This window comes from Oncorhynchus tshawytscha, linkage group LG19 (genome assembly GCF_018296145.1).
Source record: "Oncorhynchus tshawytscha isolate Ot180627B linkage group LG19, Otsh_v2.0, whole genome shotgun sequence".
In the NCBI taxonomy this organism is placed as follows: Eukaryota; Metazoa; Chordata; class Actinopteri; order Salmoniformes; family Salmonidae; genus Oncorhynchus; species Oncorhynchus tshawytscha.
Window position 1 is genome coordinate 29,273,429 of NC_056447.1, and position 71,735 is coordinate 29,345,163.

The 71,735-nt window shown below is 42.6% G+C and overlaps 4 protein-coding genes across 5 annotated transcripts; 2 read left to right on the forward strand and 2 right to left on the reverse strand.

The window, feature by feature from the left end:
- The first annotated feature begins 8,479 nt into the window (after positions 1-8,479).
- LOC112218595 (ankyrin repeat domain-containing protein 34C-like) lies at positions 8,480-12,459 on the forward strand. Its single transcript, XM_024379511.1, has 2 exons — positions 8,480-8,701; positions 10,049-12,459. Exon 2 carries the CDS (start codon positions 10,111-10,113, stop codon positions 11,674-11,676), a length of 1,566 nt encoding a protein of 521 aa, XP_024235279.1. The 5' UTR covers positions 8,480-8,701; positions 10,049-10,110; the 3' UTR covers positions 11,677-12,459.
- Positions 12,460-14,400: 1,941 nt separating this feature from the next.
- On the reverse strand, positions 14,401-25,079 carry si:ch211-107o10.3 (uncharacterized protein LOC407663 homolog). Its single transcript, XM_024379512.2, has 7 exons — positions 24,824-25,079; positions 23,145-23,285; positions 22,856-23,047; positions 16,862-17,023; positions 15,244-15,360; positions 14,838-15,042; positions 14,401-14,664 (listed from the first exon to the last, which is right to left on the reverse strand). Exons 1-7 carry the CDS (start codon positions 24,897-24,899, stop codon positions 14,568-14,570), a joined length of 990 nt encoding a protein of 329 aa, XP_024235280.1. The 5' UTR covers positions 24,900-25,079; the 3' UTR covers positions 14,401-14,567.
- A 6,765-nt stretch (positions 25,080-31,844) lies between these two features.
- idh2 (isocitrate dehydrogenase (NADP(+)) 2) lies at positions 31,845-41,800 on the forward strand. Its single transcript, XM_024379515.2, has 11 exons — positions 31,845-32,066; positions 36,443-36,534; positions 37,745-37,910; positions 38,116-38,276; positions 38,358-38,501; positions 38,864-39,000; positions 40,108-40,259; positions 40,373-40,485; positions 40,796-40,893; positions 41,158-41,250; positions 41,443-41,800. Exons 1-11 carry the CDS (start codon positions 31,952-31,954, stop codon positions 41,525-41,527), a joined length of 1,356 nt encoding a protein of 451 aa, XP_024235283.1. The 5' UTR covers positions 31,845-31,951; the 3' UTR covers positions 41,528-41,800.
- Positions 41,801-41,852: 52 nt separating this feature from the next.
- On the reverse strand, positions 41,853-48,735 carry LOC112218597 (zinc finger protein 710). 2 transcript variants are annotated; one of them, XM_024379514.2, is made up of 5 exons: positions 48,641-48,735; positions 45,202-46,686; positions 44,130-44,321; positions 43,867-44,041; positions 41,853-43,474 (listed from the first exon to the last, which is right to left on the reverse strand). In XM_024379514.2, the coding sequence occupies exons 1-5, from the start codon at positions 48,683-48,685 to the stop codon at positions 43,308-43,310; spliced, it is 2,064 nt and encodes a 687-aa protein (XP_024235282.2). In that variant the 5' UTR covers positions 48,686-48,735; the 3' UTR covers positions 41,853-43,307. The 2 variants fall into 2 exon arrangements, with proteins under 2 accessions (XP_024235282.2, XP_024235281.2); XM_024379513.2 differs by having other exon boundaries at positions 45,172-46,686.
- Positions 48,736-71,735: the final 23,000 nt, after the last annotated feature.

The window sequence follows — 71,735 nt, forward strand, 5'->3', positions numbered from 1 at the left end:
GACTACCTCGTGAAGCTGGTTGAGAGAATGTCAAGAGTGTGAAAAGCTGTCATCAAGGCGAAAGGGGGTAAAACAAACCTGTCTCACGTCAGTCTAATCGGAGCTCACATTCCCTATTAGTGGGTGAACAATCCAACGCTTGGTGAACTCTTCCACCTTGAAGAATCTCAAATATAAAATATATTTTGATTTTTATAACACTTTTTTTGGTTACTACATGATTCCATATGTGTTATGTCATAGTTTTGATGTCCTCACTATTATTCTACAATGTCAAAAATAGTAAAAATACAGAAAAACCCTTGAATGAGTAGGTGTATCCAAACTTTTGACTGGTACTGTATATGTTTTTCCCATGAACTTTTACAATCTAAGGTAACCCGAGGTAATTTAGTCTCCTCAACATGTTCATTACAAGATTTTGCTGAGGTGTAGAACTCAGGGAATGATTTGTACCGAATACAATGCTCTTTGTTTTAGAGATGTTCAAGACCAATTTATTAGTGGCCACCCATTCCAAAATGGACTCTTTAAGGGTTTCAGTGACTTCATTAGCTGTGGTTGCTGATGCATATATGGCTGAATAATCACTATACATGGATACACATGCTTTGTTCAATGCCAGTGGCAGGTTAATGGTAAAAAAAAAAAAAGTAGAGGGCCCAGAGAGCTTCCCTGTGGTATGCCACACTTCACATATTTTCCATTAAAGAAAACCCTCTGGGTTATATCATATAGATAGCCCTGAATCCATGATATGGCAGAGGTTGAAAAGCCATAACACAGAAGTTCTCAACAACAGGTTATGGTCAATAAGATCAAAGGCTGAACAAAAATCTAACAGTACAGCTACCATAATCTTCTTATTTTAAAAATGTTTCAACCAATCATCAGTCATTTGTGTCAATGTAGTACATGTTGAGGGCCCTTCTTTGTAAGCATGCTGAAAGTATGTTGTTAATTTGTTTACAGAGAAATAGCATTGTATTTGGCCAAACACAGCTTTTTCCAACATTTTGCTAAGAGCTGGCAGCAAGCTGATAGGTCTGCTGTTATAACCTGTAAAGGCCGCTTTACCACTCTTGGGTAACGGAAATACTTTGGCTTCCCTCCAGGCCTGAGGAGAAAAACTTTCCTCTAGTCTCAGATTAAAGATATGACAGATAGGAGATGCAATAGAGTCAGCTACCATCCTCAGTAGCTTTCCATCTAAGTTATCAATGCCAGGAGGTTTGTCATTATTGATCTTCAACAATATTTTTTTCTCTTCTACCACACTTACTTACCAAAATTCAAACTTACAATTATTTTCTTTCATATTTTTTTAATGCTTGAATACGATGGCTCACTGTTCATTGTTGCCATTTCCTGCCTACGTTTGCCCACTTTGCCAATCAAGTAATGATTAAAATAATTGGCAACATAAAATGGTTTTGTGATGAATAACCCAACTGATTCGATGAAAGATGGAGTTGAATGTCTTTCTGCCCATAATTTTACTTAAAGTACTCCAAAGATATCATTGGTCTTGGCTTCATAATACAGTTTCTTATTTTTGTTGAGTTTAGCCACATAATTTCTTCATTTGCAGTAAATCAGCCAGTCAGATGTGCAGCCAGACATATTAGCCAATCCGTTTGCCCATCTCTTTCAACCATACTGTTTTTCAATTCCTCATCAATCTATGGAGCCTTATAACAGTTCTAACAGTGAGTTTCTTAACAGGTGCATGTTTATAAATAATTGGAACAAGCGATTTCATAAATTCATGAAGTGCAGTGTCTGAATGATCCTTATTAAATCAAACCAGATCAACAAATATTTGTAACATCATCCAAATAAGAGTCACAGCAAAATATTTTGTATGATCTCTTATACACTATTTAAGGCCCAGCTTTTGGAACTTTGGCTTTCCTGGATATAGCCACTATATTGTGATCACTGCATCCAATGGGTACGGATACATTATTAGAAGAAAGGTCTACGGTATTAGTAAAAATGTGATCAATACATGTGGATGATCTTGTTCTTGTAGTGTTTGTAAACAACCTGGCAGCTTGCCATATACTAAACTCAGCAAAATAAGAAACATCCCTTTTACAGGACCCTGTCTTTCAAAGATAATTCGTAAAAATCCAAATAACTTCAGATCTTCATTGTAAAGGGTTTGAACACTGTTTCCCATGCTTGTTCAATGACCATAAACAATTAATGAACATGCACCTGTGGAACGGTCATTAAGACACTAACAGCTTACAGACAGTAGGCAATTAAGGTCACAGTTATAAAAACTTAGGACACTAAAGAGGCTTTTCTACTGACTCTGAAAAACACCAAAAGAAAGATACCCATCTGCGTGAACGTGCCTTAGGCATGCTGCAAGGAGGCCTGAGGACTGCTGATGTGGCCAGGGCAATAAATTGCAATATCCATACTGTGAGACGCCTAAGACAGCACTACAGGGAGACAAGACAGACAGCTGATCGTTTACGCAATGGCAGACCATGTGTAACAACACCTGCACAGGATCGGTGCATCCGAACATCACACCTGCGGGACAGATACAGGATGGCAAAAACAACTTCCCGAGTTACATCAGGAATGTACAATCCCTCCATCAGTGCTCAGACTGTCCGCAATAGAGTGAGAGAGACTGGACTGAGGGCTTATAAGCCTGTTGTAAGGCAGTTCCTCACCAGACATCACCGGCAATGACGTCGCCTATGGGCACAAATCCACCGTCACTGGACCAGACAGGACTGACAAAAAGTGCTCTTCACTGTCATGGTTTTGTCTCACCAGGGGTGATGGTCGGATTCGCGTTTATCGACGAAGGAATGAGCGTTGCACCGAGGCCTGTACTCTGGAGCGGGATCGATTTGGAGTTGGAGGGTCCATCATGGTCTTGGGCGGTGTGTCACAGCATCATCGAACTGAGCTTGTTGTCATTGAAGGCAATCTCAACGCTGTGTGTTACAGGAAAGACATCCTCCTCCCTCATGTGGTACCCTTCCTGCAGGCTCATCCTGACATGACCCTCCAGCATGACAATGCCACCAGCCATACTGCTCGTCAATCCCATTGAGCACGTCTGGGACCTGTTGGATTGGAGGGTGAGGGTTAGGTCCATTCCCCCCCAGAAATGTCCGGGAACTTGCAGGTGCCTTGGTCGAAGAGTGGGGTAACATCTCACAGCAAGAACTGACAAATCTGGTGCAGTCTATGAGGAGGAGATGCACTACAATAGTTAATGCAGCTGGTGGCCACACCAGACACTGACTGTTACTTTTGTTACTGTTACTGACCCCCCCTTTATTCAGGGACAGACTGTTAGTCACATGTCTGTGGAACTTCTTCAGTTTAAGTCTCAGTTGTTGAATGTTGTTCAGTTAAGACAAATATTTACACGTTACGTTTGCTGAAAATAAATGCAGTTGACAGTGAGAGGACGTTTCTTTTTTTTGCTGAGTTTATAATGAGTTGCATATAAACAGCTCCTTCTTCAAAAGACGTTCTGTAAACCTTTCAAGCCCATAGGAGGCTGCTGAGGGGAGAACGGCACATAATAATGTCCAGAAAATAGCAAATGAAATGGCATCAAACACCTGGAAACCATGTGGTTGATATATTTTACACAATTACACTGATTCCGCTCCAGTCATTACCATGAGCCCATTCTCCCCAATGAAGGAGCCACCAATCTCCTGTATCAAGCCCCCCTCTGTTTAGAGGCAGATCAGCACATTTACTTAAATAGAAAGATCTGTATCTATGTCAATAGATGGCATCTGAGCAGAATTACAATTTCAACGGTCTCACTCAGTTTCACTCATGTTGATCTTGGTTTATTATGAAAAAGACCAAGCTAAACTAGTAGAGAGATCTAACCTGTACATTTTGACTTTGGGATAAGCCTCACTGTCTCCTAGCATTAGATGAGATTCCACTCCATAAGATTGCATCTTGAGGGACCCTCCATATCTCTTGGGATTTCATACTGCATGTTTTGTCTTGTCTAATTAAAACAAAATAAACTCTCAAATGTCTTCATTTTGAAAAATGCTGTTCCATTTATATCCAGCTTGAACTTTTCAAAGATATCATCCATTAATAGACCCCCTATTATTTTAGCCCACCGTGAAGCATCACACAGTGTCAGAGACGAGAGAAAAAAGGGTTATATTTAGAAGGAGGTAGAGCAGCAGGTGCGGTGTAAGATATCTGAAAATGGAAACTGCTCCCATGGGGCACAGCGCTTATTCTCTCTGCTTTTATTATTTATTTCCCCTTTAATATTCTGCTGACGACAGCAGCGTTGGGGCAAAGATCATATGGAGACTGTCCCTGTAGTTCCCATGTTAATGAACATGCATCGACCGGTAAGCTTGGGGAATATGGCTTTGCCCTGTGTTCTGATCCCCACTCCATAATCTCCCTTCCTGGAGTGGCACCAGTGTGGATAGACTAGCCCAGGGCTTGGCGACCCCGTTCCTGGAGTGGCACCAGTGTGGATAGACTAGCCCAGGGGTTGGCGACCCCGTTCCTGGAGTGGCACCAGTGTGGATAGACTAGCCCAGGGGTTGGCGACCCCGTTCCTGGAGTGGCACCAGTGTGGATAGACTAGCCCAGGGGTTGGCGACCCCGTTCCTGGAGTGGCACCAGTGTGGATAGACTAGCCCAGGGGTTGGCGACCCCGTTCCTGGAGTGGCACCAGTGTGGATAGACTAGCCCAGGGGTTGGCGACCCCGTTCCTGGAGTGGCACCAGTGTGGATAGACTAGCCCAGGGGTTGGCGACCCCGTTCCTGGAGTGGCACCAGTGTGGATAGACTAGCCCAGGGGTTGGCGACCCCGTTCCTGGAGTGGCACCAGTGTGGATAGACTAGCCCAGGGGTTGGCGACCCCGTTCCTGGAGTGGCACCAGTGTGGATAGACTAGCCCAGGGGTTGGCGACCCCGTTCCTGGAGTGGCACCAGTGTGGATAGACTAGCCCAGGGGTTGGCGACCCCGTTCCTGGAGTGGCACCAGTGTGGATAGACTAGCCCAGGGTTTGGCGACCCCGTTCCTGGAGTGGCACCAGTGTGGATAGACTAGCCCAGGGGTTGGCGACCCCGTTCCTGGAGTGGCACCAGTGTGGATAGACTAGCCCAGGGGTTGGCGACCCCGTTCCTGGAGTGGCACCAGTGTGGATAGACTAGCCCAGGGGTTGGCGACCCGTTCCTGGAGTGGCACCAGTGTGGATAGACTAGCCCAGGGTTGGCGACCCCGTTCCTGGAGTGGCACCAGTGTGGATAGACTAGCCCAGGGGTTGGCGACCCCGTTCCTGGAGTGGCACCAGTGTGGATAGACTAGCCCAGGGGTTGTTCCTGGAGTGGCACCAGTGTGGATAGACTAGCCCAGGGGTTGGCGACCCCGTTCCTGGAGTGGCACCAGTGTGGATAGACTAGCCCAGGGGTTGGCGACCCCGTTCCTGGAGTGGCACCAGTGTGGATAGACTAGCCCAGGGGTTGGCGACCCCGTTCCTGGAGTGGCACCAGTGTGGATAGACCAGCCCAGGGGTTGGCGACCCCGTTCCTGGAGTGGCACCAGTGTGGATAGACTAGCCCAGGGGTTGGCGACCCCGTTCCTGGAGTGGCACCAGTGTGGATAGACTAGCCCAGGGGATGGCGACCCCGTTCCTGGAGTGGCACCAGGTACTACATGATTTGTTCAAACTAGGCACCACACCTGACCAAATTAGCTAATTGATCAGTTCAGTGATTGCTTCTCTACCCCTGGACTAGCCTCACAATGATACAGACTTATACAGTCTTATTTACTTACTTACTTATACAGTTTCCATCCGTTCTCCCCTCAGCAGCCTCCTGTCATTTCAGCATCTACCATCTTGGCATGTCATATGCCTATTCTTAATCAAACTGAAGCATTCCGTGTAACTGCAATCCATCCAATAATTGTAAATATAACAACAATTTATAATTGAAATACAGTATGTTGCACAATATCATATCCCAGGCCACTTGCTCAAGTAAACGGAGATAACACCTTATCATTTCTTGTTGCTTGACAACACAGGGGTGCAATCCATTATATTTTACCAAATGTTTACTTCTCAGAGACCTACATCGAGACAATGCCCTTCCCTTGGATTACCTCTCTCTGTTTGAGTGGTGTATGTACCAAAAACTATGTGGAATGTTCCTTTACAGAAAAGCCAGACAGTCATAATGACTCTGTTAGTTCCTGGGATGAACACAAAACATGGAAGTAGGGGACTCCCTGCTGTTCCATAAACCACCTCTCCCTTGTGCCTTCCTGGTAAATAACAACATTTCACAGGAGTCTGCCAAACAATCACTAGTTGGAGGGGGGTGTCACTGGCGTCCTTGACTGTTGAAGTCCTGCAACAGCAGAGTAGTGTTTGGGTGGGTATTAAAGTGATTAGTCCTTCTCCTTTGAGGAGAGCTGCTGGGGTCATACGGGCTAATGATCAATGGGCTTTGGGATTCTTTGTGCAAATGGAAAACATCATCAACAAATACATTTGGTTAAATGACTGAAGAGCCCTCCTGTTTCTTGGTGCAATGTTATTGTTCTGATTACCTGTTCCTTGCAAAGCTGAGATCTTCATCGCTCTCTGCTGTCTCATAGCAACCTAAAAATAGAAATGTCCCTATTTGGTGGTATGGCTGTGATGGCTGGAACAAGTTTTGGCCTCTTTAATTGTGCTGTAAACATGTCCTGTTTTCAAGATCTTGCAATAGAATACATCCAAGAAATATCCAGTGCATTTGTTCTCGAGTTCAGGAGGGCAACCAATTGACAGTTTTGATGTCTTGGGCATACGGGCACCCTCATATGATTAGGCTACATACTAAAACAAACGGTTCTATATAGTGCCAAATAAGGGTTCTTTGGCTTATAACCATAGAGGAACTATTTTAGGTGGTGCTATATTTTTTGTTTCAGCATGACAATGCCCCCGTGCACAAAGCGAGGTCCATACAGAAATGGTTTGTCGAGATCGATGTGGAAGAACTTGACTGGCCTGCACAGAGCCCTTACCTCAACCCCATTGCATACCTTTGGGATGAATTGGAACGATGACTGTGGGCCTAATTGCCCAACATCAGTCCCCGACCTCACGAATGCTCGTGGCTGAATGGAAGCGAGTCCCCACAGCAAAATTCCAACATCTCGTGGAAAAGTGGAGGCTGTTATAGCAGCAAAGGGGGGGACCAACTCCATATGAATGCCCATGATTTTTGAAGGAGATGTTTGACGAGCAGGTGTCCACATACTTTTGTTATATAGTGTATATAGCACCAAAAAAGGGTTACGCTATGGTTACAAACTTTTTGGGGCTATATAGAACCCTTTATGGTGAATGGATCTATAAAGAACCTTTATCTCAAAAGGTTATTTGAAGAACCATACAGGGTTTTTAATAGCCATATTATTTTGTTAAAATTCCATTGGTTTTATGATTGAGTTTATTAACAAGTTGAATCAGGTTTTCTACATCTGGAATGGCTGGGGGTCCCTGAGGAGAGAATTGAGAACTACAGACTCAGTCAATAGTTTACAATTGACACAAGGCCATTCGTGAGACTTACACAAGACACCACTGACCATAGTCATATAACAGATAATAACATAACATTTGAAAAACTGGAATAACACTCACTGCATGGTTGCACAAAAAAGAGCTGTGAACAAACCACGCCCCCAAATATTTTAATGAGCCACTGCCCCTACATTTTAATTATCACTAAAAGAGGAGAGAACCCTTTATTGAACTGAAAAGAACCATTGAAGTGATCAAAGGGACCTTTGGATCAGTATGATTCCACATAGAACCAACACCCTTCCCAAAGAACCCTTGCAGAACCCTCATTTGTGTGTGTACTGAACCCAACATCAGCACACGATTTCTACTTCTGTCCATTTGGAAAGGTATAGCTAAGGCATGTTCTTGAAACAGTGTTTAAAATGCACTGTAGATGTAAGTGTACAAAGACGTTTTCGGGGCACCTGAGAATATAAAGAAAAGTAGGACAGAGACAGGTGACCGCCACCTCTCTGGAGCAACATCTGTCATGTTGATGTGAATGATAATTTTAAACTGTAGGCTATAAACTTCCAGTGTACAAAAATATTAAATTATACTTTGATGACCTTTATATATACACTGAATCTTGATTCTTCCTATCTCGTGGGAGTGGAATATAGCCTAAGCCATTAAAAAATGTAATTATAAATATGTTATGAAACTGTGAACATTTCATTTTATTGGAAGGTAGAACTGGTTTGTTTGTGTGCTGTAGACATGAAAAATGTGACAGGTTCTCACCAGAAGCAATCTTTATTTTTGTCGACTCTGACGTCAAGAAAATGCACGTTTCATTCACCAGGCAAAACAAAGTTATTTATACCTCCAGTAGCTTGAGGTTGTGATTCTTGCGCAGTGAAAGGAATGCCGCCTATTGGACTGATCTATTGCGTTTCCATAACAAAAGCGACCAACATGATGCGCTATGGTGCAAAAGCTCTTAACCTAAACTAGGACAGTATTTGAGAACCTCCGATTAAATTCAGGGACTATAACGAAGATCCATTTGAAAACTTTTATTTTCATTATGTTTCAGGATAGGTAATGACAAAACATTGGGTGCACCTTTGAATATGACAAGCCTGGATCAGGTAAGATACATGGTTGAATGACAGTTAAACCTTCTTGATATTTTGTATAAAACCATGTGGATGAATGCAGATTTTTTCTTGCTAAAAACATACAGAATCAACATTAATATACCACTCATGTAATTTCATACTAACATTGTATAGACAACACACTTTTTGAGAAGCCTACTATGATTCGATCATTTAAGATAGTTTAGCTAATGAGAATATGAAACGTTAGGAGCATCTAGCCAACACCTTAAATTGAAGTCCTTTTTAGGCGACTTCTGTTGCTGATACTTTATTTTAATGACACACAGGGATCATAGTATATTACAAGTGTATAAAAAAATGTAGCTTACATTGTGCAACATATTATGAATTGTGTAGTTAAAACGTTTTCTACCAGACGCGCGTCTAACAAGTTATCCACAATGAGGACCATGGACAGCGACGCGCTATAGACTATTCTACGCGATCGCGCGAGGATAATGGTAATACTTATTCACTCGATCATGCACATTAAGTAGCCTACACTAAGACATATCTTACTTGTCATCGAGTCTTGTAAGAAAAAATAGCAAAGTAGATGTTTTTGCTTGTAGGCATACTCTTTTATGTCATGCACAGGATGTTAACGCTCATGGTGAGGCTGTTTTCTTCTACAACCATATGATTATCTCCATATGTCATGTTCTATATTTTTGGTATTTTATTATCTAAAGCTCGAACTAATTAATTTATGGTCTTGGATCTGGGATTAATTGGTCAATTACAGAGCAACAACAAAAAAAGTTAAAATACTAGGCTAAGGTTGTCCATCTCCATCTAGCAAGCGATACATTCAAGATAAATGGCTTGATTTAAATACAGAACGTTTAGCCTATATATAGCCTATAACGCACATCCTTCCATCTAACTTGTTTTACACAGGGAGATCGAAGCTTACAGAAGATACATGTGACAAGATTAGGCCCCTAGAAAAAGAAAAGGAAATTCGCACACTCTAGGAGCTCAGATGCAATAATTGTATAACCAACGTTCCTGACAGCCACGCCGTCTTCATCAGGGTATATATAAAGGTTAGGCTCCGATTCACGAAGTTATATTTTTTTCATTGCTACAATCAGTTTCATGTTTTGACAATAACGCCACCTAAAAAGGTATGAAGTTTCGTCCATAATTGACATACCTGTCCATGTCTTCAAAAGTGATTTTTACTGAACACAGACTGCCTCCTGGTGGTAGTCTTGAGAGGCTTGGAAATGATCCATTGTGATGACTGTGTGTGATAATACTAGATGAATCATTGAGCAGACCTATAGATTGAACAAAATATAATGAAATAAATCAATACTTTGTTTGAAGGGCTGCAGGGTGTGACTGCCTTTCACCACTGAGGGAGGGCGCTATCTGTGGTTGTCTTGGAGATGATGGCAGACATACTGGAGCTGCGGACAGACGGGAATTCACTTCTGAAAGCGGTATGGCTCCGACGCCTGCGGCTCACCAGGCTCCTGCTTGAGGGGGGTGCCTATATTAATGAGAGCAACGAGCGAGGAGAGACACCGCTCATGGTGGCCTGCATGTCCAAACACAGCGACCCGCAGAGTGTCAGCAAGGCAAAGCTGGTCAAGTACCTGCTGGATAATAAGGCTGACCCTAACATCCAGGACAAAGCAGGCCGGACAGCCCTGATGCACGCCTGTAGTCAGAGGGCGGGGCATGAGGTGGTGTCCCACTTGTTGACCAATGGGGCTGACCCAAGTCTCGAAGACAGGAGCGGGGCTTCTGCTTTGGTCTATGCAGTCAATGTCGATGATAAGGAGACCCTAAAGGTTCTCCTAGATGCATGTAAGGCCAAGGGCAAAGAAGTAATCATTATCACCACAGACAAGTCACCCTCTGGCACCAAAACCACCAAGCAGTACCTTAATGTCCCCCCTTCCCCAGAGCTAGAGGATAGGTGCTCCCCTGCATTCTGCACCACTCCCTCTGACATTGAGCTCAACACCTCCCCCTCACCTAACTCAGCCGAGCAGCACAACACTATCTTCAGTTTCCAGACAAAGTTGAAAACATCATCCAGCACAGCAGCAAAGCTTCCCAATGGGCCAACCTCTCCCACACGGCGACCAGCCAACCCCAAGCGTGCTCGTTTACCCCAGCTGAAGCGTCTGCAGTCAGAGCCGTGGGGGCTGATCGCTCCCTCCGTCCTGGCTGCAGCTGCGGCCCACGAGGAGAGTAAGAGAGCCACCTCTGAGGAGGTTGTCACAGGCGTCAATGGACTTGCTCTATCCAAGAGATTGAATATGTCTCGACAAAACAGTGTGGATGGCAAGGATATGTTGTTCCCACAAATGTCATCCTCATTGTCTGTCCCTCTAACTTCCAAATCGGCCTATGAGAGGTCTCTGTGTCAGCACCAGCCCCTGGCCCGGCGTAGCACCGTCCCTGCAGACCAGGACAGTAGCAGCAACAGTGTGCCAGCTAGCTTGAGAGACCCGGTCTACAGGAGATGGCTGGGCACTGACCACTATGACTCAGACTCCCAGCTGTACTCAGACTCTGGCATGCTGGACTCTCCTAAGGTTCCTCTAGAGAGGAGGAAACTCAACACATCTCCATTAGCCATGCTGACCAGCTCCAGGGAGTCCCTAGACAGCAATGCCAGCACATCATCACCTAGCACAGCACGTCGCCGCGCACCAGGCCTCTTGGAGAGGCGAGGCTCGGGGACTCTGCTGCTGGACTACATTTCCCATACCCGGCCTGGCCATCTACCCCCACTAAACGTCAACCCCAACCCTCCTATCCCAGACATCGGAGCCAGCAGCAAGCCCTCATCCCCTCTTGCCTCAGGTTTCATATCAATAGCTCCAGTAGCACCAAACTCACCAAAAAGAGGCCAGCTCAAGTCAAAAAAAAAACTTGTAAGGAGGCACTCTATGCAAGTGGAGCAAATGAAGCAGCTCTCTGCTTTTGAGGAGCTGTAGTGGACTCATTGTTTGTAGATGTAGCAATGTTAACATAAAATAAGGCTAACATTTCTAAAGGAAATTTTGTTGATTGGAATTTCAACTTTTCCTCTTAGAAAACCAGTGGAACATGGATATAACTTGCTTACCAGTATAAAGTTGTAAATGTTATGGATGCTCTTAGAATATTAGCACCACATCTATTAAACGTTACAGGTTAGACACTAGCAACATCTAAAGCATGGCTCCTCTAACCGTGTTCCTGAAGAGCTACCCTCCTGTAGGATTTCGCTAAACTGATTCCGTGTATCAACCAGCTAATTATTAGAATCAGGTGCACTACATTAGAGTTCAAGCAAAAAGGATGGTAGCTCTCCAGGAACAGGGTTGGCTGAGAGATAAAAAAGTATTTGAAAATCATAAAAATGATTTGACCATAAGTATATGAAAAATAATCCTCGTCGGCACCTCAGATCCTTTAGATGTGCAATCCTAAGAACACATACAGTAGGAGGTACATGTGTAGCCAACAAGTCATCTGGTTGTATAGAATGTTGTTATTAGTGCAACATGCAGATGGGGGGTATGTTGTAGCTTTAGTATTAAATTGAGGTTGATTGTTTTGTAGCAAACTTGTACACAGTGCCTTCCAGACAAATTATCGGAAAAGAGGGTGGATCAAAAAGTAATTTATCGTAATGCAACCACAAGATGTTTTGTTTTAGTGCCGTTGGTTTAATGCCCAATATGAAAGGCTCAGAGTATAAACAAACCATGTATGACTTATATGCCTTAGCTAAATACAATTTAAGAGATTACATAAATCAGCACTTTATTATGGTAGGTTTTAAATTACCCAAGAGAAAAATGTATGTTGTTTCTCTAAATGTTTTGTAGATATAGCACATGTATTTTCATACATCAGTTCCATGACAAGACAACATAATATGTGTATACTACAAACGTACGTAAATACAGACTTAGTGAACCTTGTTCCCCTAGAATAGAATTTACAATTATGGCAAAGTAAAAGTTCATACAGCTTCCATGTAACTTAACTATGAGACATTCATTCTGTTTAAAAGGCTCACGTTAACATATTTCGATGCATAGTATTTTTGTATGTAGTTTGCTGTGTATTCTAAATAAATGTCTCTAAAGCAAATGTTATTCAACAGTTTCTTACTGAATGCAATGAGGTTTGGATGCATTTCACAGTTCATCATCATCAGATGGTAATTCAGCTGAAGTCGGTTTACATACACCTTAGCCAAATACATTTAAACTCAGTTTTTCACAATTCCTGCCATTTAATTCTAGTAAAAAGTCCCTGTCAGTTAGGATCACCACTTTATTTTAAGAATGTGACATGTCAGAATAATAGTAGAGAGAAGGATTTATTTCAGCTTTAATCACATTCCCAGTGGGTCAGAAGTTTACATACACTCAATTAGTATTTGGTAGCATTGCCTTTAAATTGTTTAACTTGGGTCAAACGTTTCGGGTAGCCTTCCACAAGCTTCCCACAATAAGTTGGGTGAATTTTGGCCCATTCCTCCTGACAGTGCTGGAGTAACTGAGTCAGGTTTGTAGGCCTCCTTGCTCGCACATGCTTTTTCAGTTCTGCCCACACATTTTCTATAGGATTGAGGTCAGGGCTTTGTGATGGCCACTCCAATACCTTGACTTTGTTGTCCTTAAGCCATTTTGCCACAACTTTGGAAGTATTCCTGGGGTCATTGTCCATTTGGAAGACCCATTTGCAACCAAGCTTTAACTTCCTGACTGAAGTCTTGAGATGTTACTTCAATAAATCCACCAAATTTTTCTTCCCTCATGATGCCATCTATTTTGTGTAGTGCACCAGTCCCTCCTGCAGCAAAGCACCCCCACAACATGATGATGCCACACCCATGCTTCGCGGTTGGGATAGTGTTCGTCGGCTTGCAAGCCTCCTCCTTTTTCCTCCAAACATAGCAATGGTCATTATGGCCAAACAGTTCTATTTTTGTTTCATCAGAAAAGAGGACATTTCTCCAAAAAGTATGATCTTTGTCCTCATGTGCAGTTGCAAACGGTAGTCTGGTCTTTTTATGGCGGTTTTGGAGCAGTGGCTCCTTACTTGCTGAGAGGCCTTTCAGGTTATGTCGATATAGGACTCGTTTTACTGTGGATATAGATACTTTTGTACCTGTTTCCTCCAGCATCTTCACAAGGTCCTCTGCTGTTGTTCTGGGATTGATTTGCACTTTTCTCACCAAAGTAAATCCATCTCTAGAAGACAGAACGCGTCTTCTTCTTGAGCGGTATGACGGCTGCATGGTGCCATGGTGTTTATACTTGCATACTATTGTTTGTACAGATGAACGTGGTACATTCAGGAGTTTGTAAATTGCTCCCAAGGATGAACCAGACTTGTGGAGGTCTACAATTTATTTTCTGAGGTCTTGGCTGATTTCTTTTGATTTTCCCATGATGTCAAGCAAAGTGGTACTGAGTTTGAAGGTAGGCCTTGAACTACATCCACAGGTACACCTCCAATTGACTCAAATTATGTAAATTAGCCTGTCAGAAGCTTCTACAGCCATGACATCCTTTTCTGGAATTTTCCAAGCTGTTTAAAGGCACAGTCAACTTAGTGTATGTAAACTTCTGACCCACTGAAATTGTGATACAGTGAATTATAAGTGAAATAATCTGTCTGTAAACAATTGTTGGAAAAATTACTTGTGTTGCACAAAGTAGATGTCCTAACCGACTTGCCAAAACTATAGTTTGTTAACAAGAAATTTGTGGAGTGGTTGAGAAACAGGTTTTAATGACTCTAACCTAAGTGTATGTAAACCTCTGACTTCAACTGTATGTCAACATTCTAAAGGCTAGGCCAGTCCTAGTGGTAACCAGGTCCATCATGCCAGACCAACCATGGAGGCACTCAGGTCCCACAGTTTCTTGGCAGCTGCATCATCCTGGCCCTGAGGGGCCACAGTTTTTGGGGCGCAGTCACTGTAGCCAGGACAGAAAAAAAGATTCCAAACACACACACAAAGTTAATGACACACATCGAACATATCCTAGTATTAATCTTATCTAGATCCATATTCTGTAAGCATGCAATGTAAAACCCACTGTGAAAAGAAGTTAAGGTTAGACAGAAACAAGCTCTAATGGCATCTGACCTGTAGTAGAGTCCACTGACATCTGCCAGGCTTTCTTCTACGGCACAGTGGATGGTGGTCTGGGCTCCCTCTCTAGGGGACTTGAGCCAAAAACTAAGAGTCTTGTAGATGGCTCTTTTCCACAGGGGAATGGTGGGCCAGAAGTGCCGACCAAGCTCAGTCCGGATGACTCCAGGATGGAGGCTGTATGTAGTTACTCCAGTTCCTACAGTTACAGAGAAACACACACAAACACAGGTAATGTCATCTATCAGCCTAATTCAATGCAGTGAGTCTGCAGACTCTATTGAAGAGAGATGCAACACATCATGCACTTCGTGCCTTTGTTATGCCAAACAGTGTTACGAACATACTTCCAAATGCATGCTGTAAAATGAAAAGATGCTGTGCAGCGGAGTTGAATCACCTTGTAGTTGTGTTGCCAGCTCCCTAGTAAAGAGCACATTAGCTAGCTTACTTTGCCGGTAGCTTTTCCATGGACTGTAATCTTTATCTAAGTTTATGTCGTCAAAATAGATCTTGCCTGTTGAAAAAAAGTATAATTATTCAAAGTGGAACATAGCAAGTCACATATGGATATAATGTCAAAACATGGTCTAACACTAAGCAATGAAAGGTACAGTGCCTTCAGGAATTATTCATACCACTTGACTTTTCCCAAATGTTGTTGTGTTACAGCCTGAATTTAAAATGGTTTACATTTAGATTTGTTGTCACTGGTCTACACAAAATACCCCATAATGTCAAAGTGGAAATATGTTTTTCAAAATTATTACAAATCAATTAAAAAGAAAAGGCTGAAATGAGTCAATAAGTATTCAACCCCTTTGTTATGGCAAGCCTAAATAAGTTCAGGAGTAAATCCAATACAACCCATTACTGAGTACTGAGTACCACTCTCTATATTTTCAAGCATAGTGGTGGCTGCATCATGTTATGGACATGATTGTAATCATTAAGGACTGGGGAGGTTTTCAGGATAAAAATGTAACGGAATGGAGCTAAGCACAGGCAAAATGCTAGAGGAAAACCTGGTTCAGTCTGTTTTCCACTAGACACTGGGAGATGAATTCACCTTGCAGCAGGACAATAACCTAACACACAAGGCCAAATCTACACTGGAGTTGCTTACCGAGAAGACAGTGAATGTTTCTGAGTGGCCAAGTTACAGTTTTTTACTTAAATCTGCTTTAAAATCTATGGTAAGACGCACAATTGGCATAGCGTCGTCCTGGTTAGGGAGGGTTTGGCCGGTAGGGGTATCCTTGTCTCATCGCGCACCACCAACTCCTGTGGCGGGCCGGGCGCAGTGCACACTAACCAAGGTTTCCAGGTGCACGGTGTTTCCTCCGTACGGTTGGCTTCCGGGTTGGATGCGCGCTGTGTTAAGAAGCAGTGCGGCTTGGTTGGGTTGTGTTTCGGAGGACGCATGACTTTCAACCTTCGTCTCTCCCGAGCCCGTACGGGAGTTGTAGCGATGAGACAAGATAGTAGCTACTAACAATTGGATACCACGAAATTGGGGAGAAAAGGGGGGTAAAATTTAAAATTTAAAATAATAAAAAATTTGACAGAGCTTGAAGAATTTTGAAAAGAATAATGGGCAAATGTTTCACAATCCTGGAGTGAAAAGCTCTTAGAGACGTACCCAGAAAGACTCACAGCTGTAATTGCTGCCAAAGGTGCTTCTACAAGGTATTGACTCAGGGGTGTGAATACTTTTGTAAATGAGATATTTCTCTATTTCATTTTCAATACATTTGGTAAACTTAAAGCATGTTTTCAATTTGTAATTTGGGGTATTGTGTGTAAATGGGTGAGAAAAATCTATTTAATCCATTTTGAATTCAGGCTGTAACACAACAAAATGTGGAATAAGTCAAGGGGTTTGAATATTTCTGAAGGTACATATACATGAAAATAATTACAGGCTAAATCATGGATTTTGTTTGGACAATCAATCATAAATCCTATAAACACTGAATCATTGTTTTATATGGTAAATGACCAACACAAAATTATACCTTTTTCATGAGCTAAACTGGAGACGTTGACAATACGGCTTGGGACTGATTTCTTAAGGAGATTCAAAAGGCAATTTGTCAATAAAAAGTGGCCTAAGTGGTTGGTACCAAACTGCATCTCAAAGCCATCTTCAGTCTGCCATTTTGGACAGCTCATGATACCTATCAACAGACATAGAGAAGAAAAGTTAGTCTACTCCCTGAAATGTAGTTGATAACATAGGTTCAATCAGTAAGGCTGGTCTGAATGGATTGCTCACTTAACTTAATTTAGTATGCACAATTATAATTCACATTGCTTCCTCTTCTATGGGCATAGAAGGAATTTATATCTAATGTTTACAATCTTCTCATCAACAGCACAGCATCATGACACTCCTCCTACTTTACTATAAATAAGCCACGTGCAGAATGTCAGTCACGTATTACCCTATTGCCAATGAGCACAGCTGAATAGTGCAACTTTACCACGCTTGGTAAGGGACAGATCGTAATTTACTGGTGGAGGGGTGGTCCAAAATAGGGGAGGGTTGTTAAACTTGTATTTGTTGCTTTGGGGAGGGTTGCGTGTTTTTTTTATTGTGCACATGGGAGGGCTGAGCAATTTTTCCCTTGGTTTACATCCACTAGTTGCAGGTTTTACTATATAATTTCTTCCATCCTAGCCAAATTTCCTTATCTGCTCACATTCTCCTCCCTTATATCAAGGTGTTTTGGTATTTCCCGTATGCTCTACGCTTTTCTGGGTGCTAACTTTACTATTCCACAGGTCAGTATAGTCTACCAGTCTAACCTTCTATCCTGCCCTCGATCCACCATTCATAGTGACAACAGTGGTAAGGGGATTGTTTGTCCAGATCTGCAATAGGCTAACTAGCAATCATACCGCATATAAACACATTCAAAGCTGCATCAACATTTTATATGAATCAACCAGAACAAATAGGAAGAGCTGATAGGCAGTGTAGAGGCCAGGTGCATCATTGCGTATGAATGAACAGTGAAGACATGACACACACAGATAAAAAAAAATCTCCTCTCATGAGCTTGTTAATGAACAATACAATGATCCTACCTAGACTAGCCTAGCTGAATAATTGCATTATTATTTTCAAGTGAGTACAACATTCTAGACTACTCTAGGCTGCAAGTGAAAATGTCCTTTGTAAATAATATAATATATAATATAATAATAACGGCGCAAAAGCCCTGGGATTTTAATGTTTCATTTGATTTGGATCAGTACTCTCAACAGTCAATAGAAAGACACAGTAGTAGGCCAGTCTGGCTGTATTTCTACTTTTGATACTGAACACACTGTCTGTTTTTAATCATCATGCTCCCAAGTCATCCTATAATAATGTGAACACGTACGCTACCGGCAGGCCCAGTTATTCAGGAAAGCTTAACACATGCTCCGCCTCCTCTCCAATCCGAGTGGCTATTCCTCACGCACCTAGATTCCAAGAACACAGGATGAGATGTTACTATCCTTTGTGCAAGCACTTCCAAGAGTTAATGAAGGGTGTTGTTTCGGCCTTTCACCCTATACACCCTCCCCAAAGGAGGCCAGCGACATGGTGATCAATCCTACGCTTGCGTCCCATTCCCAATTAGTCATAGGAGTTGCCTTGTTGTTGATAGCCAACATCCCATGGGACTATGCATGGCAGGGGCGTCCTCCTCCCTGAGTCAAGCATTGTTGACCGCATACCTCCTGGCCCTCTCACGTCGGGGCCCAGCTGGGGTCTTTCCTCTTCATCCAGAGCCACTGACTGCTGCCTTCTGCCGACCTCCGATACAACTTTGATTGCCGAACGCTGGCTCTGGCCCTTAATTCCCAGGTCTCTAAGCAGTCTGGTTGTAGATGTTGCCACAAAACCTCTGCAGCCCACCTCCACTGGTTGGACTTCTGTGTTCCAGCCATGATGCCGTGCTTCGGCAGCTAGATCAGCATAGCGCAGATGTTTTCGCTCATAAGCCTCATCTACTGAGTCCTCCCAGGGTACTGTGAGCTCAATGATGAAGACCTTATTGAGCGAACGGGACCAGAGCACCATGTCAGGTCTTAGGGTGGTGGTTGTGGTCTCCGGAGAAAACACAAGTTGCCGGCCAATGTCAGCTAGCATTTTCCAGTCGCGGGCCAAGCACAGCTGGTCTCACTCTAATGGTGTAGAGCCGCTCTTCGGTGGTTTAGCCCCTTCGCGGACAAAGTTTGTCCGTAAGGAGTGATGCTGCTGCTGTGGGTGGTAGGGAGTTGGTGGCAGCTCGCTTGTCCTCCAGGGCGGACGCAAGGTTTTTAAGGACTTGGTTGTGACGCCAAGTGTAGCGTCCTTGGGTGAGGCTTGTTTTACACCCTGTGAGAATGTGCCTGAGGTTGGCTGGCATGGAACAGAGGGCACAGTCCGGATCTTCACCATACCATTGGTGAAGATTAACTGGTGTTGGAAGGACTGCATATGTTGCTCTGATGGAAAAGCTCAACCGCCTCGCTTCCATGGCCCACAGATCCTTCCAGCTGATCTTCCTCTTCTCCACACTGTCCCATCGAGTCCACTGTCCCTGTTTGGCAAGAGAGACTGCCTTGGCCCACCTTGCAGCCTCCTCCTGATGGCGTACTTCCTGCACTACCATCTTCCGCCGCTCGGGTGCAGTGGCCTTACTCCAAGCAGCACGGCTAGTTAGCCCAAGGCCTCCTCTCCCTTGCTGAACATGACCCACAATGTCAGCATGTCTGAGGGCTGCTGTTGCCTCCTGGACTGCTTTTCCTGGCCTCCATTTTCGCCCAGTTGCCAAGGTTGGCGCGTTGTTGCTCACCACTGGGTCTCGAGATTCATTCAGTGTCATCTGGAGCCTGGTTTTTGCACACTTGAATTCCTCTGTTAGACTGGTGAGGGGCAGCTTGAGGACACCATCTCCATAGAGGCCTATGGTGGTAAGGCATCGTGGAACTCCGAGCCACTTCTTTAAGTAGCCTGTGACTCCTCTTTCCATCTTCTCCACTGTTGAGATTGGAACCTCATACAGTGCTAAGGGCCACAACACCCGGGGTAGGAGACCAAACTGCAGACACCAGGCCTTTAACTTTCCAGGTAGCTGGGTGTTGTCGATGGACTGTAGGCTACTACTGATGTCTTTGCACAGCTGTTGCACCTGGTCTTTGTCCTTCAGGCTTGCATCATACCACCTTCCAAGGCTTTTTACCGGCTGCTCAGACACTGTTGGGATTTGGTCATCTCCGATGAAGAATTTCAGGTCAGAGAGTACTCCCTTCACAATCGAGATGCTGCGTGACTTGGATGGTTTAATCTTCATACGGGCCCAGCTGATGTTCTCCTCGAGTTTTCTGAGCAGTCTCCTGGTGCATGGGACAGTGGTGGTCAATGTTGTAATGTCGTCCATGTAGGCTCTGAGTGGAGGGAGGCGGAAACCAGAGTCGACTCGCTGTCCACCAGCAACCCATTTTGAGGATCTGATGATAACCTCCATTGCCATTGTGAATGCCAACGGAGAAATGGTACATCCCGCCATTATACCTACATTCAGGCACTGCCATGAGGTGGTGAACTCTGAGGTGGTGAATCAGAACTGCAGATCCTGGAAGTACGACTTCACCAGGTTTGTGATGGTGTCCGGTATGTGGAAAAATCTGAAGGCAGACCACAGGAGTTCATGGGGCACAGAACCAAATGCATTGGCGAGGTCGAGGAAGACTACATGGAGGTCCCTTTTCTCCACCTTGGCCATTTGGATCTGGTGCCAGATCATGCTGGAATGTTCCAAGCAGCCAGAGAACCCTGATATTCCTGCCTTCTGTACAGATGTATCGACGTACGCATTCCTTTGTAGGTACTCGGCCATCCTCTGGGCAATGACCCTAAAGAAGATTTTACCCTCGACATTCAGTAAGGAGATTGGGCGGAATTGGCTGATGTTCACTGCATCCTTCTCCTTAGTGATCAGGACCCCGCCTGCCCTACGCCACACTTTGGGTATTATCTTCTTCTGCCAAGCTGTTCTCATAAGCCTCCAGAGGAACCTCAGGACGTCTGGTGCGTTCTTATACACTTTGTACGGGACTCCATTTGGCCCCGGGGCTGATGCTGTTCTTGCCCGTCAAACTGTGTTTTCCACCTCTTTCCATGTCGGAGGGCTGGTCTCAATATGATGTTCCGGGGGTTCAATGGGTGGGATATCTGATGGGATGGCCAGATGTTCATGTCGCTTTGAGTCAAAGTTTGTTGTTCTCAGGTGCTCCTCTGGGTCTTTCTTTGTTGTTTGAGCTCCACTTGTTTCCTTTGTGAAGAGACTTTTAAGGAACTTGAAGGGATCTTTATAGAATCGAGTTCTAGTTTGCTCTTTCTTCCTTCTGCGTTTCCGTAGGTTCTCTGCTCTACGGAGGGATGCCAACCGGGTTTTGATGTCAGCCTGAAGTGCCTATATGCCCTCCTTTTCCACTTCCGAGGCCTTCTTCCACTGTTTCTTAAGCTGCCGCCTTTCTTGAACGAGGCACTTGATTTCTTGTTGCCTCCTGGAAACTGGTGGGTTTGGAACCTTTCTCCTGCCTTTTGCCTCTTCCACTCCAAATCTTTCTGTCCTGTACTCATAGATGATGTCCCCCATCCTCTCCAACTTCTTCTCCACTGTGCCTCGAAGTTTCTCGAAGGTCAAGGTAAGGTCAGTATTCACTGTTTCCCACAACTTCTTGTCACTGGCGCCAGGCCACTTCACATACGGTCTGTGCCCTGGCAGTCTTTTCTTGACTGCAGGTCTGGGAGTCTGTTGTCAGCCGATGAGTCATCTTCCGCCCCCGCTCTCGCAGACTCTAGGGGTATTCTCGTATGTTGACTTTCTGTAGCTAAAGCGGGTGTTTCCAACATACTGCGAAGCATGGGAAACTACAGAAATGGGAAGCTACCCCATGACTGTCCCAGTGGGGTCTATTCCCTCCGGTCAGCCGTCTCTCCGTGCCGCCACAAGGACTTTCCCCTGTTGTCAGCTGATCTTTCTCAGCAGTCACTGGACAAGTCCAGATATTCAGATTCCAAGAACACAGGATGAGATGTTACTATCCTTTGTGCAAGCACTTCCAAGAGTTAATGAACAGTGAGCGTGGTGAAATTTGGGGAGCGCATCGTCAGTAGTGTACCTTTGGTTCCTAGGGTGTTTCGGCCTTTCACCCTATACACCCTCCCCAAAGGCGGCCAGCGACATGGTGATCAATCCTACGCTTGCGTCCCATTCCCAGTTAGTCATAAGAGTTGCCTTGTTGTTGATAGCCAACATCCCATGGGACTATGCATGGCAGGGGCGTCCTCCTCCCTGAGTCAAGCATTGTTGACCGCATACCTCCTGGCCCTCTCACTTCGGGGCCCAGCTGGGGTCTTTCCTCTTCATCCAGAGCCACTGACTGCTGCCTTCTGCCGCCTCCGATACAGCTTTGATTGCCGAACGCTGACTCTGGCCCTTAATTCCCAGGTCTCTAAGCAGTCTGGTTGTAGATGTTGCCACAAACCGAAATACTTATTTTCCAACATAATTTGCAAATAAATTCATTAAAAATCCTACAATGTGATTTTCTGGATTTTTTTTTCAATTTTGTCTGTCATAGTTGAAGTGTACCTATGATGAAAATTACAGGCCTCTCATCTTTTTAAGTGGGAGAACTTGCACAATTGGTGGCTGACTAAATACTTTTTTGCCCCACTGTATTTACCATATCATATGGAGAGAGAAACATGAACCTTTTACCTTATCATAAGTAGACATAATTGGAAATTATTAAATCCTTCCAACAGAAATAATCGTTAGCTCGACCATCCCACAGGGGACCCACCAATCCTGTAGAGGTTTAAGCAACTATTCTGCACCATTCCCAGAAAGTTGTGGGAATGTTGTATGCAAAATAACTATAGGACAACCACGCTCTCACCAAGATATAATAAACATATGGAGCTCATAACGTTATGTGCTAGCTGAAAAGTGTCCCTCTACCTGCATTATTAATAAGGATGTCCAGTCTCTCTTCACTTTCCAGGATCTCTTTGGCTAGTTGTCGCACAGACTGTAGGGATGCCAAGTCCAACTTTTTGACAATCACATTCCCATTGCCACTCCTCCTCCTGATGCCCTCTGCAGCTTGATTGGCTCTTGTCATGTCCCTGCAGGCCAGAATAACCCTCGCCCCTGTGGCCAAACACAGAACAGACATTACACTGTGAGCTCATCAAATCAACTGCCCAACTACAATGAACAGAGAAGAAGTTGAATACTTGTTGCTCACCCCTGCTAGCCATGTCAACTGCAGTCTCTTTCCCAATCCCAGTGTTGGCTCCGGTGATAAGGACAGTCTTCCCGTCCAGCCGGGCTTTGCTCGTACACACCCCTCCAGCCAGCCATTTCCGCAGAGCAAAGAGCCCCACTCCTGTCACAATATTATGGTAACGCCTTACATTGAGGTACACTTTATAATTTATTTGTAAATGATTTATAAGTATTTTAAAGTAGCTTTTCGATAGTTAAAGTAATACATTTTTATGATTAATCATCATTTAGTAACTTGACAAGTAAATCCGATTAATTTGGTCAAACAATTATTCAAAGAAATAGGTAGCATATCAAATTTGCATCCAATATTTTAAATTCATTTTGGTGATTGGTGATCTTGATGTTACGTTTCAGAAGTCCCATTTTAAAGATGTAACATCCGCCCTCTTAGCACACCAGGTGAACAAAATACATCCAGTATCTAGTCAGACGAAACATTGACATCACAGGGCCAGAGGGAATATGATGTGATGACATCACAACACAATAACGCTAGACATCATTTCTAGGGGTAGAATTTTAAACCCAGTTTCATAGGACCTCTATGTTAAATCCTCTGATGTGATGACATCACAACAATTCCAGACAGATTCTGATTTGATGACATCACAACAAGGCCAGATGGATTCTGATGGGATGACATCAGAATAAGGTGAGACAGAAATCCGATTTGATGACATCAGAATAGGGCCAGTCAGAATCTGATTTGATGACATTACAATAGTGCCAGACAGATTATGACATTCTTATTTCTATGGAATCTGATGTGATAACATCACAATAGGGCAAGACAGAATCCGATAAGATGACATAGCAATAGGGAAAGAGGGTGCCAGACTGCCCTGCATTATGCACTACTGCCACCATGATTACGCAAACCTGCCTTCCTTCGTCATGCGCATCAGCGATTCATTGGACTCACCTGGACTCAATCTGGGTTTCTGTACAGCACTTTGAGATATCAGCTGATCTAAGAAGTGCTATATAAATACATTTGATCACCTGTTTATTACCTTCCCTATATGTGTCTGTTCTCCAGCTCCGTTCCCCACTTCTGCAGTAATTGTTAATTGTGTATTACACGATTCTGATGCTGTTTCTGTCCTGTTTTCATGTCCGTTCCAATTAAATGTTGACTCCACGTACCTGCTTCTCTTCTCCAGCGTCAGTCCTTACAGTTCCATGAAAAGAGTGCCTTTGCATCCCTTTACATTTATACATTTTGGACCAATATTGCATTGTTCAAAGTATGTTATATTCATTGTTTTAAAATGGTGAAACTATTAATTTATATATATTTTTATCCTCAAAAGAAAACTAATAGTCAATCATAGTGTAAAAGCAGGTTAACTGTTTTAACTCTTTTTGGCCATTTTCTGGTATTTTGTTGTGGAAAACTGAGCAGTTCGAGCTTAACCCTGTTGTTACCTATAGATAGACAGGCTACAAATGTTTTAACTATAACAAATGTTTTGTGAAACTTGCATTCAATTGCCTCTCCCTGTTGCACACAACAAGCTTCCATTTCCCCTGTCACAAGCTTGTGGAACGACTTTGCTTACACTACTTACGTTGTTGTTACATTTCATAAAGGACCTGTGATAATTAAAACAATAATGATTTTTATTTTTTTACCTGTGACTGTGATAAGAGCGATCCCCGTCGGATATTGTCCAAAAAAAGCCTTTATTGCTTTACCGTAGTTCTGCATGTTATCAGTTCTTTAAGTGCTACTGACTGTAGAAGTAACCTCTCTTCAATATTGCTATTCAGCGAAAAGAACCAGGAGAACCTCTAGTTAATTCAACTCATATATATCAATCTCATACATATCAACTTTGTCGAAATAAAACTGTTTATCAATGTGACGTAATGTGCAATCAGGAAGTACTGGAAGGTCAAAGAAACAACGTGTTACAGAACGGGGAATCCTATTGGTCCATCCATTGGACCAATCATTGCTGGGTTGCCCATTGTTTCATCTACAATATTCCTCCAGCAGAGGTCGCTCCACGTCCACTTACAATAAACAAAATCATTAATATTATTCCATCAGGTGAAGCTGATAGAACAAGCAGTGTCAAATTATTGTTCATACGCCGACAATCAGTGCAGGAAGTCAATCAAACCCATAAACGTGATTGATCAAAACATAGACTGTATACAAAACACCACTGAGAAGATAACATCTTTCTTGGGCCACATTTAGGCAATGCCAATGTTTATTTATTTATTTTACCTTTATTTAACCAGGTAGGCAAGTTGAGAACAAGTTCTCATTTACAATTGCGACCTGGCCAGGATACAGCAAAGCAGTTCGACAGATACAACGACACAGAGTTACACATGGAGTAAAACAAACATACAGTCAATAATACAGTATAAACAAGTCTATATACAATGTGAGCAAATGAGGTGGCAAAAAAAAAGGCAAAAAAGGCCATGGTGGCAAAGTAAATACAATATAGCAAGTAAAACACTGGAATGGTAGTTTTGCAATGGAAGAATGTGCAAAGTAGAAATAAAAATAATGGGGTGCAAAGGAGCAAAATAAATAAATAAATTAAATACAGTTGGGAAAGAGGTAGTTGTTTGGGCTAAATTATAGGTGGGCTATGTACAGGTGCAGTAATCTGTGAGCTGCTCTGACAGTTGGTGGTTAAAGCTAGTGAGGGTGATAAGTGTTTCCAGTTTCAGAGATTTTTGTAGTTCGTTCCAATCATTGGCAGCAGAGAACTGGAAGGAGAGGCGGCCAAAGAAAGAATTGGTTTTGGGGGTGACTAGAGAGATATACCTGCTGGAGCGTGTGCTACAGGTGGGAGATGCTATGGTGACCAGCGAGCTGAGATAAGGGGGGACTTTACCTAGCAGGGTCTTGTAGATGACATGGTGCCAGTGGGTTTGGCGACGAGTATGAAGCGAGGGCCAGCCAACGAGAGCGTACAGGTCGCAATGGTGGGTAGTATATGGGGCTTTGGTGACAAAACGGATTGCACTGTGATAGACTGCATCCAATTTGTTGAGTAGGGTATTGGAGGCTATTTTGTAAATGACATCGCCAAAGTCGAGGATTGGTAGGATGGTCAGTTTTACAAGGGTATGTTTGGCAGCATGAGTGAAGGATGCTTTGTTGCGAAATAGGAAGCCAATTCTAGATTTAACTTTGGATTGGAGATGTTTGATATGGGTCTGGAAGGAGAGTTTACAGTCTAACCAGACACCTAAGTATTTGTAGTTGTCCACGTATTCTAAGTCAGAGCCGTCCAGAGTAGTGATGTTGGACAGGCGGGTAGGTGCAGGTAGCGATGAAGAGCATGGTTGAAGAGCATGCCGGAAGGGGTGATTGGGGACATTGCCCCCAGGGTGCTGTCGGATGGGTGTTAACCCCAGTGTCCTGGCTCAATTCCCAATCTGGTCTTCATACTGTACCATCATGGCCACCTAATCATCCCCAGTTTACAATTTGTTGATTCATCCCCCCTCCCCTCCCCTGTAACTATTCCACAGGTCGTTGCTGTGAATGAGAACGTGTTCTCAGTCAACTTACCTGGTAAAATAAATCAAATTTAAAAATAAATGCAATTAATTATATAATGCCTATTGTGTGACTTATACCTCTTTGATATGGCGAAACTGATCCTATATGTGTAAAATGTCCAGATTTGTTCTCTCTCACTGGTTTCTAAGTGACACTGTCACACCCTGTTCTGTTTCACCTGTTCCTGTGATTGTCTCCTCCCCCTCCAGGTGTTGCTTATTTTACCCAGTGTATTTATCCCTGTGTTTCTTGTCTCTCTGTGCCAGTTTGTCTTGTATGTGAGTCAATTCAACCAGTGTGGTGTCCCAATATGCCTTTTATTTTTTATATATATATTTTGCTATCCTCTTTTTGCTAGTCTTCCTGGATTTGACCAGTCTGACTCTGGACTACTATCCTGCCTTTCGGTACCTTTTGGACTCTGAACTGGTTTTGACCCTTTTGCCTGTCCACGACCATTCTCTTGCCTTCCCCTATTGGATGAATTAACATTGTAAGACTCCAACCATCTGCCTCCTGTGTCTGCTTCTGGGTCTCACCTTGTGTCATGATAGGTACAGTATGTTATGCCAGATTTAGATCATCACTAGGGTAAGGTGTACTACAGAGATGTGAGTAAACTGGACATTGTGTTCTCTGAAACCAGAACCTAATCTTGCATGGACTGGCAATCTGTCACAAGATGATAGACTACTGTGTGTGACATCCAGAATGGAAGGTGCCCTAAATATATGTACATATCATTTGTCCCTTAGAGCCTTTTCAGTTTGTTGGGTAATATTTGATATGTTACTAATAGGTTGAACTGCATTCCAGACTGCCTGGAAGAAAAAATCCATTCTAAGGGTCAAAAGAGTAGGTTCTCACTCAAGTCATGTCACATAGCACTGTCTCTCCTCTGAATGACCTTTCATCTAGATCACTGTAGGAGTGAAAATAAATTTGATAACATATTGTCCAGGGATCTAGAGGATAGACAGGCTTGTGGTTGGTTATCTAGGAAAAAAAGATAACAAATGCATATATTTGTGTTCTGAGTTCCAAAGAATTACTAATGTCATAAACGGAAGAATCAAAAATTTTTTTGTGGAGGAACATAAGTAGTTAATTTGTGGCATGTGTGTAAAACGTGTTCAAACACATTTGATTAAAATGTCCTCTGAGTGTCTATGTCCTTTAATGCCTTCCCTCCTCTGACTTTATGAACTTGGGAGGTGACCTTCCTGGTCTTAACTGAGGGACTGGCTCACCTCCAAGCTTTGACTCTCACATGACTGCACTTGCCGTTCTTTCTCCCAGTATGGTAACCCTCCACAGCTAATATTAGAGCCCTTCACAGAGGAGACGGTGTGTGAGAGGATTGTGTTGGCTCCATGTCCCAGTCCATACACAACCCATCTGGGCCTATCAAACCATAAAATATATTAACTACGCTGTGAATTTGGACAACCAGCATAGAATGTCTTTACTCTAACTGCTGCTGAGAGTCAATTATGCCTACCTAAAACAGTATATTCAAATGAATCATGGCTGTGTCTCATTCTGTGTATATCATCGTAGTTTGGGGGTGGGCATGCTGAGTTTTTTTTTTTTTTCGCTGACTGGGTTGGGAGGATAAAAATGTCGCCCAGACATTATCACCCCAATATTAGGTTTATTAGGTTTACAGGTCTGTAGAATGGTGTGTACAAAGTACTACTCAACCTCATGCATAGGCTACATTGACTTATTTAGGTTACTTGTGGAACAGTGCATACAGTGCAACATGAAATAGATGCATAATGCACACTATCAAGGCCAACTTCAAATACCCACATCAATGTGAAAGTATCCGGAACATAAAACAGCTGACTGCGACTGCGAACTATGCCAGATAAATCCTACACGTGCATTGAAATAAAAATAATACTTCAAAACAATCGCTTAAGGCCACAATCGACAAGGATGCATAAAGACAAACAAACTCGACCAAGGAATGAAAAACAATCTACACATTAAGTCCACACCCATGATTTAGCACCGCTGCCCACCTGGTACAGGTAGGCCTAGTTGAGCTCTGTGTGGTGTTGCTGAATGGACCGTGTCTCTGTCTAGTAGCCAGCTAGAATTAAGCTGTTCAGTTTGTGGGCAGTTAGACATTTTCTGGGGACCGTTGATTAGAGTAGCCTACAATGCTTATATGAAAGTCATAACTGGCACGCAGATTTTTTTAAACTGCAGGATCAATTGTAAATTGTCACTCATAAAAAAAGGTTGCAGACCCCCTGCTATAGGCTATATGAAACCATCACTGTGTGAAACATTTTGTATCATCAGCAAGAATACTCAGAGAATATTCATATTGCAAAATAGTAGCCGATGAGGCTGCCCCGAAAAACAGTTTCTCTATCTGAAATCATTGTGTTGCCTATGCAGCATCTGTTTGCTCATTATATAAAAAAGAACAGCCCTACATCCACACTATAGCTAAATAACTTAGTAATATTTAATTATGTTTTACCATCAATATTTATCTGTTAGAATATCTCATTTTAATTCAGGAAGATGGACAAGCAAGACTGATAGCAAGACTGATAGAGTAAGAGATGAAAGAGGCAGGTAGGCTACAGGTAGGGAGGCAGGCAGAGGATAATGATGTAGGTAGGCCTAAAGCAAGAAGTTACAAAAATTAGCCCAACTAGGTAATCATTAATTATTTGCATTATCTCAATTATTATGTCATTACATGACAATGCACATTTGTTATAGTCTACAATTGCTTTTTATCTTTGAAGCCAAAAACAAGACATGTCTTTTGGGGAATGCTCTAAATAGCAAGTTGTTCAGTTGTTTATATTCATACCAATAGGCCTACATGAAACCAAAATTGCACTAGTCTACTCGGCGAATAAATGAAAGTAACAATTAGGCTTACAGCTATCACAACCTATATTTTAATAGCGAAAAAATAGCTTTTGATTTTGAATGGTCACCGAAAAGGAGGGATCCCCACCTCCCAATTAAATTCACCCTTGGCTATCAGACTACAACAACGTTAACAAGCAATGTTCTCTCTAACGCCTCGATCACACCAACAGTGTTTTCATACACCAGAAGTACATTATTTTCCAATGGAACGCTGCGTTTGCCTTGCAGCATTGCGTTGTTGAGGCAGTTGCAGTGCGTTCTGTGTGGTGCGTACATTGGAATTTCTTCTTCTTTGTTTTACCTTTATTTAATTAGGCAAGTCAGTTAAGAACAAATTCTCATTTACAATGACGGCCTACCCCGGCCAAACTCTACCCTAACCCGGACAACGCTGAGCCAAAAGTGCGCCGCACTATGGGACTCCCGATCACGACCAGTTGTGATACAGCCCAGGATTGAACCAGGGTCTGTAGTGACACCACTATCACTGAGATGTAGTGCCTTAGACCGCTGCACCACACAGGAGCGAATGTATGCATCAAACTGTAGGGTATGTGTAGATGGCTTGACAGAAATGGTTGCAGAAGGTAAATGTTGAACTTTTGTTGCACACTTATCCAGATGATGTTGTGTATCATTTTGCATAATAACCCTATTGGTGTGTTCAAGATGTAAGCTGCACAGCTCCTCCAGCACTGCCACACCAGGCCACATAGAGACGCAAGAGACTGAACTTCACTGAGTTCACCCCATTAGTTTTCACTATATAGATCAACGTTTTTCTGTGATGGAATCAACATTACAGTGTATCAGCCACTTTTCAATGCAACAAACCGAAACAAATCTAGTTTTGCATTATTGAATCTGTAATTTTGTTGTAGACAGAGACAGAGCCAGAGCGCAACAGTGTCGATTTCTATTGGTAGGTAGCCCAGGAGGGGTCTTTCAATCACCCCAGAGTGAATGAATGTGCTTTTCAGATCAGAGTCATAATTGTGAAATTTATTGATATCCTTTGCTAGTTAGAACGTTATTAGCCCAGTTATAGATAAGTATAGGTCAGCAATGGGGAGTTTCTGCTTCCTACAAGAGCGCAAAACATGTAGGCTACTTTCAAGCTGTCTTTGAAAGGAGTCAGGTCAAAGCTTATGTCTTCATTAAAGGGGCAGTGTTGTATTTTGAGACAGGCTTGAATATGCAAATTAGCCAACAGTCAGAGGGGTAGCCTACATTGTCTAATTCTCTGTGTGGTAATAATAATACATTTTATTTATAAAGTGGTTTCTTGCATCATACAACATAAGACAATGCACTTTACAGTCAGCTATTTGGCCCATGGTGTTACAGACCAAGTAAAAAATAATGAACTAATGTCAGCCTTTCATAATGTAAAAACATTTTTAAAACTCGAATGCAATGTAGGCCTGCATTAAACACATATAGGCTACTGTAGGCTATATCATAGAAATCCAAAGCTATTTACATGTGAAAATTTCATGGGATACGCTCTATTGGTTTTGTTGGTAGGCCTGCATTAGGCTCAAATAGCCACTCAACCCTATTGGCTACTGTCAAAAACTGTAAGAGTACAGCCTCAGTGTACAAGTTTCCTTTCACAAGACCTCAAATGTATTCAGTGCACCCCAAAAATGTGAGGGCACATTGTTTACAGATTCAAATTCAAAGCAATCAGGGCACTGCCTTAACAGCTGACTGGTAAAGCAACTGGCAGTCGCCATCTGCTTTCTAAAAGAGACTGCCCCCCAGCAATGCTTTGCATGGTCCTAGAGCCAGAATTTACAAATGGAGCTATAGCATTTTAATCGGGATTGTAATGCTTTCAGTGTACTTTTTATATCAAAGGCTAATACAGGACTGGTAAAGGCCCAGTGAACAATTTGTGATTTAAAAAAAAAAATGTATTTTTATTTTTATTGTATTTAAAATAAAATAAAAATCTGGTCAGATTTTTCAGAGGGTGCACCCCTACTTCCCGCGGTCATGAATAAAACTGAAAGCTAACTGGCTCTTGTCTAGAGTCTAGACAGCAGAACGGATGGCTGCGCAGACAACCCAGTCCCCCAGACTATACCTCTCCTCTCAGATTGGGTTGGCGCAGAATGAAAATCCTAAATACCCAATGCGGATTGGGACGGTTAGTTAGAAGTCCCTCCCTCCTCTATTGTTTTTGACTGTGTGACGTAACGTCAAGTGTGGGTGGGGAGGTGCTGACTATATTGCAGTGAGCGGGGGTTCATTTCGGCCCTTCTTTGCTCGGAGTTTCACGGTTATTAGCTTGCAAGTAATTTGGGCAAGTCATGGCTGGATACTTGAAGGTCCTCCGCTCTCTCTCTAGGTCGGCGACCACTCTCTCCAAAAACCCCGCTGTGCTCGCGCCAGCTGCAACCTCCCAGAGTTTGCAACAGAGGAATTGTGAGTTTTGAGCCAAATAGTGGCCATTTGTCATAGTTACAAGATATTTTACAGAATCATACAGAAATTACTTTTATAAGGCACACCGCAAAGCCCGGCAAAGTAACATTAGCCTATCCAGTGTAGCTTTCTCGCCGTTACTTTAGCTCGCTGTGGTAGCTGTCTCTTGCGCCCCATTTGGCCAGTTTTAGATGTTGTTTATTTTGGTTGATGGGTAAGTAACTGTTACTACTAATATGAAACATTCTTCAATTAGCCAATTTATTCCACGAATGCACATAGTACAACATTTGCTCGGTTAATGGCTAACGTTAGCTGTAAATTGCATAAAATTGACTTGTTTACAAGGCGAGTCATCTGCCTGACCTAGAAACCGGTAGCGAGGGGAAGAGGGTCGAGGGAGATTTGTCTGTCACTTTGTTGTCAATAAAATTAAAATAAAAAATGCATTTCACCTTTGGCCTAAAGTAAAGTGCATCACAACGAATTAGGCTATATCAAGTTCTCGATATTAGATCAATGTATTCTAAATATTGAAATATCAAATCTGACCATTACCATTTACCATGCGAGCAACGTTTGTGAATTAATTTATTTTAGATGTGGGAAAAATGTATAGTGTCAGTATGAAATACGGAATATACATTAATACAATTTATGTTTAATAACTATCAATGTTTACATCTCCATTGTTTGGCTCTAGACACTTTTCTTTTTTTCTTTTTTTTTGCTAAGAAACCTTTACCAAGGTTAGCCTATTGTGGGACAGGACTCTGCAACAGAGAAATGGTTGCCAGAAGTGTTACGTCCAACCAGCAGCATAACTGAACTATGTCGCAACTGTGGAGTCTATCAAGAAATGTGTTTGACGGGCACTGATACATTTTTTATTTTTTATCTTGACCTCCCTAATAACTTTACAGATGCCCTATAACCTTCCAGATTTCCAAAAGTCCAAAATATGGATGGTATTTAAGATGGTATTATTTTGTTAGTAGCTAGCTGTAATGCCCTGCCACTTCTATTCTTTGACTTTGAAGCACTGTATAAAGTAGCAGGTCAGTTGAAGGGTAGCTTGTTTCCCCCTCTATCTGCACACATGTAGGCTTTACACTCCGTTGTCTCTGAATCCTAATCCTGATATTTATTTGTTGGAAGAAGTGACCTAGTTTGCTGCCAGTGATGTGTTTGTCTAGAATGGGGTTTTGTGAGGATTGACTCCAACGAAGGGGCTCTAGATAGATTAAAGGCCTTGGTCCTGTTACAACAACCCACTATCCATCCAGTCATACCCTTGCTGTGGTTGTAAGGACAGATGTAAAAAGATCAGGCTGATTTTAAAGCAATCACAGGCAACACTTCTGTTAAAGTATTACAATGATCATGGATGGAAACTTTCAAACTATGGTGGATGGTTTTGGTGTGACATTTGACCTTTTCTTAACCAAAAACATCATTAGTCTGAGTTTGTATTGCTTTGATTCAATTGACATGTTCATAAAGGTATTGGCAAACTGTTCAGTTTTTATTATTACAGTCACAAGACAGACTTTGTCTGCCAGGAGCATTTTATTGTGTGTAGCTGGAGCTTTGAATTTTGCTGAGTGGAATGATTTTTAAATACAGGCATTTTTTACCTTTATTTAACTAGGCAAGTCAGTTAAGAACAAATTCTTATTTTCAATGATGGCCTAGGAACAGTGGGTTAACTGCCTGTTCAGGGGCAGAACGACAGATTTGTACCTTGTCAGCTCAGGGATTTTGAACTTGCAACCTTCTGGTTACTAGTCCAACGCTCTAACCACTCTAACCCTGCCGCATGAATGGGTATGGTAAATTTAGTGGTCTACTTTTGTCATTTTATTTGGTATAACATACTTAAGGTAAAGTGATATACAGAAAATGGAGTTATATAAATCCACGTTATAACCAACAAATGTTTTGGTCGTAATAGATGTTTGTACCATACACAAACACACTTCGTTCAATGCGTATGCAAAAACAAATTACTACTTTAATTTGCTCATCTCATGCTTCTTGAAGAGTAGCCAAGTTCTGTTTTAAATGGCTGACCTGAAATGTAGCCTAGACCTTATATATGTTTAAAAAAATAACCTTAAACACACTTGACTGAGATTTTAGTTAGCAGAATAAGCATAGCCATGATCTGACCTTCAAGAGTTAAGCGCATGAAGATATTTTGGTTTGCATTGTCCTTGACTACTCTAATAGGTGTATGTCATATGGATATGAAAGCTTGTCTTGTGTGATACAGGCCTATCTTTCAGATAAGCCCTCCAGTTGCAAGTGACTGTTTGCTCATGTGTCCCTGTTGGCCTCCTTCTGATATTTTGCATACGTTAATGACTAATGTATAAACATGTTTTGTGAAAGCTTAAAAGCCGGATGTGGAGGTCCTAGGCTGGCGTGGTTACACGTTGTCTAAGGTTGTGAGGCTGGTGGACATGCTGTCAAATTCTCTAAAACGGAGGTTGCTTATGGTAGAGAAATGAACATGAACATCTTTCAACAGCTCTGGTGGCCATTCCTGCAGTCAGCATTCCAATTGCACACTCCCTCAACTTAAGACGTGACAACTGCACATTTTAGTGGCCTTTTATTGACCCAGGACCTGTGTAATGATCAAGCTGTTTAATCCGCTTCTTGATATGCCACACCTGTGATGTGGATGGATTATCTTGGCGAAGGAGAAATGGTCACTAACAGGGATATAAAGACATTTGTGTGCAAAATGAGAAGCTTTTTTTTGTCTATGGAAAATATTGGATCTTTTATTCAGCTCATGAAACATGACCAACGCTTTACAATTTCTTTTTTATATTTTTGTTCAGTATAGTAGTCATCGCTCCTGCGGGAGTACACAATCTGGGTAAACCATTTCATCTCACCTGCTTCTTCTAGCAGGTTGTCAAGCAAGTTGTCATTGCGGATCATGTTCTTAACTTTTCCTTGCACATCTTACATTACAAGAGTATTGCAGATTTAGCTTTTTTTTTTTCTTTTTTTTTTTTACAAATGTTTGGAGGGGGGTGATGAATCTTTCATTCAGAGTTCACCCCAGTGTCCGTAAGCTTTTTACACCTGGCAACATTTTTGCTCAAAACACATCTGATTTCTGCTAAATGTTCTCTACAGTATTCAAAAGTGAAGGATGGCCTAATTGTTGCCAGTTGTGATGGCACATCAACCAAAGTCAACTATTGGCTCTCAAAGGATTAAGTCCTGTATGACTGAATGACTCTTCCTTTGATTGCATGCAGTAAACTAGATAACCCAATCTCCCTTTTACTGTATCCAACTACTGTCTACATTCCTGGGCCATGACCCAATAAAGATGTTCGACCTAAATGAAGACTTGCGGCAGAGATGAGTAAGCAAAGTTATTTGCCTTATTTTAATCCTTGTTGAGAGGGTTTGTGAATGTCCAACAGAGTTTCTGGAGTAGGCTGTTTTGAGAGGTGCATAGTTGCACTAAAGGTCACATGTTGTGTATACTTAATATAAAGGTTGTCGTACAGCATAGGTCCATGTGGCGGTCTTATTTGATCATTCTACTGAATACCGCCATTTTGTTTCTTTACACTTCTTGGATGTCCTGGGGAGCAGTAGAAACATAGACTTGGCAGGAACATCAGAAAGTCACTTGATTCCCTGCACCTCCCCCTTTCCACTCCCTCTCCACTGCATGATCTATCTGGAAGAGTGGGCGAGGGCCTGCCTTCTTCCAGGGCCTTTTTTAAAAGGCAGAGTCGTGTGGGAGCAGAGCCTTGTTTTCTAATAGATAATTGGACTACTTGTCTGGGTGAATCAGAGGGCATGATGCATTGCAGCTACAGATGAAGGAAAATAGAAATGTCTTGCTGTCAACATTCTTTAGTTATGGGAATTAAGAGAGCTGAATATCTAACTGTTCATGGAGATATGAAACCATGAAGTGCAAATGACAGTGCAGTGTCTTGTAGGATGAGGTGACGTTCGCTCTCACAACTCTCCTAATTGAGAACCAACTGTTTCTAGAACCCTCCCAAGCAGCATGAGCCTGTTCATGAAATCTTTTCTGAGACTTTAAGAATATTCAGACTTTCAAAGAAAATATTCCAGTGCATATTGTAGTATTGGTTGTCATTGGTTTTTGGGTGGGCATGTTGCATTCAAATGAAGTTAGCATAAAAAATATATATTATAATAATACATTTTGTGTGTGTGTATGGTAATGAGCTAGAATGACCGACTGGTTGCTGTGCAGTTTTTGTATTTAAACTAGGCCAACATTGGTGCTCCTCACTACTAGGTGTAGGTCAAGATTGGGACAAAGGCTGCCAGTTTCCATTAATGCACTCTTCTATTTTGGACAGATGGGGACAAACGTATCAAGGTGTCCCAGCCTGTGGTGGAAATGGATGGAGATGAGATGACCAGGATCATCTGGGAGTTCATCAAAGAGAAGGTGCTGAACTGGGACCATTGGAGGAGGGTAGAGGGATGACACGGTGGTGTCTGTCAGACCCAGGGGAGGATTGCTCTCTGACTAGTCTATTTTTACACAACTGACTGACCCACAGATTGAGAGTGTTTATGTGTCTGAGTGCTGGGAGATTGCCTGTATGCTGTGTTTTTTGTTGTTGTAAGGTTTCTCTCTTGCATTGGCTGCTCGCCTCCTGGAGATAGCAGATGGTGTGTTGGATTAGTCTAAACATAAATATTAATGGAAGAAAAACATGACCCGTTTTCTGACTAAACATGTTTAATGCGTATTGTTCCACGTAAAACAATATGGGATCACACCACATGAATGAGGATACAATTATTATATCTACCATGTTGTCATGTTGTGTTGCTACCATGCTGTGTTTTTACGTTGCTTCCATGCTATGTTGTCTTAGGTCTCTCTTTATGTAGTGTTGCGGTGTCTCTTGTCGTGATGTGTGTTTTTGTCCTATATTTTGTATTTATTTTTATCCAAGCCCCCGCAGGAGGCCTTTTGGTAGGCAGTCATTGTAAGTACCAATTTGTTCTTATCTGACTTGCCTAGTTAAATAAAAAAAACAATGAGTGGTATCTAAATGGCATTCATTGTGTTTTTTAAAGATTTCATGTCAGTATTGAATTGACAATCTTACTGTTATTTTGACCCTTATGTGCTTGGACTGTGTTGTGGACATTGATTAAAGCACATCCATACCATCAGTCATAGCTCACTGTTGAGACAATGTCTGGAATCCTCTTGTCCTCTGAATAGATTATACCAAAGATCTATTATATTGACAAGATGGTCAAGTGACTGCTCCAACAATGGAAATAAATTTCCTCCATGTCCGATGGGACCATTCTAGCAATGAGGCCAGATATGCGTGACTGGCACAACTAAGTTGTTTTTCTCAGTTGCCGGAATGCCACGTGCATCCACTTGGGTCCGTACATTTGTAACAGCCTAAACATTACAAAACTTCTATTTTATCAGATACGCCTCACATAATTCAGCACTTTTTCACAAACCTCGGACTCTCACCTGGACAGATTATGGACGCTGTAAATCCTCTCGCTTTGCTTCTTCCTTTCTGTTTATACGTAAGGTCAACGTCCTTTGTCTGTGACAGCCCTGCAGCTGGACATAGTTTGAGTTCTGATTCCTCTGTCAATGTGTTCTACTCCTCCAGCTTATCCTCTCCAACGTGGATGTGGAGCTGAAGTACTACGACCTGGGTCTGCCATACCGTGATCAGACTGACGACCAGGTCACCATCGACTCTGCCATCGCCACCCAGAAGTACCATGTCGCTGTTAAATGTGCCACCATCACTCCCGATGAACAAAGAGTAGAAGGTATTTGAATAGCATTTAAGTATTTTATAGTTTTACTGTAAAGGTTTCATCCCTTCTCCAAATGCCCCCCCACCCCACCCCCAAGGGTCACTCAACTTCACACAATGCATTACATATTTATTTATTTTTCACTCATTGGAACCTACGGTTGATGGTTTAAATGTTGCCATATTGCTGTTGTATGAGAACTGTGGTTTTCCATCAGAGTTCAAACTGAAGAAGATGTGGAAGAGCCCCAACGGAACCATCAGGAACATCCTAGGTGGCACAGTCTTCCGTGAGCCAATCATCTGCAAGAACATTCCCAGGCTTGTTCCAGGTTGGACACAGCCCATCACCATTGGCAGACATGCCTTTGGTGACCAGGTAAATTCCTTCTAAATGAAAGAAATTGTATTATTTTTGTCTTCAGTATATGTGATTGTAACCTATCCATTGTTTTTACAGTACAGAGCTACAGACTTTGTTATCAGCCAGCCAGGCACGTTCAAGATGGTCTTCTCCCCTACTGATGGGAGCAAAGGCCAGGAGTGGGAGGTCTACAAGTTTCCTGGAGGTGGCTGTGGAATGGGCATGTACAACACAGATGAGGTGAGTTCAGCACGTCATTCACTTCTTAAGATTACTTTATTTTGTCAACTAGATTAAAAATGAATAAATACTGACATTATTTTGTCCTAGGTTTTTTTTCCTATGAGATTCAAGTGGTAGTGCATGGAGTGAGTTCACCTCCTGTAAACCTGCCTTACCATGTTTGTTTACCATCATGAGGAGGAGTGTTTGATTTGACAATATCAGAGGTCATGTGGTAGACTTTCAACTTGTCTAGTGGAAATAGAAGTGTGAAGTGCGGACTAATCGGGGGGTTAATAGCCAGAAGGATGTTAACCTCTGTACTGCTGCTTATGACCTACACTTGGGGTGACCCATGTTCTTTTTCTATTCTACCACAGTCTATTTCAGGCTTTGCGCACAGCTGCTTTCAGTACGCCATTGGCAAGAAGTGGCCCCTCTACCTGAGTACCAAGAATACCATTCTCAAAGCCTACGATGGTAGATTCAAGGACATCTTTGAGGAAATCTACCAGGCGTTAGTATTTCTTTTTATGACCTCTTTAGCCTTAACCGGTTATGGGGGTAAAATATTGGTTGTTTCTTCCTGGTTCATGGGGTTCCTCGCATAGTTTATATTGTGTAATGCACTGCACTCTAGGGTTGTGAGAAATGTACCATTTCTCTTAATGTTTATACTGCACTTTTAAAAAATTGTTTTAAACCTTGTTAAATCATAAAATGAAGCAAATTCACAATTCAGATATAGTTCTGTGTATGACCGCTGGGGGGGGCAATGCACTTCACTCTACCGCAGTCCTGGCTACCTACATACTGGTCGTCACTAGGTACCAAAGTCATAAAGCCGATCTATTTATCTTCTTAACGTGATTTTAATCCTAACCTCAACTACACTGCTAACCTCATACCTAACCTTTAAATTAAGGCCAAAAAGAGAGAGAAAAAATGTGCATTAATCTTTACAATGGAGAGTTTTGACTTTGTGGCAGTGGTAACGAGTGAAAACCCTACTTGTACTTGCAGAGCAATCATTGTACAATTTCTCCATCAGGGCCATCAAGGTTTTTAGACATGGCATTTGTAGTCTTGTTTTAGATATGCCGTTAAGAGTATTGAAGTTGACATCCTCTACCATTGACAATGGCTGCATATCAACTGCAATAATTTCTGTAATCAGCGCTGTGATTTTCTCGCGGTCTCTTATCGCACTGCTACCTGGAACTGGTTGGGTTGTCCCTTTCAGCACTGCACCTGTACTGCAACTGTAGCTCAGTTCCGCATCACAAAGTTTGCATTTCATCACCTCTTAACGTCTCAAAATATTGCCGTACAGGACTTCGCTCCTGTCACTTCACTTTATATCTGTGTCAAATAATTTGAAAGATTCATATCTCCTAACATTACAGCATTGTTGCATAAGGTATTTGTAAAAAATATATATATATATATATATATATATTGGGGTCTGTTAGTGGTAGTTTTGTGATAACTGCACTGTGACTATAATACTTTTTTTTTTTTTTTAAGTTTTCAGTTAGGGATTGTTCTAAATGTTATTGATCCCAATGTCGTTTAAACTTTCACACCCCTGCTGCACTCACTACCATATTGTTTGTGTCCATAGGAATTACAAACCAGAGTTTGACAAGCTGAAGATCTGGTACGAGCACAGGCTCATTGATGACATGGTTGCCCAGGTGCTGAAGTCTGATGGTGCCTTCGTGTGGGCCTGCAAGAACTACGATGGAGACGTACAGTCTGACATCCTGGCTCAGGGTGAGGGATTAGGAAATGTACACCTTACTTCAAATGAAATGAGTTTGGATGAAAATAGTCCTTGTAACAGGTTTGACTATGGGTGACTGACATACTGTATGGGTTCTCCACAGGTTTCGGCTCTCTGGGTCTGATGACGTCAGTGCTGGTGTGTCCCGATGGCAAGACCATTGAGGCAGAGGCAGCCCACGGCACAGTGACCAGGCACTACCGCGAGCACCAAAAGGTTAGTCAGTCTAGTACTAACCGCCTCCGTTCCAACCCTAGGTCCATATTGAAGCATAAATCATGGCGCATGCAACAGTGGTATGGGAGGAGTCAAATTAGTGTCTCTCTGTTTTAATGTCTGCCTGGTTGATTTGTGTATGAACAGTGCTGTCTTGTGGTGAGAAATATGCTGCCAAAATGACTTCATAGGCTGAAAGAAATAATCCATCACCATGGGATTGTTGTAGCCCTATTTTGTACCTGCTTTTACATTATCAGTAAAGTATCGGTATTTCCATGGTTAAACTGTGACCTTTGTCCACCTTTAGGGAAACCCAACAAGCACCAACCCCATTGCCAGCATCTTTGCTTGGACCAGAGGGCTTGAGCACCGGGGTAAACTTGATGGCAACCCTGACCTGATCAAGTAAGAAATTAATTGAGCTAGTCTTTTAAATTATTATTTTTAACAGATTGTCACTAGATATGATCATTTAATGATCACATTTGGCTTTAACTTAAGTCTTCATATACTGTACCATGAAGGGAATTAATTATCATACAACAAGCAGTTGTGCTGTAAAAGTCCCACTGTCCTATTCCATTAGTGTTTGCCAGGCCAAATGGCAGCGTTTTAGATTCACAGGTCAGCTGTTGTGACTTACTGAAATCTTGTATGTTTGACCTGCAGGTTCGCTCTGACTCTGGAGCGGGTGTGTGTGGAGACGGTTGAGAGTGGCGTTATGACTAAGGACCTCGCTGGCTGCATTCACGGCCTTTCCAAGTTAGCTCATTACTATTGCATTTACTAAATTATTGATCTGCCTAACATGTTAATTAATGCATGGATCATTGTCATGTTTTTGTATTATAATCAGGGGGGAGAGAATTATTTGATTTTTACTTGTTATTGAAGTGTGCATGACTCTCTCAGGGACAGGGCCTTGACTGAGTAACTTGTGTTCTTTCGTTGCAGATGCAAGCTGAATGAACACTACGTCAACACTGAGGACTTCCTGGACGCCATCAAGAATAACCTGGACAGAGCCCTGGGCAAGTGAAGGACTGAAGAGTGCAGCTAGCCTGAAAGTGACATTGTCCTGTTTTTGTACCTAATTGTTAACTTCGGTCAGATAGCCACATGCATATTGTCTGAAGAAGTAATATGTAGTGTGTCAGATTGTACTGTTGATCTGTTCCATCTAGCACTCCTGTCCCTATTTCCAGGGTTCTATTTTTGTAATGAAGTACTATATTCCGATACTGTATTTTGCCTTCAAAGCAACATGAAGGCCATGTCAAGAATATTTGCTAATACATCTTGTTTGATCCTATGCTTGTGTTCTGCCTCATTTTAATATTCTATGATAAAAGGAGCACACCGAGTTTAAAGGTAAATAAATTTATTATTTTACAGTATTGTCTGGCACACATTTTACATAGTTCTAGAAACAGGATATTTCCACACCAATGTGTAACACAGAAAGCCATTCAAGTTCCAGATTTTTTTCCCCCCCCTCTAAATAGTTCTCTCAAATTTGCATTTTGTTAAGGTGATGCAGGTGATGTCTGTAAAATTAAGCAGGGGGAAATATAGTGAATTTCCCAAATGTTCAGCTGGGTCTGTGGCCCTGTCATGTTGGGAGTTGTCGTTCATCACTTTAGACCAGTGTGCAGCATGATGGATAGCGCACTTCATTTCTGTCCAAAGTTTTAGGACCGTTCCTGTTGAGACTCCGCCCTGAACCAAAACCATCATGCGTATGCAGGGGCTGCATTTGCTTTTGAGATCTGTCCCATAAAGGCTTGCATGGGGGCATAAATTGTGACGTATCATGAAAAATGAAACTGCACTAGTGTCTTCATGGTAATCTTTTTAAATATACTTTGGGGAGGATAAAGCCCAAAGTCTATTGGGAAACATGAAATCAAGCTCTACAATGCAGAGAAAGGGTGTCACTAGACGGCTATTGTGTTTGGCAATATGGCCCGATTCTTTGGTAAATGGTGACTACATCGGAGGGGCAATATAATTTATTTTGCTTTTAGCACACTAAGATAAGATGTGGTCTGCATCAATACAGTTATTTGACTGGGGACAAAAGTGACAATGCAAGAACTTCAAATCAAGCTGGTCACATGGGGCTATAAATTGATGGCATGAGCAATATTAGCGGAGTCTGACACGGCGAATGATTTATTTCTGCACATTGCAAATATAACAATGAAATTAAAATCCTAGAACTGTAGTTGAAACTACTCACAGTATAAAATGTTAACCTGGGAAGGAAAAAAAAAAAATGGTTGGTTCACATGAACTGCTTGAACGGTATCAGCTTTGGTAAGGGACATGAACAGAGGACACATTTGACAGGCCTGTATGCATTTCTAGACATGTTAGTAAAAGCAATAATACTCGGCTGTATTCTGACTTATCCGCAAACTTGCTGGGGATTGTCTGAGTAAGTGCATTTCACTATCACATATTTGTTTCCCTAAAACGTGTGCTTACAGAGTTAGGCCACCCCTGGGGATGTATGTTGAGTAGGACTCTCCCAGGAGGTTAGATGATTTATTTTCAGATATGACCTTTTTCACGTGAACACATCAATCACAATGTTGTGGCACCTAGAGGTGAAGTCACGTTTCAATACAAAACAAGATGCCGATGAGAAATGTACAATCCCAAATCGCCTGTCTCTCACTCCCAATGAATATCAGAGCAAGAAAACCGAGATTCCAGTGCATATGAATGGGCAGATTCCACCACTTTAAACTGCTAGCGGCACTACCTCCCTTTTAGTTTACACTTCTACTCAATATGGGGTCTTTTGTCATCATTCATGCTGTGTTGTAGCGCCCTGGACCCTTGGTGTAGCTGCTATAATACTCCAATTCAGACAGTTTAGCGATGTCTGGTGTGTTGATACTGGCCAGCTTCTCTCGTTCGCTGAATTCAAGGTTCTCTTCATCGTAGTCCTCCTGGTTCTGTATGTCAGGGGGAGCTTCTGAGGAAGGAAATGCACAGACACACTCATGAGCCCATCTTGTCTTCTCGCTCACACACAGCAACTCCCAGCCTCAGAAGACACAGCCTCCCTATCACTCTCCAATGATAGAGACAGGAATGTCTAACACAAGAACTTCTATATTTACAAAACACAGAGGGAGAAGAGCGGCGGAAAAGCACCATAACACTTGGCCAGTAGATTACAGTAGACTGACTGACAACGCAACATGACGCCCATTGAAATTTCAAGTGTAACTGAGAAATGAACATTATGTAAACATTTTCTTTTTTTTATATGGTATTGCATTAATTCATGACCAAATCATAACTGCCATCGGGTGTATAACTGACATAAGGTACAAACTGATGGATGGTACTGATGTTAGTCACCTCGTCCGTCTGGTGAAGCATCCAGGACGCCGTGTTTGACCTTCATGTGTCGGCTCAGATTGCCCTTCAGGTTGAACTTGCTGGAGCAGTAAGGACACTTGAAGGGCTTGCTGCCAGCGTGGAGGTGCATGTGGCCCAGGAGGTTGTACATTCTGTTGAAAGATTTGCCACACACCTGGAACACAAGAGAATAACAATACTCTCAACACTCTTGGAACTGTGGAACTCAACCCATGCTGTCTACTGAGACCTACTCCTCTTACCTTGCACTTGAAAGGTTTGACAGGCAGGTGGACGATCATGTGTGTTTTGAGGGTCTGTTTCTGGATGAAGGTCTTGAAGCAGACGTGACACTGGAAGGGCCTGATGCTGGCGTGGATCAGCATGTGTCTCTTGAGGTTAGCAGAGAGAGTGAACTCCCGGGCACACACCTCACATTTGAATTCTTTCATGCCCTGGGAAAATAACGAGGGTTGGCAATTTAATTAATTAGATCATTTTCTTGTTGATAAACAGCAAGCTATGGTTTCACAGAGACATTGAAATTAACATAAATATTATTATAGAGAAGCATACACACACAAACACAGAGAAATCATAGGTCAGAGCAGGATGTCTAATTGCTGTACGGTAGACGTGAAATCCTTGCTTAATAGCCGCAACTTGATGCATACACATTAGCTCCACCAAGTGTTGGCTCTGAGCCTGTGATGCTCTCACAATATGGAAAGGTGCATGTTTAGTATGTTTAGCAGCAGTATTTAGTACATTAAAAAATTAACATGAATGTTTGGATACGCCTAGATTTTGATGAACACTAAAAATAAGTGTAATTATTCGTAACAGTATTTGTAAGCCAATATTTGAGTAAATACTTTGTTAATGTGACACCATAATTACTAAGAGCGAGGCTCTAGGTCTAGGATGAATCATGGTAGAGGTCAGAGCATAAAAAAAGGCATGAGTTGGTATGACACACCTCACAGCACAAAGCACATACAGGAAGAGGTCAGGCCAAATACAATGAACCAAGCACTTTGAAGGCTATGTTTACACTGCAACTGGTTGGGGCAATAGGAATAACAGCCTTTAGATATTTTGATATACCTCTGAGTTCACCTAACCCCATTTGTCTCTGTCTCTTAAAGTCTGAATTTATGGGAATATTGAGCAACACACTACAGCCCTTATCTTAGTGTTTATCACATTAATCAAGGGGTATGTGATTCATTAGAAGCAGACTACTTAATGACCTAGAGCATAGTGGAATATATGGACCATCAAAAGTCAGTGGAGTTTCAGTACCTGGTCAGCGAGGGCTTGCGGTATTAGTACCTTATGAGTGAGGGCATGCTGCTTGAGGTGATGGATCTGGACAAACTCCATGCCACACTCGGGGCAGACGTAGGGCCTTACGTTCTGGTGCTTCATGAGGTGGTTCTGCAGCTGGCTGCGGTAGGCAAAGGACTTGTTGCACTCGGTACACTGGTAAGTGGTGGGGCCCTGGTGGCTGGTCTGGTGGCGCTTCAGGTGGGCGTGGGTGGGGAACTCCATACCACACTGGGAACACAAGTGGCAGTGGCCGTTCTCGTGCTTGTTCTCGTGGGACCGGAGCTCACTGGGGTAGGCGAAGCCTCGCCCACAGAAGCGGCAGCTGTAAGGCTTGATGTCGGAGTGCTGCAGCATGTGCCTCTTCAGGTGGCTGGTCTGGGTGAAGGCCTTCTTACACACGGTGCACTTGTGTGGCCGGGTGCCCTGGTGGGTGAGCAGGTGGGTCTGGAGGTGGCTGGGCTGCTTGAACAGCTTGCCACAGTGCAGGCACTCGTGGGGTTTTATGCCGTTGTGGCCCAGGATGTGAGTGACCAGGTTGTACTTGGAGGTATAAGACTTCTCACACATGCGGCACTTCCATCTCTTCAGGCCCTCTCCCACATCCACGCAGTAGGACTCATCTATCTGGACGTTGATGTCCAGCCGGTCGATCTGCATGCGCCTGGCTATCCCCTCGGCGTCTGCAGCCCACAACATGCCCTGGCTGCTCTCGTCATAGTCCCCCACGGCCACGTCAGCAGACTCATAGGCCACCTCGCTGGACTCAAAGTAGTGGTTCATGATGGGATTGGGACTGTCTCCCCTATCTCCTCCAGTCTTGAGGTTCAACACACCGTCCTCCTCAGCTAACTCCTCTTCTTGCCCCTCTCCTCCTCCCCCTCTCCTCTCCTCTGGCCGAGTGTCTGTCTTGGTCTGACTGGACGTCTCTCTCACACACACAGCACAGTTACCACAGCTCTGCTCCTCCTTCAGAGGCCCTCTGTGAGTGGCTGGCTCCTCCATCTTGCCTGGGCTGCTAGGGCTCTTTGCCATATGGATGCAGGACGGAGGGGTTTCAGACTCTCCCCTCTCCCCTTTGACCTGAGTCTGTACGCTGGGGACTTTGTGATGCTCCCCTGGCGCTCCTCCTTCATTCCTGGGCCCCCTGGTTCTCCCTCTGGGCCCAGGGCGCCTCCTCTCATTCCTGTGGGGCTCCGACTCCCCTACAGGCTCAGCCAGGTAGTCCCCGTTGGCCCCAATCAGCTGGTCAGCGTACTCATACTCCATGCCCTCTGGAGGAGGAGGGGTCCTGCCATACTCCCTGGGCTCGCCCATGTAGAAGCCATTGGGGGCGATGGTGGCTCCAAAGATCTCATTCTGGGAGATGAGGCCCAGGACAGCAGCCTGGGCTAGAGACAGCACCACCACGGGATCTGTCTGTGTTCCTGCATCCACCTGGCCTTCCATCACCTTGGGGTAGCACCGCACCAGACGGCCACTCTCCTCCTCCTGACAGAACACACACACAGCACTGATCAGGTCAGCACACAGCAGCAGCCCACATCACACAAGGACATGTATTCAGCATTGTGAGATTGCTTTATAACATAAGACACGTTGCTTACACATATTGCTTAACTACAAGGACTGACCAACAGATCTCTCTAAGTGATATGGATTCCTAAGAAATCAATGGTAGGTGTGTGTGGTGGGAATAATGATTAAGGATAGCCCTTAAGATCCCTGAAGTGGTCTGACATTTGTTTGTTATGCAACCCTCCTTCCCTACAACTCCACTGTTACAAGAATGTTTTCCAGACAGTGTTAGCCTGCTAGAGACAGTCAGCCGCATTCTGACAACACCGGGCTTCTTTGCTCTGAATCCAGTAGAGCACATTAGATGGAGGAGATAAGGCCGATCTGTGCCTGAGCCCCGCTTCCTTCCTTGACATCCTTTAAAATAATAAGGAACAGAAATGGGATGCAGGTCCAACCAGGAAGTGGACTTCCGTGGCCTGTCCACAGAGCTTCCTGTGGAGTCCAGAGTGGCCCTGGCCAGGCTGAACATGCTGGATTCATCATCACTGGGTTGAAGGTTGGGGCTATCTACCAGTCCCATTCATGAGCAAGCCTAGCTGTCTGCCTTGCACACCTGACAGACTCAGTTATAACCATGACAGAAATATGATTGAGAGGAGAACTCTCAAATCTTTCGATATTCAAGACTTATACATAAGAGTAATGTTGTGGTTTAAACTGAAATGCAGCATGACACGCTACAAATGATTGCATTTGCCCTCTAGATGTTTGAAAAGGTAAAACAGAGTGGAACTAGAAGAAAGCTGAATGCTGGCATGACCAAGCCTCAGCTCTATGATACATGACAAGTCACTACACACCCCGATACTTTCAGTTGTTTCCTATAAACCTGGTGAAGTGATGGGAAAATGAATGAGAAAAACCTGTCTCTTTAGAGGCCTACACCTTAGTCTAGATCATACAATACCACACATCATGAGCTGCTACCTTCCATAATACAATACTGAAGAAAGAGACAGAGGATGGAGAGATGGGGAAAAAGGAGAGAGAGAGAGAGAGACACAGAGAGAGAGAGACAGAGACAGAGACAGAGAGAGAGAGAGAAGGAAAGAGTTGAGTAGACCTGGATGCCCTGATAACCACGTCATTTATAATTACTGCTTTTAAAGTAGTCAGACAAGGACAAACTGTGTGTTTGTGAGAGAGGAACAGAGTGAGTGAGGTGTGTATCTATCTCTCTCTCTCTGTGTTTGTGTGTGTGTCTCTGTGTGTGAGAGAGAAAGAAGGAGAGGGAGGAAGAGAGAGGGAGATGTGGGCGGGGGAGGAGTGGCGGGAGGGAGGGAGAGAAATGAGATGGAGGGGCTGAAAGATAAAGAAAGAGAAGGGAGGGAGGGAAGAGGAGGGAGGTGAAGGGAGAGATTGAGTGAGCATGTGAGAGAGAAGGGAAGAGGGAGAGAAAGGAAAAGGAGAGGGAGGGGTGTGGGGGGAGTGAAAGAGACAGATAGAGACAGAGTGAGTGAGTGAGAGAAAGAGAGAAAGGAGGGGAGGTAGAGAGGGGGAAGGAAGGAGAAAAACACGACAAAATGAAAGGCAGGAGAAATGAAAGACAAATAACAGAGAAACAGAAAGGCAAGATAGTAATTGCAAGAATCCATAGTTATTCATTTTAAGTTGTATGTAAGGTTTAAGACAAAATGTCAAACAATGAGAACCAAATGATTAACAATAGCCTAGCAAATGTGTGTGAGACAGAGAATAGTTAGTAGTCTAGTCTTATCTGTAAAATATGTTATTGCTGCAGTGCTCTATGTAGAAAAGTAATCTCCTTTGACTTAGACATACACAGTGTAACCACCTTTAAAACAACCCCACTATCTGAACTAGTATTGTAATCACAGTCTCATAGGATAGGCTAACAACTCACCACATTGTTCCTGGTGTGATGTTTGAGGTGTTTCAGGGATCTCATCCTTCAGGAGAACTGAGTGGAGTAAAAAAATCCAGCTCCTATTTATATCTGTGGGAGAGTGGGGCGGTCCCACGACTCATCCTCCTCCTACTGTTGCTGTTATCAGAACTGACTGTGCCGGCCCCGCCTCCCCTGCCGCCTCCCCTGCCCCCTCCCCTGCCCCCTCCACACACACACACACACACACACAATCACCCCATTTCTTTCTTTCTTTCTTTCTCTCTCTCCCTCCCTACCCCTTCCTTCCTACATCTCACTTCTCTTTCTCTCTCCCCCTCTCCTTTTTCATTCTCTCTCTCTTTCCCCCCTCACTCACTCACTCACTCACACACACACACACACACACACACACCGACAAACACACATACATACAGCACACACATTTTCTCTCTCTTTCTCACCACACACAATTCAGCATGACCCTTCAACACACATTTGTCTTTAAGGCACACAGAAACCCTAGCTTCTCTTATCACACTCATACTTTGCATTTCCTTTTGCAAGCATACTCCAACACACAAACAATTATAACATCTAATCAGTTGCTCCTCTGTGTGTGTGCGCGCGCACAGACACACACACAGACACAGTATGGGTGTAGGTGTGTCTGTCAGTGGCTAACTGTCACAAAAATAGTGACTGAGATATGCAAAAATATTTACTTTCTAGAGAACATGTAGTTTGTTGGCTTTATTTCTTAAATTAAATGTATTAAAAGTGAGACAGTTTTAAGTGTACCATGTCTGACATTCAGTAGAAAAATGAGTGACAAACGAAAGAGGAGAAAGGAGAGAAAAGCAGTCAGGAAAGAGAGGGAGGGAGTGAGATAGACATGGGGGAGAGAGAATAAGGAAGAAAGAGGGAGAGGGAGTGAGACAGAGAGGAGGGAGGAAGGGGGGTTAGAGAGACAGAAAGAAAAAGAGAGAGAGGAAAGAGAGATGGGGGAGGGGGAGGGAAGAACAGAATGCAGCAAAAAGGAGGAAGAAGGGATAGGAGAGACTGGGGGAGGGAGAGCAAAGCATAAGAAAGGATGTGGTAAAAGAAAGAGAAAGAAAGAATGAAAGAGAAAAGAAAATAGAGGAGGGAGGGGGAGTGTTTGAGAGGGGGTGGGGATGGGGAAGAGAGATAGAGAGAGGGAGGGGGAGTGTTCGAGAGGGGGTGGGGATGGGGAAGAGAGATAGAGAGAGGGAGGGGGAGTGTTCGAGAGGGGGTGGGGATGGGGAAGAGAGATAGAGAGAGGGAGGGCTGAAAGAAAATGCAGTGAAAGAAAGAGAAGGGGGAGGGAGGGCTAGAGGAAAGAAGAAGAGAAAAATAAGAAAAAAGGGGGATGGTGGAGTGTGAAAATAAAAAGAAGAGTCCATCAGCAAGAGAGAGAGAGAGAGAGAGAGGGAGTGCAGAATGAAGAAGAGCGAGGGGGGTGAGAGCGAGGGGAATGAAGAGAAAGGAAAGAAGATAGGGAGAGAGAGGGAGGGAGCGAGAGAGAGAGGAAAAGGAAAAACAGCAAGGGAAGACATTAACTATTGAACTTCCAGATTTATTTCAGGCTGTATTCAGAAACAGTGCGGCAAAGTACCTGCGGGCTGAGCTTAGGTAGTCAGTGTGTGCTTAGTTGTGTGCTTAGGTAGTCAGTGGTCCAACTCCGGATGATCTTAGTAATGAGCCAGGTACGCTTATATGACCATGCTTCTCTTTAAGTCAGAAACAACAGATCAATATCCCTGACAGAGTACTACTGTCACAACACACACTAGTGATAGATCAGTGATAGTCTGATTTGATAACATTCCCTCAGTGAGAGACTCAGCTACCAGGGGTCAACTTTACCTCGTAAGGACATGGAAGCAGTGACATGGAATTATGCTGTGGGATATGTACTGACTGTACATACAACATACTGCATCTTACTGTGTGTCTTTGTTACACACACACACACACACACACACACACACACACACACACACACACACACACACACACACACACACACACACACACACACACACACACACACATGACACACACACACACTATATGAACACATGCCAATCCTAATTGTATAGAGCATAATATTCTCCCCTAAATAACAGGAAAGGGCAAACCTTGAAAACCTTGAACAATCATCAGCAGTTGGGAATGCTGTGAGAATGAGAGAGAGATAGAGAGACGAGGGGAGAAGAAGATAGGGAGTGAGAGCGAGGGAGAGAGAGATTGAGTGAGGGTGTGCGTGAGGGGGAGAGATAGCAGGAAGTCGAGAGAATGGGAAAGAAAATAGAAGGAGAGCAAGGGAAGAAACAAAGAGATAAGAGGCTGAAAGACAAAGAAACCACATGGAGGAAACAACAAGGGCCACGTACATTAAACAACACAGAACTAGCCTATGGGGAAAATGAAAAATACTGAGACAACAAAAGTTTGGGGAAGGAACACACTGGCTCCGTTCCAGGCCCACATCTTCACAACACAGAACCTGTCCAGTTGCCCATCTGCCTATACATCTGGGGCTGCTGCTGGAAACCAGCACTAATATGATAGAGAGAGAGGAAAACATACAATGAATAATGAGAGCCAACTCATGTCACCGCTCTGTGTGTTTCCACAGGTTTCCACATGCATCCGTACTGAGAGAAACAGAGGGAAGTGAGCCATGGCCCAGCTCTCACTAGTGTAGCTACTAATAGTGTTTCCACTGTGTGTGTGTGTGTGTATGCCTGGGAAGTGGAACAGGCACACACTGACACCAACACACACTTTCAGTTCCCTCCACCGCCCTGGAGCTCTAAAACAACACACTTATGAAATGGGTGTCTGTGTGAGTTACTGTATTAAGTTTCTCTTTACATTTCCTCACAGACTGGTTCTTTACATGCTATGATCTGGAAGAGAGGAACCATAATATATCCAACAGCATCATATCTCAGTGAGTCAGATTTGATAACATTTCCTCAGAGAGAGAGAGAGAGAGAGAGAGAGAGAGAGAGAGACACACAACTGCCAGAGGTCAGCCTTACCCTGTGAAGAGGGACTTCTACTAATAGTGACATGGAATTATGCTGTGGGACACGTATTGATTGTACATACAAAATATCTTACTGTGTGTCTTTGTTAAAACACACAAACAAACACACACACACCCCCACCCTCCTTCTCCATATGTTCCCCTGACACCCTTGTGTATTGAGCTCACATAGCCAGTGCTTCAGAGACATCTTCATTCATCATAGTGACAGAGTGGGGAGAATGGCATCAGATCTTATGGTAGCTCAGGGTAACGCTAAGCTTTGGACATTGAGTCTGCACCTCCATTAGACCTACTAGTAACCATCTGCAAAAAACAGCTAAAGACTTCAAGATATACACTGAGTGTACAAAACATTAGGAACGTCCTAATATTGAGTTGGACCCCCTTTTGCCCTCATAACAGCCTCAATTCGTCAGGGCATGGACTCCAGAAGGTTGGCTTCCCACAGTTGTGTCAAGTTGGCTGGATGTCCTTTGGGTGGTGAACCATTATTGATGCACACGGGAAACTGTTGAGCGTGAAAAACCCAGCAGTGTTACAGTTCTTGACACACTCAAACCGGTGCGCCTGGCATCTAATACCATACAAGATTCAAAGGCACTTAAATCGCTTGTCTTGCCCAGTCACCCTCGGAACGGCACACAAACACAATCCATGTCTCAATTGTCTCAAGGCTTGAAAATCCTTCTTTAACCTGTCTCCTCCCCTTCATCTAGACTGATTGAAGTGGATTTAAGTGACACCAATAAGGGATCATAGCTTTCCCCTGGATTCACCTGGTCAGTCTAATGTTTTGTACACTTAATGTATATTCACATTTCAAGTGGGGTAGAGAAAGAGTGTTTCTGACCAGTGTCTTTCCAGTTAACCCCCTCGCATTCTCTACACCCTGGGAAACAACGATGTGAAAAGAAACTTACAACGAAATCACTTCCCTCTCTGGTTTTGAACCTGGGCTTGTGATCAGTCCTGTGGGTTAATGTTGTTTGTGGCCTAGTAGCCTATCTGACCTCCCATCTCAGACATGTATCAGGAAGCAGCCAGGCCCAGAGTCAAAGCCACACCAGCCTCACTTCACCTCTGCATGGCACATTGATATAATGATGTGCCTCAAGTATTATTAGCAAGTGTAATTAAGCTTCTCCCCAAAAAACAGCAGGCTTTTTCATAAGCACAGACAATTGCACAATTTGAATGTGAGTGTCGCAGATGGAATATTGCAATGGGTATAAAAGCTGCCCCACCCTGCCTGCATCTGTCCAGCTCTCTGCTAAGTTGGCTTGTAAATGACTTTTACAGACAACACTTACTGAAGCAAACAAACACACATCTGCAGCATTACTGATTGAACAATACAGGTTTCTTAGGTATTTTTTCCCCCACTTTAAGTAACTAGCATGCCCCGCCCACCTGAGGATCTGGCTTTTTCAGTCATCTATTTCCTGTGTTTGAGGGCCACAAAATCCACTTGTCACTCAAATTCTTGCTGGATTGATTGCTTTCATTTTACTCCTGCGACCCTTTCATACTCTTGCTTGTGCCGGTCGTTTTTTCCAGTCAACTTTACGACTGCGGAAATGTTTGTAATGACCTGTCAAACACACCACAGTAATGTCTGAAATGGGCTCAATGGAATACATTGTCTTTCCGTTGCATCTATAAGAAAGCTAAAGCTTTGTCTAGGATTTAACATATCATCTCGACACTTCAACGCTAAAGCTTTGTCTAGGATTTAACATATCATCTCGACACTTCAACGCTAAAGCTTTGTCTGGGATTTAACATATCATCTCGACACTTCAACGCTAAAGCTTTGTCTGGGATTTAACATATCATCTCGACACTTCAACGCTAAAGCTTTGTCTAGGATTTAACATATCATCTCGACACTTACATCACAAGAAAGAGAAGGTAATTAATGAGGCAGTCTAGACAACTCAGGTGAGTGCAGGTAGGGTAGACAGGACGTTGTGGTGGTTGTAGCTCTGTTCCACACATTTATGTTCATCTATACAAATACACCAGTGTCTTTATACAAATTAGGCACATATCATTTCCTTTATTTGAACACAAAATCTAAAAAATACCTGATACCATTAGAAAATGCATAGATGAGCGCATAAAAAAATAACTTTGACAATAAATTGAATACCTGAATTTCCCTGAATTCCATTCATATTTGTCTGTGCCAGTAAAATGTTTCATGTGTCAATACCTGATGGATTTTTAAAATTCTAAAAGTTTGGATCTTCATCCATTGCCCAACTGTTGCATCTATTAGAATTGTTTTTAAAACCTTAATTTTGATAACCGTTGCTACTGTTAGATTCTTTTAACAAATCATTTTCACAGACACAGAGACAGGATGCAGAGATGGGCAGACAAAATCCTAAATAAAAGATTACTCCCCTCATTCTGCACAGGGCTACTGAATGGAAAGACAGAATATTAGGAATGAAATAGCTCTGCTAGGAGACAACATTGGAGAAAGGAGTGTGGGAGAGCTGGAGAAAAAAGACTGAATATAAAAGAGAAAAGACAGAGTTGAGGGAGGAGAGGAGAAGAGCATTCAGCAAGGAGGATATAAAAGGAGCAGAGAGGGGGGCGAGGGAGTGAGACAGAGAGCTATGGAAGGGAAGAGAGAAAAAGGAGAGTGAAAGAGAGAGCATAAGAGAGTGAGAGAAAAGAGGGGGGCATGGGAGAGCGAGAGAGAGCAGGAGTGGAGAGTGAGTAAGGAGAGAGAGAGATCAAGAGAGAGAGGGGGGAGGGAGGGGGAGTGAGTGAGTGAGAGAGAAGCAGAGACAGAGGACGAGAGAGAAAGACAGAGAGAAGAGAAAAACAGAGAGGGGGAAGGGAGAAAGAAAGAGAGCCACAAGAGACTCAAAAACCACAGAATAAAAAGCCTCTTTTTCCTGTAACTCTATATAGATATACAAATATGAATATATATATATATTCTCTGTATGTATCTATGACAGAGTAGAAGAACACAGTACAGCATATATCATGGACCTCAAATTAATTGAATCAGTCACTAAACACAAAGTGACACCATGGAGGAAAGAGACATATATTTTCCTATCAAATATAGCCTACCTCTTCATTTTAAGATGAGTTTTGTGATAGATCTACCCAGATATCTCATCCCAAGGACTTTGAGCCCCAAGATGCTTTACGCCATGCAGCACATGTAAAGGTATTGCTCAACCGAGGTAGAGGCTCATCAAGTTCCGTCCAGTCATTATGTGTGGACAGGCCCTGACACTTTGCACACCGTTCAGAGAGGTAGCATGATGCCAGTGTCCTACACTACTCCCATGTCTCCAGATTTACTCAAGGTGAGGCCCACAATGAGCCAGTGAAACCTATTAACACTAGAGGTCTCTGGAGTGCCTAGTTTTGGGCAGAGCCCACCTCATTCACATGGACTCATAAACAGACAGCAGGACAGAGCTGTTGTTGTCCCTCTATTGTTTACTTACTGTTTTGTATTATTCCTTCACCTCCTGGAAATAAATTTCAGTCCGAATTACTTTTCCTTCATCCAAGTTTCATTCTTTTAATTCAAAACCCTTTGTCTATCTCTTCTTTGTACCTTCCTCCTGTTTCCATGGTTACCCCTCTCTCTGCTCTGTACACTATCTATCTCTTCCTCCGTTTCCCTCTCTGTCTCTCTCACTCTGTTCTTATCTTTCTCATTTTGCTTTCATCTCTGCCTCCCTTCCTCCTGCTTTATCCCACACCCTCCTCTCTCCGACTTTTATCTCTTTTCACTTTCATCTGTCTTTCACCTTTTTCTCCCCTTCAAGCCTGCCATTCCATCATCCATGCTTTTGGTTCTTACTTATGGAGAGAAAGTTTTATCTGTTTCCCTGTCAATTCTGCATTTGTAATCATTTCCAATTTATCCAACCCACTTTCCATTGCCATTCGTTTTTTTTAATGCTTTCAATTATTGTCCAAGAAAGAATGCGTGACTAAGATAGTGACCACAGGTGCTTAGGCTACTATTTTATCATAAAAAAAACAATGATTTCTATCCAGATATCCTGTGATTAACTGGTTGTTTTGAAATGATTTATTCTGAGTAATAATCATTGACTGAGGTTGCTCGATCCACCTGACCTCCTTTAAGGAACACATTTATGTAGTAGTGCAGCCCAATGTGCTTATCTGAGTATATCCCCATTGAGACTGAGGCCTGAGAGTAAGTCATGCTACTCTACATGGCAGCCCCTCCTGTATGTAGCCTGTCATCTCTCTGCAGTGATGAAGATGTTCTTGTGTAGCACAAATGCCTCCCTCCCTGTCCATTGCTCTGTTGCGAGATAAAAACATTCACACATAGCTGTGTCAGTTTAACACACCACCCCATCAAGGTCACCAGGTGACACTGAACCCAACACACCATTCAGCCAGGGCCAGGGAATGGAACACTATGGCTCTTTGCAACATGCTATGTTGATGCTGGAGAGAACACTCACCAATACATTTCGTATATAAAAATAGTTGAAACTGTGTAGGGATAAGTGCCATGGAACCATACTGGAGGTCTGTCAGTCATGGTGGTATACATAAGAGGGGGAGTGTGCTGCCTGCTAGTCAGTGACAAACTCATTCCAAGAGACACTGCATGTGGTGTGGGAGGAAGTTTTGTGCTGCAGCTTTGACTGAAACTAACCTCCCTCCCCTCTCCCTCTCCTTCCCCTCAAAGTACCACAACTATTCAGAAAAGAGAATAAAGAAAACCTGAATAGAGGAAGAGAAAAAAATGGGGTCCCAAGGCGAGGGAAAAAAGAAAAACAATGAAAGAAAATAGGAATGAAAGGAAGCCAAAGAGAAAGAAAGAAAAGAAGGACAGAGAGAAGGAGGGGAGACAGAAAAAGAGAGAGAAAAGCATAGCGAAAAAGAAAAAGTATTGAATGTTGGAGTAGAAAGAGGTTTCAGTGGAAATGCATTTTGAAGGAGAAAAACAAGGGAGGAACACATTAAAGGCTTTCTTACAGATTATATACAATGCTAAAATAGTCTGCTTATTCACAATAGAAATGCTTTCAACATTACATCTGCCAATAGAGTGTTTTTAGCATTATGGTATAAGACCACTAGTCACCAATGGCATTTTACATTGGATCGAACATATTGTATTAGCCTATTCTAAGAACGCAAGTAAGGTGCAACATCAAAGTTTCTGATATGCCGCAGATCATATTGAACAGAGAGCAATACAGGTTTATGGGTAGCAGGTTGCTAGTAAAGATGGGTCTTCATTGACTTGTTCAAATTCTAGAAAACTTGAACATCACCATTTTAGTTTAGGCTAAATAACTTCAGCAGTCACATTTATATATATTATATATTATATATATAAATACAAGGAAACTCAACTAATATACTGTATTTCTACATTTTACTGTAACACCATCAGCCTAATAGGCTTATAGGTTCTCTCAACTTCTCTATGAGAAAAATGATGTAGCTTGCTTTGAATAATCAAAACTAGGCCTATGTTCACATGAAAAAAGGTCTCCTAACACGATAACATAGTTATAAATATAATAATATATTGAAAAACAACTGTTGGGAAAGAAGGATGTGCTTTTCCCATGAGAAGATTATGCTATTTTTAAGAATTACAACCATCTGTGACTGACAAAATCAAATCCAAAGATTACATTCACAAAATGACTTATCTAGAAAAGATGGTGCCTGAAATACAATCACCCACTGAAAGGGGAACACTAGGCTATGTCTGATGGATAATCATGTGAGTGACCACATCGATCCATCCTCTTTCCATCTGACAGTGATAGTAACACTATTCATTTTTTATGTCTGTGTGTGGCCTTCATGAGGTTAACTCTACCCACAGACCCAAATGATGTCATGATCAAAAATCTGATACCGGATATCAGCAACGCAATCTGTAATTGAAAAGACTGACCTTCTAGCTCTACCCTGGCAAAGTTGCACGTGATGAACAATAATAACAGTGTTGGCCAATATGGAGGATGGTGTTGACGAGAGGGCTGAGCTACACTTGTGATTTAAACCAAACGCCGATCCACATCCACTCCTCCTGTAATATCACCAATTCGGTCCCAAAAATATCACACTTAGGACTGAATCAGAGATAGAGAGATCATAGTCTGGAGTTGTCGGTCTACTACACAGACACCTCTTGATGTTGGTCGTGTTGTCAACAATACTTTTTTTTTTAACTCACAAACACCAAAGCTGTAACATAAAATGTTGTCCACAAGCTAAACAGGCTAGTTCAGTACTGAGCCCCAGTGTGACGCATCCTCCTGATACATGCTATCTGAAATGTCTTATCCTTCATTACAGGCATACAGTGGGCTTCATGAGACTGAGAATGCAGAAGGGAAAGACAACATGAGGGCTACAGTTCCTGACTTAGGTATTTAGATACTCTAAAGCCCCACACAGATCAAACTGGAGGGCACAGTCAATGGTCTACAAATATATAACAAATCAAATTAAAAGCAGCTGCAAGTAATCTCTTCCTTCGTTTGCTTTGAGACCTTAGTGATGCTGGATGCTGGTTGCTATTGTTAATATTACAAAATGCCTTTCATACTCTCCAAACAGATCCTGAAATATCCCGTCTTTGGTCTGAGTGGGATAGATGATTTACTATGCTCAGGAATACACATTTCTGGACTAGGGTTCAACCCAGGACATCTTAGGGTCTAGTTTATTATGAATTATGTTACTTGAGATAACAAGGCTTTTTAAAAGTGCACTTTGCATAATTTTGCTCTAGGGGCACTCATGAGTAAAAAAGGGTACCCACAATTGTACATCATTGGACAGAAAAGGGAACCTCTTTCAACAACCACACTATCCCCATCTTTCAGAAAGTGCCTCCCTGCACTTCGACTTACTTTCAAAACCCTTTGTATGTTCACCACATGCATTTTCTCTTAGTTGGTCACTAAATAACAGTACCACTCAAAGGTTTGGACACACCTACTCTTTCAAGGGTTTGTGTGTTGTCATGTGTTGCTCAGACTATATATATATAGTTGAAGTCGGAAGTTTACATACACCTTAGCCAACTCCATTTAAACTCAGTTTTTCACAATTCCTGACATTTAATCCCAGTAAAAAGTCCCTGTTTTAGGTCAGTTAGGATCACCACTTTATTTTAAGAATGTGAAATGTCAGAATAATAGTAGAGAGAATTATTTATTTCAGCTTTTATTTATTTCATCACATTCCCAGTGGGTCAGAAGTTTACATACACTCAATTAGAATTTGGCAGCATTGCCTTTAAATTGTTTAACTTGGGTCAAACGTTTCAGGTAGCCTTCCACAAGCTTCCCACAATAAGTTGGGGGAATTTTGGCCCATTCCTCCTGACAGAGCTGGTGTACCTGAGTCCGGTTTGTAGGCCTCCTTGCTCGCACACGCTTTTTCAGTTCTGCCCACACATTTTCTATAGGATTGAGGTCAGGGCTTTGTGATGGCCACTCCAATGCCTTGACTTTGTTGTCCTTAAGCCATTTTGGCACAACTTTGGAAGTATGCTTGGGGCCATTGTCCATTTGGAAGACCCATTTGTGACCAAGTATTAACTTCCTGACTGATGTCTTGAGATGTTGCGTCAATATATCCACATAATTTTTCTCCCTCATGATGCCATCTATTTTGTGAAGTACACCAGTCCCTCCTGCAGCAAAGCATTCTCACAACATGATGCTGACACCCCCGTGCTTCATGGTTGGGATGGTGTTCTTCGGCTTTCAAGCCTCCTCCTTTTTTCTCCAAACATAATGATGGTCATTATGGTCTAAAAGTTATATTTTTGTTTCATCATACCAGAGGATACTTCTCCAAAAAGTATGATCTTTGTCCCCATGTGCAGTTGCAAACCGTAGTCTAGCTTTTTTATGGCGGTTTTGGAGCAGTGGCTTATTCCTTGCTGAGCGGCCTTTCAGGTTATGTCGATTATCGGACTCGTTTTACTGTGGATATAGATACTTTTGTACCTGCTTCCTCCATCATTTTCACAAGGTCCTTTGCTGTTGTTCTGGGATTCATTTGTACTTTTCGCACCAAAGTTCCTTCATCTCTAGGAGACAGAACGAGTCTCCTTCCTGAGCGGTATGACAGCTGCGTGGTCACATGGTGTTTATACTTGCGTACTATTGTTTGCACAGATGAACGTGGTACCTTCAGGTGTTTGGAAATAGCTCCCAAGGATGAACCAGACTTGTGGAGGCCTACAATTTATTTTCTGAGGTCTTGGCTGATTTCTTTTGATTTTCCCATGATGTCAAGCAAAGAGGCACTGAGTTTGAAGGTAGGCCTTGAAATACATCCACAATTGACTCAAATTATGTAAATTAGCCTATCAGAAGCTTCTAAAGCCATGACATCATTTTTTTTTAAATTCCAAGCTGTTTAAAGGCACAGTCAACTTAGTGTATGTAAACCTCTGACCCACTGGAATTGTGATACAGTGAATTATCTTTTAAATAATCTGTCTGTAAACAATTGTTGGAAAAATTACTAGTATTATGCACGAAGTAGATATCCTAACTAATTTGCCAAAACTATAGTTTGTTAACTAGAAATTTGTGGAGTGGTTGAAAAATGAGTTTTAATGACTCCAAACTAAGTGTATGTAAACCTCCGCCTTCAACCGTATATATATACACACACAGTTGAAGTCGGAAGTTTACATACACCTTAGCTAAGTACATTTAAACTCAGTTTTTCAATATTCCTGATGTTTAATCCTAGTAAATATTCCCTGTCTTAGGTCAGTTAGGATCACCACTTTATTTTAAGAATGTGAAATGTCTGAATAATAGTAGAGAGAATTATTTATTTATTCATGATTTACTATAGGAATTCTGGTATTAATATAACATTTCCCGTAGAATAAGTATTTTAGGGAGAATATACACCAATAGAGAAATACGTAGCAGAGGGTCGCTGGTTTCTGCATTACAGTTCTACCAAGTATTCATACAACTGACAGACTTGTATGAGCATTTTTTACTGCAACTAAGCGTATACAGTACGTAATGTAATTAAGATTTCGTACAGTTCTAACCATAGGTGGGTACATAAGGTGCTCCATATCTGCAGGTAATCTGTCTATCTGGTCAAAATCACTGATACAGGTCCCCATCCACCCTCTGAGGATATGTATAAATTACTATTATGTCTACAGATTAACCTAGATTCAAAGAAAGGATTTTAAATATTTGCTGTAGAATAACTACTTTTTGGGGAATACAAACCAATACAGCTACAGTTGAATTCGGAAGTTAACATACAGCGTAGCCAAATACATTTGAACTCAGTTTTTCACAATTCGTGACATTTAACCCTAGTAAACATTCCCTGTCTTAGGTCAATTAGGATCACCACTTTATTTTGAGAATGTGAAACATCAGAACAATAGTAGGGAGAATGAATTATTTCAGCTTTTATTTCTTTCATCACATTCCCAGTGGTTCAGAAGTTTACATACACTCAATTAGTATTTAGTAGCATTGCCTTTAAATGGCTTAACTTGGGTCAAACGTTTCAGGTAGCCTTACACAATCTTCCCACAATAAGTTGGGTGAATTTTGACCCATTTCGCCTGACAGAGTTGGTGTAACGGAGTCAGGTTTGTAGGCCTCCTTGCTCGAAACACGCTTTTCACTTCTGCCCACAAATTTTCTATGGGATTGAGGTCAGGGCTTTGTGACGGCCACTCCAATACCTTGACTTTGTTGTCCTTTAGCCATTTTGCCACAACTTTGGAAGTATGCTTTGTATGCTTTGGAAGACCCATTTGCGACCAAGCTTTAACTGATGTCTTGAGATGTTGCTTCTATATATCCACATAATTGTCCTTCTTCATGATGTCATATGTTTTGTGAAGTGCACCAGTCCCTCCTGCAGCAAAGCATGCTCACAACATAATGCTGCCACCCCCATGCTTCACAGTTGGGATGGTGTTTTCGGCTTGCAAGCCTCTCCCTTTTTCCTCCAAACATAACGATGGTCATTATGGCCAAACAGTTCTATTTTTGTTTCATCAGACCAGAGGACATTTCTCCAACAGTATGATCTTTGTCCCCATGTGCAGTTGCAAACCGTAGTCTGGCTTTTTTAATGGTGGTTTTGGAGCAATGGCTTCTTCCTTGCTGAAAGGCCTTTCAAGTGAAATAATCTGTCTGTAAACAATTGTTGGAAAATTACATGCACAAAGTAGATGTCCTAACCAACTTGCCAAACTATAATTTGTTAACACGAAATTTGTGGAGTGGGTGAAAAACGAGTTTTAATGACTCCACCCTAAGTGTATGTAAACTTCCGACTTCAACTTTATATATATATATATATGTATATAGTAGGCCGTCATTAGTAGGCCGTCATTGTAAATAAGAATTTGTTCTTAACTGACTTGGCTAGTTAAATAAAGGTTAAATAAATAAATAAGAGGGTTTTTCTATATTTTTACTATAAAAAAGTGTTAAAAAATCTAAATATATTTTTTTATTTTAGATAATTCAAAGTAGCCACCCTTCGCCATGATGACAGCTTTGCACACTCTTGGCATTCGCTCAACCAGCTTTTCCAACAGTCTTGAAGGAGCTCCCACATATGCTGAGCACTTGTTGGCTGCTTTTATTTCAATCTGTGGTCCAATTAATCCCAAACCATGTAAATTGGGTTGAGGTTGGGTGGCTGTGCAGGCCAGGTCATATGATGCAGCAATCCATCACTCTCCTTCTTGGTGAAATAGCCCTTACACATCCTGGAGGTGAGTTTGGTCATTGTCCTGTGGAAAAAGAAATGATAGTCTCTCTCAGCGCAAACCAGGTGGGATGGCGTATCGCTGCAGAATGCTGTGAAAGCCATGCTGTTTACGTGTGCATTGAATTCTAAATAAATTACTGACAGTGTCACCAGCAAAGCACCCCCACACCATCACACCTCCTCCTCCATGCTTCACGGTGGGAACCACACATGCCGAGATCATCCGTTCACCTACTCTGCGTCTCACAAAGACATGGCGGTGGAACCAAAAATCTCAAATTTGGACACAGACTAAAGGACAGATTTCCACCGGTCTAATGTCCATGACTTGTGTTTCTTGGCCCAAGCAAGTCTCTTCTTATTATTGGGGTCATTTAGTAGTGGTTTCTTGGCAGCAATTCGACCATGAAGGCCTGATTCACCCAGTCTCCTCTGAACAGTTGATGTTGAGATGTCTGTTACTTGAACTCTGTGAAGTATTTATTTGAGCTGCAATTTCTGAGGCTGGTAACTCTAATGAACTTATCCTCTGCAGCAGAGGTAACTCTGGGTCTTCCTTATCTGTGGCGGTCCTCATGAGGGCCAGTTTCATCATATCGCTTGATGGTTTTTGCGACTGAACTTGAAGACACTTCCAAAGTTCTTGAAACTTTCCAGATAGACTGACATTCATGTCTTCAAATAATGATGGACTGTAATTTCTCTTTGCTTATTTGAGCTGTTCTTGCCACAATATGGACTTGGTCTTCTACTAAATATGGCTATCTTCTGTATACCACCCCACCCTTGTCACAACACAACTGATAGGCTCAAATGCATTAAGAACGAAAGAAATTCCACAATTTAACTTGACAAAGCACACATGTTAATTGAAATGCATTCCTGGTGCCTACGTCATGAGGCTGGTTGAGAGAATGCCAAGAGTGTGCAAAGCTGTCATCTAATTTGAAGAATCTCAAATATTAAAAATATGTTGAATCTCAAATATCAAATAGAAAAAGTGTATATTTGTTTAACGTATGTGTTATTTCATAATTTTGATGCCTTCACTATTATTCTACAATGTAGAAAATAGTAAAAATAAAGAAGAACACTGGAATTAGTAGGCGTCCAAACTTTTGACTGGTACTGTATGTAATGTTGTATGTTTTATTTATTCATTTTATGGATTCCAGGACTCCCTAGATAACAGTAGCACATGTTACTGAGTGGACTATTGCTGGCTAAATAAATAAATTAATGGCATAACTATCTCACTTCAGACGCCAATGCTGCAAATTGAAGGGTTAGCATGTAGCTTGACTGTCGGACTCAAAACAAGGTCATTCTAGTTCCAAGGTAATCACACTTAAGGGAAATTGACTCCATAGGCTTTTAACAGCCCAAAGGTCATCCATCAGATGGCGATTTTGAGTTGTTTCATCTTACTGTCCAAAGGCATTGAATGCTGCTGGCTATACACTCGTATCCCCCGTGGACCGGTTCGTACATAAAACATTCTCCATCCAGGCTGCAAAGGCATCAATTTCCTCAATTCATTTTAATGGCGAGAATGCAGGAAATAAAATTGGAAAATATGCATACTTCCTTTACAAAACACAATTTTTCCACCACCATGCAAATGGAGTCGACAGAGAGGGCCACCTTGTTTTCTGTCCTTAGGAAACTTCACAGTATTTAGTTATGTATTATTTCTTACATTGTTAGCCCAGAAAATCTTCAGTGTTATTACATACAGCCGGGAAGGATTATTGGATATCAGAGCGACATCAACTTACCAGCACTACCACCAGGAATATGACTTTCCCAAAGCGGATCCTTTGTCCGAACCACCCAGCACATCTGAACTGATTCCAGTGGCTGACCCAAAACAACGTCGCCGCAGAACAGGTAGACGGAGCGGCTTTCTGGTCAGACTTCAGAGGCGCGCACACCACCCACCACTTCCGAGTATATTACTCGCTAATGTCCAGTCTCTAGATAACAAGATAGACAAAATTTGAGCAAGAGTTGCTTTCCAGAGACATCAGGGATTGCAACATACTCTGTTTCACGGAAACATGGCTCTCTTGGGATATGCTGCCAGAGTCGGTACAGCCACCGGGATTCTTTGTGCGTCGTGCCCGACAGAAATAAACATCTCTCCGGGAAGAAGGAGGGTGGGTGTATATGTTTCATGATTAACGATTCATGGTGTAATTGTAACAACATACAGGAACAGTGCCACCGACACGGCCAGCTACCAAGGACTGTGGGCTCTCCTTCTCCATGGCCGACGTGAGTAAGACATTTAAACGTGTTAACCCTCGAAAGGCTGTCGGCACAGATGGTATCTCTAGCCGCGTCCTCAGAGCATGCGCAGACCAGCTGGCTGGTATGTTTACGGACATATTCAATCTCTCCCTATCCCAGACTGCTGTCCCCACATCCCACCATTGTTCCTGTACCCAAGAAGGCAAAGGTAACTGAACTAAATGACTATTGCCTCATAGCACTCACTTCTGTCATCAGGAAGTGCTTTGAGAGACTAGTCAAGGATCATATCAGCACCACCTTACCTGTCACCCTAGACCCACTTCAATTTGTGTACCGCCCCAATAGGTCCACAGACCATGCAATCGCCATCACACTGCCCTATCCCACCTGGACAAGAGGAATACCTATGCAAGATTGCTGCTCATTGACTACAGCTCAGCATTCAACAGCATAGTACCCTCCAAGTTCATCATTAAGCTAGAGGCTCTGGGTCTCAACACCGCCCTGTGCAATTAGGTCCTGTACTTCCTGACAGGCCACCCGCCGTTTTGTAAAGGAAGGAAACAACATCTCCAGTTCGCTGATCCTCAACACTGGGGCCCCACAAGGGTGCGTGCTCAGCTCCTTCCTGTACTCCCTGTGTGGCCATGCACGCCTCCAACTCAATCATCAAGTTTGCAGACAACACAACAGTTGTAGGCTTGATTACCAACAATGACGAAACAGTCTATAGAGAGGAGGTGAGGGCACTTGGTGTGGTGTCAGGAAAACAACCTCTCATTCAACGTCAACAAAACAAAGGAGATGATCGTAGACTTCAGGAAACAAGAGATGGAGCACATCCCTATCCACATCGACGGGACAGTAGTTGCAGAAGGTGAAAAGTTTTAAGTTCCTCGGCATACACTTCACGGACAGACTGAAATGGTCCACCCACACAGACAGTGTGGCGAAGAAGGCGCAACAGCATCTCTTCAACCTCAGGAGGCTGAAGAAATATGACTGATCACTTAAAACCCTCACAAACTCTTACAGATGCACAATTGAGAACATCCTGTCAGGCTGCATCATCGCCTGGTACGGCAACTGCACCGCCTATAACCGCAGGGCTCTCCAGAGGGTGGTGCGTTCTGCACAACACATCACCAGGGGTAAACTACCTGCCCTCCAGGACACCTACAGCACCCAATGTCACAGGAAGGCCAAAAAAGATCATGGACAACAGCCACCTGAGCCACTGCCTGTTCACCCCTCTACCATCCAGAAGGCGAGGTCAGGACAGGTGCATCAAAGCTGGGACCGAGGGGGGCATTCTTCCTCTCAAACCACATGACCTTTGTTTTGGAGATGTTCAGAACATGGTTAAGGGCAGAGAAAGCTTGCTGGACACTAAGAAAGCTTTGTTGTAGTGTTCAACACAAAATCTGGGGAGGGGAAAGCTGAGTATAAGACTGTATCATCTGCATATAAGTGGACAAGAGAGCTACCTACTGCCTGAGCAATGTTGTTGATGTAAACTGAGAAGATGGTGGGGCCTAGGATCGAGCCTTGGGGTACTCCCTTGGTGACAGGCATATGTTCTGACTTTACAGATTGCACTCTTTGAGAGAGGTAGTTAGCAAACCAGGCCAAAGACCCCTCAGAGACACCAATACTCCTTAGCCGACCCACACGCATGGAATGGTCTACCGTATCAAAAGCTTTGGCCAAATCAATAAAGATAGCAGTACAACATTGCTTAGAGTCAAGGGCCGTGGTAAAATAATTTTGAACCTTTAAGGTTGCAGTGACATCCATAACCAGAGTGGAAAACTGTTATTGACAATCATTGATACAATTACCATGTTTACTGACTGGTATGAAATGTATTGATATGGATAGGTTATGCATTAGCTTTATAAGCAATACATTAGAAATGTTAGGCTTTCAAGTTAACATAGCTAGTTTTATAGGCCTACCTTTAAACAACATATCACCCATCTTTGGATAGGTTTGTCCAAGAAGGGCAGAGTCTGGTCCAGACTGTCAGGCTCAATGGGTCTCACCTGTGTGGTACAAAACAAAACAAACAAAACAGATTTCGAATCCCAAGTAATATCAGGATTGTTGGTGTTTAGAGGCACCTGATAGCTTGCCATCTTAGCACCTATACTAAAGATGTTGTTTACTGACACTGAACCGAGGTAGCCTAGTCTAATCTATCACCTACCAAAGTTTGTGTTGACAAACAACTGTCTCCCGCCAACTGATGATGATGTGATGGCTGCATAGCTAGGTCAACAAGTTAGGACACCAAACGATTTCCAACAACCGGCTATTCTCAGAGTTCACACATCTGACACTTAGTCTTGGGAATAAAAATATGAGTTTAAAGTATGTATTTTCACATGAATTGGTAGCAACATTTGCTAGCTAGCAGTCGCATAATGATAATAATCTGGGAAACCCAGAACCAAACGACATATAAACCCCAAAACCAGCTAGTGGATTTGGTTCTGAGGGGGAGTTGAAATGTTTGGCCTATTAAGTGATTGTCAATTTTGTTAAGGATGTTAGCTAGGGAGACACTATCAAAGACAACAAATTACTTGTTGTAACCTTGCCTGTGCCAAAAGTTTGCTTTTTGCGGGTCTCGAGGAATTTGGCCGCTTTGTTCAGAATGCGTACAAAGAAAAGCTGTCAAGTTTACGTGTTCGAAAAATGTATTAGCAGTGTTTCTATACCCAGAGGAGCAACAACGCAAGCCTTCCGGGAACGCTTGCGAAACAGACAAGTGGGGGTTTGAGAAGTCAATGAGAGAAGTGAAAAATGATTCCTTAGTGGTTAATTTTCTCGAAATCTAACGGCACAACCTAGATTCGAGACGATGTCTTAAGTAGTTGAACTTATTATTCCAACTTCGTGAAAGTGACAAACTAACACGTTTACATTTTTGTCAAAAACAACTTTATATGGAAGTAGTGCCGTTGAGCACATGCTGACCAGACCAGACACGTCTCGTGTGCGAGCATTGCAAAATAAATGTAGAAATCCATGTTATTTCACCCACCCTGCTCGCGCGTGCCAACTAGTGTCTGCGATTCCAAGGCTAAAATAGAAGTCGCTTCTATTTGTGACGCAGATCTTGCTGCAAGTCCTGCCTCTCCCATCTCCTCATTGGTTTATAGAAGCAGGTACCCATGTGCCATCTTTGAAAGATGACATTTTTGCCGGTTGTGGTGGTAATACCATGAAAGTGTAGATGCCAATCACCATATAAATTCAAAGATGAAAAAGCCTGGAAGGAGGAGAGATGACTAGAAACGATTCGATTGGCCGTTTTATGTGTGGATTAATTGTTGGAGAAGAGAACCTTGTGCATTTCAGGTAAAAGAACAACTCAATGTTTATATCCCAGGACAAATTAGCTAGCAACAGCAAGCTAGCTAAATAGGACAAATTAGCTAGCATGTGCAAGCTAACTAGCTAAATTGCCATACATGTTTCATGCTTTTCAACCTGTCCCCAAATTAATGTAATTGGTTCAGTTTGTTTTGATATTTTAACCTGCGTGTCGTGATGCGTTTGGTGTAGGGGGACAAAATACATTTATGCACGATGGCGCACATGTGCAGCCGGTTTGGGTTCCGTGTTAGACTGGGTGAATTGCTTCTAAGCATGAGTTTAGCTTGCCAACGTCACCATGACATCGCCCACAAGTGTGATCGGGGATTTCGATTGGAGAAGCAGTTTTAGCCAATCATCAAATTGTACTGTCTTTGATGTAACGTTTTTTATTTATTTTACTTGGCAAGTCAGTTAAGAAGAAATTCTTATTTTACAATGACGGCCTACCCCGGGCGACACTGGGCCAATTGTGCGCGCCCCTATGGGACTCCCAAACACGGCCGGTTAGGCACTGAGATGCAGTGGCTTAGACCGCTGCGCCACTCTGGAGGGGTAACGTTACTGGGCCTGAACTGGGCCCACTTTTTGGTTTGAAGGAGCGTATGGGTCGGTGCACAATGCAACAATTTATATGGTAAATCATTGCAAGAAAAAGAGTCATAAAAGCGATTCGAACAACACATGTGTGATTGATAATGATACGTCAAATGCTAGCACTCTCTTCAGCTAGTAGGTTCTCATCAGCTGATTCAGTGCCAAGCCACTGACTGAGAACAGTGTTTTAATAATTAAAGTGAAGTTACACTACTCTAAAGAGTAGGTCTACTGCAGCATAAAGTAACAATGTTTCTAGACAGATAGTCAACGTTACTTTGATCGAATTCACCAACATTAATAACGACCTCTGTGACTTCAATCTCTCTCCATGTAGAATTACACATTCCCGGACGTCATTATCTGAAGTGAAATTGAAAATCCAGCAGATGGCGCAGGAACTCCGTTCAAGATATGCAGGTTGGGCGCTTGCCTTGATTTGATATGAATATGGATTTTGTGCAGTAAAGTCAGTAGATTATATACATGTCAAGTGATTGTCAACATTTAATATTTAAGCATATTTTGAAGCAATACAGTATTTGTTTACAAATGATGAAGTAAGCTTAATTTCAAGCTTATGATTAATTTATACAATTAATTATTCAATCAATATGAATTAAAACCAATGATCAGCAGTAGCCTACATATTTCAGATTGCACCTTGAAATCAGTCTATGTGTAGAAATAGAATAATCATGCAATGTTTTTATGGTTTTCATCAATTAGTTTTTTTTATTATGGGTAAATGAAGTTGTTTTCCCTGAATGCTGCCGGGACCGGGAGGCTGCGCTGACAGGAGTAGGCTATGTGCTCAGACCAGTCAATGAGCCTGTCAATGGTCCAGAAAGTCATGCCCAGGCAGCCGTGTGTTGAATTTAGTCCTAACATTTTAGAACGAGTGCCATTTGCACTCTTATGAATCGACTGAATAACCAAAATAACATATTGATTGATGGCACATTCAGGCTGCTAAAACGTTTTTATATATGTGACAGTGTAACCTTTGTAATTTTTTTGTAGATTTCAACATAACCAGCACAAGTACAGCTCGTCACCAAGGTGAATCTTAGTGAAAGGATTTTAGATGAAGTGTGTGTGTATTTGCCAAAATGGTCAAGTCTTCTTACAAGATTCCTAAATTCTCTCCCCGTAGGTGGGCTCCGGAGAGTGGGGACTTGATACATAGTAGACAGTTATTGCATTGAGATGATGCTGATATTCTATAGTCCAGCTCATTTAGGTGAGATCTGATTTCTTCCTAATTTCATTGTATTCCGGAACTGTACGATATGACAAGACTATATCCAAATAAGCATCTCCTTCACTTATCTTACCCTCTGACTCTCTAATTAGTTATCCCTTTAAATGTTCCCACAGAGGTCATAAAGTGGAGTGAACATGTTTTTCTTGTAAATTGTAATCACCACCACAAATTATTTGTTTGTGGTGTAACTTTATGACTGTGAAGCAATTATTGTTTTAATGATATACAAATTAACTTCCACAAGGGAACGGAAATCGACAAGAAAATAAGAGCCACCTGTTTCTACATTTTACCTCAAGCAGGCATACCTTCCTACTGGGCCCTTTTGCCAAAATAGCAGAGTTTTGGAAGGTTGAGCTAATTCCACTTTGAGGTTGTGCCCTGATGTGGTTGTGGTTGACCAGTAGGGGGATCTCTATCCACCATATTCTTACTACTGTAAATCAGAAGACAATATACAGTAACAACAACTGTTGGAATTATCCACAGGTGGTTAACTTGTTTTGAACAGTTGTATGGAAGCACACACACCACATATTCACATTTGAAGACTTGTTGGAATAGGCTTACTGTAAAAAATTACTTCCTGGGTCAAAAGCGTAGTAAGAAGTAAATCGTTTTAGACTAGAGGATAAACCGATAAAAGCATGGTTAAGTCAAGTTGCAGCTTCACACCTGAAACATCCTAATCAATTAATCCAGAACCCATGGGGAGGAACATTATGCAAGGACAATTGCTTTGGCTTCATCTACAAAGCTTCCCAGTTAGAAAGAGAACTTTGTGCTCAATGATGAATGTGTGTGAGAAGGCTTTAGTATACATGACACACAGCTGAGACTGAAATGGAACAGATGAGGAAGTTCAGGGGTTGAAAATGAATTGGTCTCCCCCTCTGCTCACATTATACAGCGCTGCTTGATAAAGTGAGCCCTTACTAACCTCAATAGCAATGTGCAGGACCAGGACACATGCAAAATACTTACCATTTTATGTTAGGCCCAATGTGCCGCAAAATATTAAATTGATCATTAACCCCAAATTTGGGCTGAGATTGGCTGTGTTAAAGTTGCCTAACTGTACTGCTGCTCTTTGTGATGTCATAACCTGTAGCTCCCAGCTGTGCAGGTGCAGACGTGTCCTGGCCATGACTTTAATGTTGATTTACCTCCCAGATTCAAATGAGAGCCAGCTGTACACTACACATGCTTCAGGCTGAAGTTCCAAACCCAGTGGAATATTTATGATCACTGACACTGCTGCAGGTGTTTTTATGACTAGATAGACTGGTAGTAAACAGGAAGGTTGTTGAGTATAAAATGAACTGATCAGGTGGAAAACATTTGCCACAAGGGGAAAATGACATAGCAATAGGAAAACCTGGGTCTCATTTGAAGTTGTGGGTTTTGTAAGTCAATCCAGAGTCCTCATTAAAAATGGGCATCTAGACATCAAATCACGTTTTATTGGTCACATACACATGTTTAGCAGATGTTATTGTGGGTGTAGCGAAATGCTTGTAAATAATTCGAAAGCACAGATGAAGGTATAGAAGCTGAAACGTATGCTCCTTTTTTTTGTACAGCACTTTCGTATGACTTTCACCTTTTATTGTTTGGAGCATAGATGAAATGGATAGTTCCCCCGTCAAAACATGTTATAAACACCTTTGGCAACTATTACAGCTGTGAGTTTTTTGGGGTAAGTCTCTAAGAGCTTTGCATACCTGGATTGTGCA

Coding starts and splice junctions, on each gene's coding strand:
- LOC112218595 (XM_024379511.1), top strand. CDS start 10,111: ATGATGGCAGACATACTGGAGCTGCGGACAGACGGGAATTCACTTCTG.
- idh2 (XM_024379515.2), top strand. CDS start 31,952: ATGGCTGGATACTTGAAGGTCCTCCGCTCTCTCTCTAGGTCGGCGACC. Junction 39,001..40,107: donor TTTGAGGAAATCTACCAGGC/GTTAGTATTTCT, acceptor TTGTGTCCATAG/GAATTACAAACCAGAGTTTG. Junction 40,260..40,372: donor GTCTGACATCCTGGCTCAGG/GTGAGGGATTAG, acceptor GGTTCTCCACAG/GTTTCGGCTCTCTGGGTCTG.
- LOC112218597 (XM_024379513.2), bottom strand. CDS start 48,685: ATGAGATCCCTGAAACACCTCAAACATCACACCAGGAACAATGTG. Junction 46,687..48,640: donor ATCACACCAGGAACAATGTG/GTGAGTTGTTAG, acceptor GTGTTCTGTCAG/GAGGAGGAGAGTGGCCGTCT. Junction 44,322..45,171: donor CGCAAGCCCTCGCTGACCAG/GTACTGAAACTC, acceptor TTATTTTCCCAG/GGCATGAAAGAATTCAAATG.
- si:ch211-107o10.3 (XM_024379512.2), bottom strand. CDS start 24,899: ATGCAGAACTACGGTAAAGCAATAAAGGCTTTTTTTGGACAATATCCG. Junction 23,286..24,823: donor CGCTCTTATCACAGTCACAG/GTAAAAAAATAA, acceptor ATATTGTGACAG/GAGTGGGGCTCTTTGCTCTG. Junction 15,361..16,861: donor CAGTTTAGCTCATGAAAAAG/GTATAATTTTGT, acceptor TTTTTTCAACAG/GCAAGATCTATTTTGACGAC.